General features: G+C 43.6%; 1 long non-coding RNA gene across 1 annotated transcript; it reads left to right on the top strand.

Moving 5' to 3' along the window:
• The first annotated feature begins 25,698 nt into the window (after nucleotides 1-25,698).
• LOC138284566 (uncharacterized) lies at nucleotides 25,699-58,009 on the top strand. Its single transcript, XR_011201417.1, has 3 exons — nucleotides 25,699-25,819; nucleotides 54,979-55,108; nucleotides 55,406-58,009. It is a non-coding gene; the product is annotated as an uncharacterized lncRNA (long non-coding RNA).
• The last annotated feature ends 14,080 nt before the right edge of the window (nucleotides 58,010-72,089 follow it).

The raw sequence follows: 72,089 nt of genomic DNA, 5'->3' as shown, positions 1-72,089 counted from the left end.
CGTATCTCACACACACCATCGATTTTGTGACTGTCTACGTAGGCTAGTGTTTTAGAGCAACAGTTTAGCCAATAGCAGAGATGGCATCTTGATGGATGACTGCTGCCTGAACTCGGGTTATAGAGGACCGCTCTGACATAGGATCAGAGACTGAGACATCAGATACTGGACAGCATCTGAGGGATAGGACAATGGCACAGACTCTGGGAGTGATTTTTCAGTCAGAGGAGTCCCATTCGATAACTCCTCTTCCAGTACATTATGAGGGAGGTGATGAGGACAGTCCTGCTGTCCCTTCGCAAGCTGTTCGTGCAACTGGGTAATAGTGGGTTAGGCCAACCCAGAGAGCAGGTGAATGCGGCGGCAAGCAGAGAGAGAAAGAGAGAGAGTGCTCTCTTGGGAGCTCCCCAATTTAGTTCAGCCCCAAATTCCACCATCCAAATCATATTGTGGAGACATCAAAATTATCTATGGCAAAACAAACTGGTTTTGTAAGGCAGGCACCTGTGTTTTTGGTCCTGGATTCGGCGGCCATATAGAGAAACACACTAAACCCAAACATTTCTGGAAACTAGACATTCGGGGGAGTCCACAGAGGTGTGACTTGTGTGGATTCCCCAAAGTTTTCTTACCCAGAATACCATGCAAAGCTGAAATGTTGAAAAAAAACTCAATTTTTCTCGCATTTCTGTCACACAAACTACAGGAATATGCTGGGATCCACAACATTCCTACCACCCAGTGACTCCTCACCTGTCCTGATAAAAACACTACCCCACTTGAGTGCTTACACCTAGTGCCTGTGTCAGGAATGGATCACCCCAGGGTCAACAGCTGCCTCACGTAAGGACCAACATTGACCGTTGTGTGATCTATTCCTGTCGCGGGCACCAGGCCTAACCACACAAGTGAGGTATCATATTTATCGGGAGACTTGGGGGAACGCTGGGTGGAAGGAAATTTGTGGCTCCTCTCAGATTCCAGAACTTTCTGTCACCGAAATGTGAGGAAAACGTGTTATTTTAGCCACATTTTGAGGTTTGCAAAGGATTCTGGGTAACAGAACCTGGTCAGAGCCCCACAAGTCACCTCATCTTGGATTCCCCTGGGTTTCTAGTTTTCAAAAATGCGCTGGTTTGCTATGTTTCCCCAGTTGCCGGCTGAGCTAGAGGCCAAAATCTACAGGTAGGCACTTTGCAAAAAACAGCTCTGTATTTTGTCAAAAAATGGGATGTGTCCACGGTTGTGTTTTGGGGCATTTCCTGTTGCGGGCGCTAGGCCTACCCACACAAGTGAGGTATCATTTTTATCGGGAGACTTGGGGGAACGCTGGGTGGAAGGAAATTTGTGGCTCCTCTCAGATTCCAGAACTTTCTGTCACCAAAATGTGAGGAAAACTTGTTTTTTTAGCCAATTTTTGAGGTTTGCAAAGGATTCTGGGTAACAGAACCTGGTCAGATCCCCACAAGTCACCCCATCTTGGATTCCCCTAGGTCTCTAGTTTTAAAAAATGCACAGGTTTGGTAGGTTTCCCTATGTGCCGGCTGAGCTAGAGGCCAAAATCTACAGGTAGGCACTTTGCAAAAAACAGCTCTGTATTTTGTCAAAAAATGGGATGTGTCCACGTTGTGTTTTGGGGCATTTCCTGTCACGGGCGCTAGGCCTACCCACACAAGTGAGGTATCATTTTTATCGGGAGACTTGGGGGAACGCTGGGTGGAAGGAAAATGTGGCTCCTCTCAGATTCCAGAACTTTCTGTCATCGAAATGTGAGGAAAACTTGTTTTTTTAGCCACTTTTTGAGGTTTGCAAAGGATTCTGGGTAACAGAACCTGGTCAGATCCCCACAAGTCACCCCATCTTGGATTCCCCTAGGTGTCTAGTTTAAAAAAATGCACAGGTTTGGTAGGTTTCCCTATGTGCCGGCTGAGCTAGAGGCCAAAATCTACAGGTAGGCACTTTGCAAAAAACAGCTCTGTATTTTGTCAAAAAATGGGATGTGTCCACGTTGTGTTTTGGGGCATTTCCTGCCGCGGGCGCTAGGCCTACCCACACAAGTGAGGTATCATTTTTATCGGGAGACTTGGGGGAACGCTGGGTGGAAGGAAATTTGTGGCTCCTCTCAGATTCCAGAACTTTCTGTCACCGAAATGAGGGGAAAACCTTTTTTTTTAGCCACTTTTTGAGGTTTGCAAAGGATTCTGGGTAACATAACCTGGTCAGAGCCCCACAAGTCACCCCATCTTGGATTCCCCTAGGTCTCTAGTTTTAAAAAATGCACATGTTTGGTAGGTTTCACTATGTGCCGGCTGAGCTAGAGGCCAAAATCTACAGGTAGGCACTTTGGAAAAAACAGCTGTGTTTTCTATCAAAAAATGGGATGTGTCCACATTGTGTTTTGGGGCATTTCCTGTCGCGGGCACTAGGCCTACCCACACAAGTGAGGTATCATTTTTATCGGGAGACTTTGGGGAACATAGAATAGCAAAACAAGTGTTATTGCCCCTTATCTTTCTCTACATTTTTTCCTTCCAAATATAAGAGAGTGTGTAAAAAAGACGTCTATTTGAGAAATGCCCTGCAATTCACATGCTAGTATGGGCACCTCGGAATTCAGAGATGTGCAAATAACCACTGCTCCTCAAAACCTTATCTTGATCCCATTTTGGAAATGCAAAGGTTTTCTTGATACCTCTTTTTCACTCTTCATATTTCAGCAAATGAATTGCTGTATACCCAGTATAGAATGAAAACCAACTGAAGGGTGCAGCTCATTTATTGGCTCTGGGTACCTAGGGTTCTTGACGAACCTACAAGCCCTTTATATCCCCGCAACCAGAAGAGTCCATCAGACAAAACGGTATATTGCTTTCAGAAATCTGACATCGCAGGGAAAAGTTACAGAGTAAAACATAAAGAAAAATGGCTGTTGTTTTCAGCTCAATTTCAATATTTTTTTATTTCAGCTGTTATTTTCTGTAGGAAAACCTTGTAGGATCTACACAAATGACTCCTTGCTGAATTTAGAATTTTGTCTAGTTTTCAGAAATGTTTAGCTTTCTGGGATCCAGCATTGGTTTCACACCCATTCCTGTCACTAACTGGAAGGAGGCTGAAAGCACCAAAAATAGTAAAAATGGGGTATGTCCCAGTAAAATGCCAAATTTGTGTTGAAAAATTTGGTTTTCTGATTCAAGTCTGCCCGTTCCTGAAAGGTGGGAAGATAGTGATTTCAGCACCAGAAAACCTTTGTTGATGGCATTTTCAGGGAAAAAACCATAAGCCTTCTTCGGCAGCCCTCTTTTCCCATTTTTTTGGAAAAAGCGAAATTTTCACTGTATTTTGACTATTTTCTTGGTCTCCTCCAGGGGAAACCACAAACTCTGGGTACCATTAGAATCCCTAGGATGTTGGAAAAAAAGGACGCAAATTTGGCGTGGATAGCTTATGTGGACAAAAAGTTATGAAGGCCTAAGCGGAACTACCCCAAATAGCCAAAAAAGGGCTCAGGCCTGGGGGGGGAAAGGCCCAGCAGCTAAGAGGTTAAGCAGTAACTGCTGTTCAAGAGCCCAACGTATTTACTTTGTTAATGTTTATTTTAGGCGTGTGAAACCTGCTCCCTGTCTTTATAGAAGAGTTCAAAATAAAATATTTTGTATCCACAGCAGCAAAGGTGCACATGCCAAATTCTGAAAGGTCCTTGAGTTCAAGCATGCTAAATATCTCTTTTTTCATAAACATGGGATTTTTTGGACCTTTATGATGTGTGTTACTGAGACTAATGACTGTTCAAAGAATCTTCCATGGCCTTTCGCAGAGCAATGATTTAAGAAAGAGAGAGTTTCGCATTCATTTTTTGGTGTGAAACACTGAATACATTTGTTTCACTTTCACTATATAAAATAGGAAGTGTATGTGTTATCATCATGGTTAATATCTGCAAAGAAGCATCAACCTTACTTTACCTTTCATTTATTACTATAGCATAGTGCAGTAATGCACTAAACGTGCTTTAAGTGTTTAAAGAGCGTTTGGCTTTTGTACGCTAAAGAAAGACTTGTCATGGTGGACCACAGAGTGGCACTGGCTGCGCAAGCTGTGATCTGTGAGGGTCGATTTATGTGGCACACACAGCATGGCCCCAGTGCTGTAGCAAACATGATGGGGATCCCGAGCAGAACATGGTGAGGGGCCCTTAGACTCTCCTATATCACAGAAACTCACAATCTTGGGTTGAAAGGGTGCTCCGTGGAGGGCCTGCTCTCCCTGCACCGCAGAGGCTCCCATAGTCTGTTTTATGCACCTGCATGACATGTAACCCACCATGGCTTGTGTTTTTGCTACTCAAGACCATCATGTTCTCAGTTCATCTTTGCTGGACCTTTGTGGTTAATGTATATCGCATGCCTGCGCTCACCACAAATGCCTATGAAAGAGAGCTTGCGGTTACGGAACAATAATACACATTAAGCTGCAAAAAACACAAATGTGTGAAGGGGTGTTGTGTGGGTGAACTTTTCTCTCTTATAAACTTCAAGTAAATTCTAACAAAGGGTACGATTTCTGCTCGTAGTTCACAAAGTCTTCTGTACGTGGCTTCTCGTACTTAAAAGTGGAAATTGCGTGTCATTTTTTGCTGTTACAAAAAAGACTTACAAAGTAGTGAAAACAATTATTTTAAGGTTAGCTTGGAAGAACACAGCACGTGATAACATATCGCTAGTTGATGTGCAAAACACATGAGAATCATTAAATACCACAAATTACAGCGGGCCCAATCACTGAGATCCACACGCTTTGGTTGCATAATAAAAACTTTGGACACTCAATCTGTGTTTGGCTAACAAACTACCTTAATCACTCTGTGCCTTTGAGGCTAATAGGAATTACCAGTTATTTAGAAATATTACAATCTCGAAGCCATAAATATATTTTTATTCCAATACCATTTGTCCCTAGTGCCAGAAGCCCCTTGGTGCAAGTTAAAATACCTTTTGCAGCCTTACCTGGAGCTCTCATGCAGAGCAGATCTCAGGTAAGCACTTGGCTGCTGGTCCTTTGATGGAAGTGCACAACTCGGTGTGTGGTACAATTTCGGTGTGTGGTGCAATGTCTTACAAAATGTTTACTGTTGCTCCTGTAGGGGTAGGTTCTCTCCCCAAGCAGGGTTAAGGTGAGGCAGCCGCCAAGAGTGGTCGCAGAGGTGAGGCTGCCCATAGGGAGAGAGTTAGAGGGAAGACCATAAAGAAACCTAAAATAGCCAAGCAGCTACAAAATAACCCAAAAGTGCAGAGGGCGTGGGCTACAATATTTCTGGGTGTGATGTCACACATATTTGGTTCACCTCCATAAGACTTTAAAAAACTCTAGATAGCACAATTATTTGCTATAGTAACTAACTTGCAATCAGAGATATTGGGGGATGGAGCTATTGGAAACAATCTTACTTTCTCATAGTGCTGTGTGGTAAAGTGGGAGATGCAGTCTCACTCTGTCAGCATAGCAGCTTAACTTTTGACCTGAGCCCTTGTCGATTAGAGAAGTAAGCGATAAAGCTTGGATATTTGGTTCATACCAGTAATAAACGTTTCCACAATGTTTGGACCTCAACTTTGCTGAGGTAATTAAAGTAATCACTAAACGTAAATGGCTGGCAAAGTCATCAATTGATGCCCATTTCTCGTCATTAGTGAACAAATAATTAATCATGTCGGTGTAACACGTTCTACTTTTTTAAACCTTAAACACAGAACATTGTGGTAGCTTTTGTCAAAGTTTGTTTGCCACTGGTATACATGTTTAACTCTGATTCATTTTCCCATAGGGTACAGGCAAGCTAGCAATCTAACTTACATTTTCTGTAATATCCAGTCCTAATGAATTTAGCAACCCTTTTAAGGCATAAACGAAGCTCATCCCTTAGTTGAACCCTGCATCAACTGCATAAATGTGTTAGAGTTTGTTGTCCACAGCTTGGCTAAGTTTCTATAAGAAACGCTTTTTCTGAGCAACCTCTCCATCCCCATTAGGCACCCAGGTCATAATCACAGTGATTGAAACAAACACATATTCTAGGTTGTCTGTCCCTTTCCAAGGGATCAATTACACTACCTGCACTTTTTAGTAGTTAGAATTAAGACCACTCATGAGCTTCCACAAACGTCCTCTTTAATGCAGCCATTCTTCCCTTTCTTTTGGTCCTGCTTCCACGTCTTCTTTAGTGTCAGGGAATGTGCTCCATTATACCCAGTGCTGCTAAATGTGAAACCTGATGGTTCAGAAGAGCACTTGTCTCAACATGTAGCTCTACTTTGAGGTATGGGCACATCTGTCATCACAAGTGTGTAACCGCTCTAAGATATACCTGAGAGAGGCCATACATAGGGCCTCATTTACAAGCTCTTTTTGCCACCGCTGTCATTTGTTTTGATGTAGCGGTGGGGGTAGCAGGGCACTACACTGCTCCACATTTGCAAACTGACATATTGGGCCCAATGCGTCAGTTTGTAAAGCCCTGCGTTCCATTATACCTACGTCAGGTAAAATGTATGCAGGGTAGGAGTTCCCATTGGAAACCCACGCAGAACTGACGCAGTGAAATTTGCAAAATTTCACTTAATCTTTCTGCGGCTTCACTGCGTCAAAATTTTACTCCATGCATAGAGCAGGCATAAAATTGATGCTGGGCTTTTTCTTACAGAAGACTCCTCACATTGCTGGATTTGTGTCAGTTTAACAATGTTGCTCCAGCAACGCGTGAGGTTAGCTCCAACAGATGTGTCAGAATTTCTAATGCATCTGTGAAAATGTACGCCCTGGAGCTCTATATTGTAAATACAGTGCACCCACGGCGTCGTTAGGGGATTTGGGGGAAGCACAAGAAATGTTATACATCAATGGTGATGCATCAGAGTCTTGTAAATGAGTACTCTAAATTTAAGAATTACACCAGGCTACGTGCACAAAGGCATGTTCAAGGACAATGAAAAGTATGTAGCTCCAAGCCTAAACCCTGCTGTGCTCACAGCCTCAAAGTTCACATATCTGCTCATCTCTCCCAGCTGTCATGCATTATTTGCCTTCAGCATCAGCACCACCATGCAAATGACGATAGCACAAGATGCTAGAGGCCTCGCTGACACAGAAACATTATGGGCCTGATTATAAGTTCAACGGGCAGTTTTACCCGTCCGCCGAACTTCCATTGGGGAGGATGCCGCCATAGTGGCTACCACTCTGCTGGGCCCATTACGAGTTTCCCGCTAGGTCGGCGGGCAGAACACCCTGCAACATTGTGTCTGGCTCATAATAGAGCCGGTGGCAATGCAGTAGACAGGGAACATTGCAACAGTACTGGCTAGGAGGGCCCCTGCTAAGTGCATGGGCAGTGCAGGGTCCCCCTGGGGAAACCTGCACCCGTTCTCTGCCAGCCTTTTCATGGTGGTGTAACAGCCATGAAATCGCCGGCGGAGAACGAAGTTGTAATCCCCAGGACAGCGCTGCTTGCAGCACTGACCTGGCAGATTAGGACCGCCACAACCGGTAGACCGCTGGGACAACTAATCTTGGTGGTGCTGGCAGTCCAATCACAGCACGATCGCCAGGGTTATAATTTGGCACTCGGACCGCTGCATTGGTGGTGGTCCGACTGTCGTAATGATGCCCTATGTTATGTTATTGTTAGAGATTTTAGTAGAAAATTAAAACCATTTAATTAAATAAAACATATGAGTGAAAACTAGCCAAAAGCCTGACCAAAAGGTGCATTTAAATGTGCACTTTCCTTTTTTAAACTTTGCCTGACCCGAATTTACTTGACGTGCTTGATTTACTAACATTGAAAAAATTCCAGCAGAAATGTTTCTATCGTAACATTTGGGTGACCTATGCCTGACACAAATTTCCTATACTAACAAAGAAAGTTATAATATTTTATTCTTTCTAACCACCTGATCTGCTTTGGAATTCCAACACTTGCCAAACTACTGCAAAACTTGCCTCTTTATTAATATGCTATAGATATATGCGAAAGGCATGATCTAAGTTTATTCGCATAAAACATTTACATAAATGTATTTTCTTACAAAGACCAAGACGTGTGAAACAATTTTCACAGATAACAAGCTTGGTATTAGATTATATCCCATACTTACAAAAGAAGAGAGCACAAAAATGAAAGATTTTGAAAAGCCTTTAAAGAAAAAGATTAAAGGAGATAAAGAAGTGAAAACTGAAGCAAAATTTGATTTTGATTCTGATTCTGGTAATGATATATTAGATGAACTCTTAGCTACACGTCCACCACCATATATGGGTCCGATGCCAAATGTATAAGCTCAATTAGTAAATATTGTGACCATAGCTACAGCTCCAACAGATCCAGTTAGTTCACAAACTACTAACCTTATGCAAGCAGTACAGCCTGAAAATATACAACCTGAATTGACTCAGCCAATTGTACCAGAGCCAAGATTAATTCAACCAATTGTTGCACAGCAGCCTGTTTTTACACAGCCTGTAACACAACAAGGAGTTGCAAGTGCTCCCTCACCAATGAGTACAGCTCAGATGGTAGCATGAATAGATACTCCAGTTACTGTGGTTGCATCTCCAGCACAGGTTACTGAAACGATTACACTGCAAACAGTGCCTGCACAGGTTCTTCATATTTCAGCAGCAGTGGTTCAGCAACCAACTGGAGGCACACCAGTAAATGGATTTATCCAAACATCACAGGATTCACATATTTAGGTATGGACATCACAATAGAGCATTCAAGCACTAGAAGATGGAAAGCAATTTGTTTTTATGACACAAAATGTACTAGGCAAATGTAATTTAGAATGTCGTTTGGTTTATTTCCTTCTTGGTTTGAAGAAGCTGACAAAACTTTAGTGAAAGTTGAGGATGCAGAAAGACCAAATACTAGTTCAAGTTCAGAAACCAACCCAGCTCCTGAAAAGGAAATACCTTTAAATGTGTCCCAATTAAAAATCAAATTAGAATAAATTATTAGAGGATGTTTGGATATTGTTCATATAAATCTATATCAATATAAATAATTGATTTATATGTGCAAAGAAATTACAAGAAAGGCTGTAACTGTTCATGGCAGATTAGCTGAATTGGCAAAGAAGTATGAAGTTGGTATTTCTAAAAGTGTACCACCACAGAGCAGTTTCAGGGTTCAGACGAATCAATTGAAAACAAGCGTTCTTCAGGCATGTGAATCCATTTCACTGAATTAATCAAATGCGTATGCAAATCGAGTGAATTTGACAAATTGATAAATAAATGGTCACAAAAACATGAAAAGAAAAAGAAACAGGTAAAGTAGACTAAGAACAAAAGAAAGCAAGCATTGCATTCAGAAAAGAAAGAAGCAACTGCAGCCTGTCCTTTAAGGGAGATACCTGGTGAAGGGTATGTACATGTCCCTTGGAGTAGGGGAGACCTTGTGACATGTACAAAAAAGATTCCAAAGTTGAGAGAAAGACTAATCAGTGATATGCACAATTTGAGATATTTGTGAAGATCTCAAAGGCATTATGGGTAGATTAAAAAAAATTCTTTGATATTGTGGTTCTGAGTGATTTGAGGGCAGAATATAAGATTTCTTTTCAGTGGCCTGATGCAGAACCAGTGAGAGATCCTGTTACAAATGCACCTTCGCCTGTGGTAATGAGTAAGTATAATGAGGATATTGCATTTTTGTAACGTAGAGTTGCACCTAAGGATTTGAATTATGTAAAATTGAACTGAATGCAACAGGAAGTTAAGGAAATGATGCATGGTTATTTTAAAAGGGAGATGAAGGCATTCCACCAACCTACAGGATAAACACATCTTGTTCCTACAGAAATGGGATTTTTTGTTACACAGATTGGGCTTAATTTGAGACCTAAGATTTGTTAGAACATGCCACAGTGTGTGATTTGTTGGCAGATGAAGTCTTTGGATGAGATTTTGAAATATGCACAATATTGTAATGATGAGCAGGAGATGAAACAGAGTAAGCTTAAGGAAAAACTTATGCTGGCAATGGCTAAGTTTGTGCAACAAGGTTTTCATAATCAACCATTTGTATGAAATGGTGGTGTAGTTCAAGAATTGCGTGGAATGCAAGTAGATGGTTTTGAAACAGGAATGCAGGATGTGCAGAGAGAAATGATGGTGTCTCAAGGAAAAGGGAGAGGTGCTCCAATTGATCCAAGCACAGGCGTTGATGTTGCGACGCTGAAGAAAATGGCACCTTGTCACCAGTGTAAGAAGAAGGGGAATTGGAAGTGCAAGTGTGGCTCAATCCAGTTAGAACTATCAATAATCAGATGCAGGAAGTAAATCAAATGGAGGTGCCAAATGCTCCTATGAGACAAATACAAGTGCTGATGCAAAATCAAATGCAAATGATACCCAGACCACACACACCTATGGTATAGCAAAATATAAACAGTGCAAGATTAAATCAGAACCAATTACCTAAAATAAACAGAAATGTGATGCAGGTTCAAAATCAAAATGCAGTCCAGTAATTTCCCATGTTTGATAGCATTGAGATATTAGACTAAGGCATGTCACATTTACAGTCCCTGAGAGGGGAGGTAGATCATGTGCTTGGCATAGTCTTAGAGGTAAACCAGAGCGGACCATTTGTAGAAGATAAGGTAAATGGCCACCAAGTGTCATTTCTGATTGACACAAGAGCTACCCATTCCAATATGAGAGGGCCTACCTCTCTCAGGAAAAGAGATCTAAACTGTGAGACCTACGAACAGACAGATTACTAACCCTATTTTGAAAGATGTACCTGTAAAAATAGGATGTTTTGAAGAAAATCATGAGTTTGTGGTGTGCGATTCAAGTCCTGTTAACTTGCAAGGGGAGATTTATTGTGCAAGTTTAATTCACACAAGGAGTATAGTTTCAGACTTATTATGAGGATGTAGATTTCTAAATTGTTACATTGTTCATCAAGAGATGGTACAGATCTACCTAGTGGATACTACAAAAGATTATCCTGCTGTTTTAATTGAGAAAGTGAAGCCAGGGGTATGGGATTTCTCAAGAAAGGATATTGGACTAATGAAAGGAGTTGAACCAGTCAAAATAAACAGAAAACGAGACGTAGGTTTCCCTAGAACACCACCTTATCACATGACACCTGAAGCGATAGAAAGAATAACACCATTGATAAATGATATGTTGGAAAAGCGAATTTTGAGGGAAATGATTGGGAGTCCATGCAGCTCACCAATTACAGGATTACGAAAGCCCAACAGTAAATTCAGTATAGTACGTGATATAAGAAAGGTGAATTGCATCGTAATCCCATATTGTCCTGTGGTACTGAATCCAGACACCCTACTTTAGCAAATTCTACGAGCAGCTGAATGGTTTTCTGTGATTGATCTCTGCCAGGATTTTTTCTTGATTCCATTGTACGAAGACAGCCAGTACATTTTCTTCTTTGTGTTCCGATAGAAGGTATCAGCATGGTGTTACGTCCCAAAAAAGGCACACTGAGATTCCCTCAATTTTCAATCCAATCTTAAAAAAGAACCTGGAAACTTTTAGTTTGCCCTGAAGTTCCATTTTGGTGCAATATATAGACAGTTTACTCGTAGCATCAAGGACAAAATAATTTTGCAAAGTTGACACCCTTGCATTGTTGAATCTTTTGGCAGAGAATGGACATAGGGGGTCATTACGACCTTGCCCGCCTGCCAGGCGGTAACCGCCGTGCGGCCGCAAATGCGGCCGCACTCACGTGGCCCCCATTATGACATTCCCGCCGGCCCAGCGGGAATGAGGCCGCAACATAGGAGCCGGCTCCTAATAGAGCTGGCGGTGTTGCGGCCGTGCGACGGGTGCAGTTGCACCCGTCGTGCTTTTCACTGTCTGCTATGCAGACAGTAAAAAGCTGGCCGGGGCCCTGTTAGTGCAAACCGCCAGAAACAGGCTGGTGGTAGGGGGGTCATAATCCCCAGGGCAGCGCTGCTCTACCGCCGCGGTCGTAATAAGGGCCTCCGTACCGCCAGCCTGTTGGCGGTACGGAGGCCACATTACCCCTGGCGGTCTCTGACCGCCAGGGTCGTAATGACCACCATAATGTGTTACCAAACAAATTACAGTATTGTCAACAAGCAGTCCGGTATTTGGGACACAGTATTGAAAAGGGACCAAGAAGTGTCAAAACTTTTTTTTTAAATGAGCCCACCTAAAATGCAGAGAGAAGCCAGGATGTTTTTGGGAATGTCTGGCTACTGTACACAGTAGATACCCAATTTTCCTCTGGTGGCAAAACCTTTCTTGAGATTGACACACAAAGATGTACCAGATCTGATTCCAAAGGACAACAAATGCATAAAAACATTCTTAGAGTTGAGAGAAAGTCCCTGTTATGTCCCACCACTACGAATGCCAGATTACACAAAATATTTTATACTATTTTACAGTGAGAGGGTGGGCTGCTCTCTCTCATTGCTAACCCAAATTCATGGAGATGCCAAAATACCTGTGGCATATTTCTCAGTAACTCTTGATCCTGTAGCTTTAGCTGTGCCTGGTTGCCTTAAAGTCGTAGCTGCGGTGAGTGCAAGCCTAAAAAAATGTGAGAACATTGTGATGGGATATCCTTGATTTGTCATGGTCCCTCACTCAGTCGAGGTATTGCTTACCAGAACTTAAACACAGCACCCTACCATCACAAGACTAACTCGTCATAAGCACCAGATTGTGGAAGGAAGCAATGTTGTGCTGAAAAGATGTCAAGTACTGAATCCTTGCACATTGTTATCCATTCCCAAAGGAGAAGAATCTGATTATTTTGAACATGGTTGCCTTGGTGTCACGGACATATGCACCAAGCCACAAAAGATGAGCCTTTAATAAGTCGATATTAAATACTATTTGTGCTCGGCTCATGCATGAGAACAAATGAAGGTTCATTGAGAGCAGCTTATGCAGTCTGCACAACTCAAGAAGTGATAGAACCTTCATGGCTTCAAGGAATTTCCAAAACGAAAGTTGCAGAACTAATTACCCTTTGTGGAGCCTGCAACTTGACATCACAAATGAGAGTGACTATATTTACATATAATCGGTATGGATTTGGTGGTGTCCATGATTTTGGGTAATTGTGGTCACAGAGAGGGTTTATGACCTCTTCTATTCACCTACTAGAAAAGAGGAACAGGCCAGAAACCGACTGGAAGCTGTACAAATCCACCCTGAATTTGTGGCTGTGAAGTCTGCAGTGCACAGGAGTGACAATAGTTATGCCATAGTTGGCACCATGTATGCTGTTGAAGTGACATGCTATTGTGCAACTGTGGCTTGCATATATGATGCTTTATTCACAAATGAAAATGCAGGAGAAAACATATTTTCCAGCAGGATGAACTGAAACGAATGCAAGAAAACGCAACAGCGCTAGAAAAACAGGGCTTGATCAGAGCAGGTTGGGATAGACGAGTACAACGTTTGGGTTTCAGTGAATGCAAGACTAGTCGTGCCAGACAGTCTGCTATCTCTGATGGTCAGACATTTCCTCAACCCAACTCACCTAGGTAGGGATGACATGATCTGCACCTTCAAGAAGTTCTGGTTTAATCCCAGATTCAGAGCCGAAGCAGAAGAATTGTATTATTGATATCTGACAAGTTGGCAAATGAATGTAGGCAAACAAATACATGTTACATTGAGTCAAGTAGGAAGATCGGGAGGTCCTGTCAACAGAATGCAAATGGATATCCCATTTGCAATGGGTTGAGATTTTGTTTGCTAATTATCTGCATCTTCTCTACATAGGTAGAGGCTTATCCAATGAGAAGAAATGATAGTTACCATGTAGCGAAGCATATAAAAATGTGTGCAGCATTACAAGTTGAACAGAAGCTCCACTGCAGTTGTCATCCAGAGGTTTCAGGCTTAGTGAAACAACCCAATGGGGCAATTAAATCAAGATTGGGAAACGTTTGTGCTTCCACATCCCTGAAATAGCTTGATGCTTTGCCTCTAGTGTTCATGAGTCTACAAAGTACACCTGACAGAAAAATTGTTTTATCGCCCCTTGAGGTTCTTTTTGGCTGAGCAATGCGATCGTCATCAGTTCCAGCAAATGCACATGTAAATATTACAGATGACATGATACTGGTTTATTGTAAACAATTGGTGGATATGGTATGTTCTGTCTCTCGGCAGGTTGAGGCTGTTACCACAAATCCAAACTAGGAGCAGTGTCATGACCTTAATTATGGTGGCTTGGTCTTAGTCAAGAAGCATATGAGGAAACCCTATCTAGAGCCACGTTGCAAAGGCCTCTATTAAATGATCCTGGTCACAAATACAGCAGTTAAATGTGCTGGACTTCCAAACATGGTGCACGCATCACATACCTAGAGAACAAAGGATCCTTATGAAGAAATAGTGTTCTATGAGCCACAACCAAGAGCACAGGTGTATGCACCGCTACACATTGTACAACAAATTCAAGATAGAAAAGACTGTGATCGGAGACATCAAGAAGAAGTAAGGAGTGAAGAATATCTGATGGGTGAAGAGGTCCAGCTGCTGGAAATCTCACAGAGTGGCACTGGAGAAGAACTGATAATACAAATTAATGAAGTGACTTCTGGAAATGTTCTGGAACAAGCAGAAAATTTGGATGATTCAGAAGGAGGAACAATTTCTGGAATAAAGACAAGACATGATCCATATAACAAAAGATGGCCAAAAGCTTACAGTAAAAAGAAAAAAAAATTGAGTGTGTCAGCTGAATCAGTACCACCGACAATCAAAGAAGAAGAGTCAAGTGGTATAAGTGACACAGAAGAACGACACAGATCAAAAAGACATAGAGTACCTTGTTGAAGATATTCGTCACCTGAATGAACATTTTATGGGAGCCAAACTTTGAACGTTCTAATTTCTGATCTACTCGATTGGAGCAAAGAACTGCCAAAGCTGACTTGAAAGCCCTTGATCACAAAGAAATTATTTACCTGCAATTTTCTGAATTGAAAAAAATGAACAACTATATTATTAAACTGATTATGAAATAAAAAGACTAGTAAAACTGACTGAAAAAGAAGATAAGAAGAGTACTGAGGTTAATAGTGAGAAGTTAAAGAGTAGGAATAACATTTTAGAAGAACACAGAGTAGGGTTAAGGATTGTGTCTACAAAGTTATTATCATTAATAAGACTAAAAGAATAAGGAAAAATCAATCAAAAGAAAAAAGACTAATAGAGGAAAGAAGAAAAACTAACGAGAAGAAGAAATTGATATACTTCAATAGGATATACTTTGCTGTGAAATATGACTTATTTGTAGTACATTTCATTTTAGAAACAATATGTGTAATGCTAATAGAACTAGGTGCAAAATTATTTTTAGGGACTTTACAGACACATATAGTTTTAATAGGAATAGCAATAGTATTAGTTATACACTTTACACCTGACACAGCAAAATCTGTAGTAGAGTATGTGAATTCAACATTTCAACCAAGTATAGATGAAAAGGAACTAAATACATCATTTTTAGATTACATGAATGAAGATTATTCTGTGAATATTTTCTCCAGATTAATTCAAGAATACACTGAAGCTCAATAACTTAAGAACTGCTATGTTTGTGGACACATGCAATCCTCTGCAGATGAGCAGGTTTCCTACCATCACATTCCACTTTCTTATGCTATTCTCTTTAGTATATTTCTTAGTCTAGTATACAGGCAACAACATTTTGAATATTATTACTCAAACTTTGACATTGTACTTTCTAAGGTTCCACTAATTAAAAGCATGATTTTACTCCCACAAGCTAAGGAAATGGCACTACTATGTGGCACTTCTTTAAGCAATTTCTTCCTTTAACAGTGCAAAACCACATGAGATAAGCCTAACGTGTTTAATAAATTTGCAAGAAAAAGCTTTTGTTTTAATGCTAGGAGAAAGAAATGAACAATTTGAAAAAGGTGTGTCTAAGAAAGATGATGTTCAGAAGAATGTATGGCGAAAAGAAGAGGATGAATTTAGAAAGAAAATGTCTGTACCTAAGCTTAAATTAGATAAAAGGCACAAAGGGAAAATATGTATGTTTAAGAGAAGAATTAGTGGAATAAAGACACCAGTGGAAAATAGTAATTGTGAGCATGTGTTTGAATTGTCTGGAGGAACATGGAAAAACCTGCAAGACGATGACCCTACAATACCTGGGTTATACTTTATATGTAGAGAGAATGCATACTTTAGATTGCCTGCAAAATGGGAGGGCATTTGTAACTTATGCTTAATTTTTACAAAGATGTACCACATAGAGAGCTTAGACGTATTAACAATGACACCAGCCCAGCAAAAGATATACACGCAGTGTGAATGAAGGGACACAGTTAGTGGAAGACACACTTGGAGCAATCATACCTGCTCTAGGAGTTGGCTTTAATGAAGAGAAAGTTGAAAACTTTCAACAGTAGTTGATAGATTAGAAAATAGTACCTCTGGAGTTTTACTTGTAGAAAACAATGACTTTGTAGTAGTTAGATCTATGGTTTTGCAGAACCGCTAAGGCAGAGTCTGAAAGATGCTGAAAATTTTGAATTGTTGTAGATATAAACCTGATGAGAGTAGAAAGATTGAAGGGTATGAAAACAATATTTCAAGTATAGTTCAACGCTTTGCAAAAGGATTCACCACAGTAGCTAATTGGCTTAAGGCAATAGGAAGAGGAATTCTTAAAGCAATATTAGTTCATGTGCTAATAGTAGTAGATTGCTTCCTTTCTACATTAGCAATATACAACGCAATACAATTGATATTGATAAAGAAAAGAACTAGAGACATGTATAAAAGAATGAAGGGAGATTTGGAATTGAGTGTTAGAGTGAATGAAGAAAGGAAAAGGCGAGATACTGAAGAAGATGAAAGTGAACTCTGACAAATACATTTGTGAATACATTTTGTGATAGATTCAAACCATCAAAGGGGGAAGTTGTAAGAGATATTAATAGAAAATAAAATCCATTTAGTTAAATAACACGTATGAGTGAAAACGAGGACTAACCAAAAGCCGTATTTAAACGTACTTACCTTTAGGAACTTTTTGTGACCCATATTTGCATGACTTGCTTGATTTGCTAATGTTGACAAATTCCAGCAGAAATGTTTTCTATTGTAACATTTGCATGGCCAATGCATGATGCAAACTTCCTATGCTAACAAAAAAGATACATTATTTCATGCTTTCTAACTGCCTGACCTGCATAGGAATTCCAAAACTTGCTAAAGCAATCTGAAACTTGCTTCTTTATGAATAGGCTTTAGTGTGGACATCTATGTATTGGAAAGGTATGATCTAAGTTTATTTGTACAAAACATTTATGTGTGTGACTTTTGTTTCAGAGACAAAGGCAAGTGGGAACATTTTCAATTACAAAACTTGGGAAGAAACTTAATTAATTATATCTTGTAGCACTCCTGTCTTTGTGAAACAATTCTATCCCAACAGAAGCCGTCCTCAACATCAGAATTTATGTGTTTTTTGGTTGGCTAATCTAATGTCTGAGATTAAGTTATGTAATAAATTGTGGATCTTTTGTATTCAGCTATAAAAGTGTCCCAGAGAAAGAACAGATAAGCTTGGCCTGGCTCTTGCTCTCAGACCCAGACTCTCTCTCTGAGCTCTTGACACAGACAGATTTGCTTTCTGCCTAGACTATTCCGTATCAGACTTTTGTAACAGAATTGTTTATGAGAACTTTGTGGAACAGACTGCTTCTTAAATTTCTATTCATTGACTAAAATGTTTTACTTTTACTGATTTGGAATAGTAGATTTAAATTGACTAATAAAGAAAGACTTAAAACTTATGATAAAATAAAACATTAAAAATTCAATTTAAACTCCCATCATTGACTCCTCAAAGAATATTACATGTATTGTCTATGGAAATTGCAGCTTGCACCTACAACCCATGCCCAAGATCTCCTCCTGGGTATCTAAAATGTGCAGAGTATTTAATAATTTTAGGATTCTCAGCACTCCCATTATATTATGTGATATTATGTTACACTATGCTATGCCATGTTATGTTATGTATATTTATATATCACACTATCACCCTGCAGGGTATCATGGAGCTGAGCAGTGGTGAGTGTAGCCTTGACTAGGGCAGGCTGGGGGGGTTATTGGGAAAGGCAGGTCTTCAATTTTTTTGTAGCCTCCAGAAGAGAGGAGGAGGCTCTGATATGTAGTGAGTGGTTGTTCTAATGCATGGCCAAGCGGTGATATCATGAAGAGTAAAGGCTCATTTATAGTGAGAGTGAAACATAAGAAAATAAAAGTCCAAGCACCAATCCATGTACTTCAAGGTAGTGCCTGCTTGGTCAGTTTCAACACAGCTACTGGCATGTGACTGATTTCAGTGAATTACAACATAAATGCTCATCACAAAATAGTAAGTCAATTCCCTTCATTGTTTCATTGTTTGGGAGAGTTAAAGAATATGAAAGTAAAACTGTATATTAATGAGGATGTACGTTCTATTGCTCAGAGACATAGACGCGTTGCTTTTCATTTACAAAAAGCCATTGAAAAAGAATTAGAATAATTGCTTAAAATGACATTATTGAACGTTCCACAGGTCGAAAGCATGGGTTTCTCCCATAGTAGAAGGGCCTAAAAAGGACTATGAAGGAGCTGTGCGCATATGCGTTGACATGCACCAAGCAAACAAAGCAAGTTAACGAGAGCGACATCCAGGACCGCGTATTGCAGACATAATTATGAAATTAAATGATGCCAAGATCTTTTCTTGACTTGATTTGACTAAAAGTTATCATCAGTTAGAACTAGAAGAAAACTGCAGATATATTACAACTTTTACAACACATTTTGGTTTGTTTAGATTCAAGAGATGTAGAGGCATATTTGTGAGAGGCTTGCGCCTCCATTGCATTACTTTAGTGATACCATATCTCTGAGGCCACGCAAAGCCACTTTGTGGCCTATGCTAGTAAAAGTTTGTCTCTAACAGACATGCTTACTCACATCCTGAAAAAGAAAGTTTGGCTGTAGTGTGGGCTTGTAAACATTTCTATGTATTCCTGTACAGGAAGCCTTTTACACTGGTGACTTCAAGCATTGCTGACCATCTTCAGCAATCCAAAGGTCAAGATGCCTTCTCCAAGTTGAATGATGGGGACTACGTTTGCATGCGTACAATTATACAATTGTGCATTGAGAAGGAAAGAATCAAAATCCTGCTGACTGCTTTTCGAGAGTGCCCATTCAAGGTCATGGCACTCCATCCAAAACAGCTCAAGCCTACATCAATTTAATTGTCAATTCAAGCACATCATCTGCTGTATCGTTAGCCCAGATTGCAATCCTACGAATTATGATAATGGCCTGCTCAAATTGAAAGACATAATTACACATCACTTAACACGTTTGACCTCTCAGTAATTATGGTGAACATCAAAAGTACAAGATTATCAACAATGGATTATCCATAACTCAGAAAGGAGTTTTTCTGTGAGGACCATGATTCCAGAGAGTCTGTGACAGAATTTGATAGAAGTAGCTCACAAAGGACATTGTGGTACTGTTGCTGCCAAGAGAGTTCTCCAAGACCGAGTTCCTAGATGAAAGAGTTCAAAAGGAACTCATATTCTTTCACAGAAGCAAGTGCCTGTCAACCAAAGTCACTCAACATACGATAAACATGCCAGAACTCCCTTAAAGTGCCTGGTGAAAGTAGTAATTGATTTCATTGGACCACTTGACAGTGGACATCATTGAATGATGATAATAGTTAAATATTCATGTTTTCCATTCGGTGAAGATTTCATATCTTCAACACATTGAGTAATCGAAAAACTTGATGGCATATTTGAAACATGGGGTTTGGCAGCCATTTTGAAGTCTGATACTGGTCTACCCTTTACAGAAAAGAGTTTAAAGAATATCTGTGGCATCTGAACCTAAAGCATCAAAAGATGGCACCCCGTGGCCACAGACTAATGAATTTGTTGAGCATTTTATGGGTATGCTAAAGAAAGCAGTGCAGTGTAGAAGTCTTGAGAAGCTCAGTTTAAAACAGTGCTAAACTGTACTTTACGATCTCATTGTTTGACACCCCACTCAGCCACAGGTGAAAGTCCTGCAGCTTTGATGTTTGAGAGGGCAATGGCAACCAAGATACCCAATGGCACATAGAGAGATACTAATGAAAACTTTAATTCATACAAGCGACTTGGTTCAAAAACAAAAAATGAAAATGTATGTGGACAAGAGGCGACATGAGAAAGACTTCTCATTCCGAAAAGGAGATTTGGTGATTGCTCGACAGCTACGAAAAAGACAATCTGATGCTCCTGACAATGCTGAACCTTTTCAAGTAGTATCCATCAAAGGACATATGCCTGCCGACCAGAAAAGTCCATTACCAGAGACTCTTCTCAATTAAGGCCTCGGTTTCATTGGTCCTCAACTCAAGATGGTGAAAGAAAGACTGATTTTGAAAACTCAGGCCCTCATTATGACATTGGTGGTAAATCCCACTTACAGCCATGCAGACTGCCACCAACATACCGCCACCGCAGCGGATATCCGTTGACGATATTATGACGAACACACACCAATCTGTCACTATTCAGCCCGAAACACAGTTCCGCCACACCAAAGGTCAGTGATAAACTGGCGGTATGCAAACTCACAATGTTACGCCAACAGAACAACGCCCATCACATTATGACCCACGAATCACTACGGCAGACATTCAACGGCGGTAAACTATTGGCGGTACATACTCCTGCGCTCAAAATACACACACGTTAACAAAACAACACCACATTGGACAATTTAAAAAACACACACCTGGCACACATACACACACCCACACCACTATAAAACACACACCCACATTACCCACAACCCTTTACCATTACAAACCATTGGCACGAGACAGACACCACGACTACAGACAAAACCAGAGCCACACATCATCATCACCTATACACCACCCACGCACCCCACATCACACACCCCAATACATCACCCTACACACCCTCACCCACACAACACCCATTGCACCACAAAGACACCCCCGATTCTCAGAGGAGGAGCTAAGGGTCATGGTGGAGGAAATTATCAGGGTAGAGCTTCAGTTATATGGAGCACAGGTGCAGCAGATATCCATTGCTAGGAAGATGGAACTATGGCAGAGGATCGTGGACAGGGTCAACGCGTGGGGCAGCACCCAAGAACTAGGGATGACATCAGGAAGAGGTGGAACGACCTACGGGGGAAGGTACGTTCCAGTGCAGCAAGACACCAGCTCTCAGTACAGAGGACTGGTGGTGGACCCCCACCTCCTCCCCCACAACTAACAACATGGGAGGAGCAAGTCTTGGAAATGATTCATCTTGAGGGCCTGGCTGGAGTAGCAGGAGGACTGGACTCTGGTAAGTCAAATCTCTATTACTATCACCCCCCCCACCTGCATGCCATCACATACCCCCACCCTCACCCCGACTCCGATCACTCCAGCCCCCCACACACCCCACCATCACATATCACTCATCCCAATGCCAAGCACTGCATGACACACCAATGCACGGACACCACTCACAGACCTGCATGGACACCTATCACCAAATCATGCACACTATAGAGAACTATACATCCCACCATACACCAACGTACACAAGTGAAAGCTGCCAGGGCAAATACAAACAAAGAGGGCAACCCACCAATGCACAATATATCACACACAAAAACAATAACACTGCATCTACATCCCCACAGGTACCCCAGCCAATGTCAGCGGCAAAGAGGTGCCAGCACTATCCAGTCCCCCAACTGAAGAGGCCCACAGTGATGACAGCAACTCTGATTGTCTGGATCTGGATCACCAATCTGGCCCATCAGGGACCTCTGGACAGTTGGTTACCCAGGCACAGTCACATACCACTACAGAGCCTCCCCCATCTGGAAACACCACCACAGCACCCACCCAGGGTACCCATACCTCTATCCCCAGGACACGTCAATCAACAGTGTGTCCACCACTATAGGGACCCTAGGGCACACCTCATACCCAAGACAATCAGGGACCTGGGGTCAGTGGGCACACGGTTCAGGGGACAGAGAGACAGGACAACAGGGAAACTTGAGGACTGCTGTGCGCCAGGGGGAGGACAGGACCAGGGAACCGACTCTCCAGGAGGCACTCACCGAGATCCTGGGAGCATACCAACATTCCCATTATACGGTGGGCCAGATCCTGGACAACATACAGGAGAACAGGCGGCTGCAGGAGGGACAGTACCAGAGGATCAGGGAGGACTTGAAGGCCATTAACACCACCCTGGTCTCCGTAGCAGGGGTGCTGGCAGAAATGACCAACAGTATGAGGGAGGCAGTCTTACAACACCGGGCCCCTGCCACTAGCCAGACATCTGAACTGCCTTCCACCTCCGCTGCTGCTAGTGGACAGGAGGCCCCACCACAGGACCAACAGGCCACCATCACCCCTCCTCCTGCAGAAGGAGAACCACTCTGCAAACGCTCCCTGTGATCCAGACAGAAGCCAGAAACTATTGCCAAGACCCCGCCAGGAAATTAGACTCTCCTGATTGTCACCCTTGCGTGCCCACTCTGTCACCCTTTCCACCTTAAACTGCCATCGCTCCCCTTCCTATGTCCCCTTGGACAATGCACCTGTGCTACAAATAGACTGGAACAATACCCTGGACTTTCCTCCATTATCACTCCATCCCAATGCACTTGCTCCTCTCCTTCTTAGCACTTCAATAAACACCCTTTGAATACAAGTATGGAGTATGTCAAATGTTTTAAGTATGTTAAACCAGGTTCAAACATTGTAATTCAAATGTACAGTAGTGTTCACATAGGAACAAGCTGTTGTTGGCTGTAGTGATCACACCAGGAGCGATAGTAGGGCACCAACATCTTCAAAATGAGTTGCCAAAGGGTACAGTGAGTGGACATAGAAGTGGGAAATAACAGCATGTCAGTGACAAAGATAATCCAAAGAATGACAATGAAATGTGAAGCACCACTGTCTTACCTGTGTGTCATTGGAAGTATTGTCGAATCACTGCAGATCTGTTGTCCTCATCCTCATCCTCTGCCTCCTCATCCTCCCTATCCACATGGTCCACTGCTGCCACACGCCCATCTCCAGCCTCCTCCTCCTGCAGAAAGTGCACATGGCGTCTCAAGGCAAGGTTGTGCAACACGCAGCATGCCACGATTATCTGGCAGACCTTCTTGGGTGAGTAGCAGAGGGATCCACCTGTTAGATGGAGGCACTGGAACCTGGCTTTCAGGAGGCCAAAGGTACATTCGATAATCCTTCTTGTTCGCCCATGTGCCTCATTGTAACGTTCTTCTGCCGTTGTCCTGGTATTCCTCACAGGGGTCAGTAGCCATGATAGGCTGGGGTAACCAGAGTCACCTGCAAATATTGAGGGACAGTATTTAGCTACACACTATCCTATACGGCCCACACCATACCCATACACCAACGTACACTGGGTGGGAACCAGGGCTCACCTATTAGCCACACCCTGTGCCTCTGTAGTTGGGACATCACATTTGGGATGCTGCTATTCCTCAGGATAAGGGCATCATGCACTGACCCAGAATACTGTGCATTGACGTGGGAGATGTACTGGTCGGCCAAGCACATCATCTGGACATTCATGAAGTGAAAACTCTTTTGATTTCTAAACACCTGATCACTTTGCTGGGTGGCGTGGGTGCAAATGCAATATGAGTTCCATCAATCGCCCCAATTATGTTGGGGATATGTCCCATTGCATAGAAGTCAGCTTTCACTGTGGCCAAATCCTCCACCTGGAGGAAAACAATGTAGCTTCACATGTGTTTAATCAGGGCAGACAACACTCTGGTCAGCACTAATGAGAACATTGGCTGTGACATTTCTGCTGCCAAGCCCACTGTCACTTGGAAAGAACCAGTTGCCAAGAAATGGAGCACAGATAGGACTTGCACAAGAGGGGAGATCCCAGTGGGGTGACGGATAGCAGATATTACGTCAGGCTCCAATTGGGCACACAGCTCCGTGATTGTGGCCCTGTCAAGTCTATAGGTGAGGATATTGTGCCTGTCCTCTATTGTTGCCAAGTCCATCGGGGTCTGTACACGGGGGTATGTCACCATTCCATATTCATCCACAGTGGTTGCAGTCTAAGGGACAAAAGAGTGAGGACCCGGTCACAAACTGAACACCGGAGCCACAACAGTACAATGCATGATGTTAATTTTTAATGTATAAGTGGTATTTGTCCTGTCTGTCCAATTTTGAACTGTGATTCAGTTATTAACCAGGGCCTGTCAGCCCCCGCCGAAACGGCATCCACCTGTCCTGCGTGGAGGGACAGGTGGAAGTGAGGTAATTCAACTGACGTTGTGCGCCGTTGCGAGAGGCAGTCGGGAACCGCCATGCAAATCCTCATTGGTTATTATTGGGCCCTATGGGTTACAGTGGTATACCCCACGAGAATATCTGTTGGTACCCAAGCCTAAAAAGCTTTCTTGTCCTCTCACGTGTGTATTGACGTATAACCCTAAAGCTAATCGCATTAGAGCTATTATTGAAAGAAATTGGAAGATACTTCTCCCTGTAGCAATAGACAGACCCCTATTTGCCTTCAAAAGGGGCCGGAACATCTATGACTCTTTAGTTCATGCTCCGTTCAGTTCTAATAATAATAAAAAAAGACTGATTTGAGGAGCATGTTACTTCTACCTCCAATCATTGGACATTTCCAATGTATGAATTGCTTTGCTTGCCAATACACTCAGAAGACTAGTCAGGTGGAGTTAAATGGCAAAACACATTTTCAACGTTGTTTCTCTAATTGCAACACTCGGAATGTGATTTATTGTATCACTTGCCCTTGTCAACTGACCTATATTGGGCAGACGACACAACCTGCGAAAACACGTATCCTGCAGCACATGTCCAGGATTAGATGTGCGGTTCGTGGCGCTCTAATGGTTGACCACTACATCCAACAAGATCATCGTCCAGAAGACATTAGATTGTCTATTTTGTATGTTGCCACTAAAATAAAGATGGGCAACCTGAACACTTCCGTTCTGGACAGAATGGAAGCTCGCCTAATTGAAAGATTTGGGACGGCCAGAAGGGGCCTCAATGATTTATCTGAAATGTGGGCCCTATTATAACTTTGACTGTGTCCGTTTTAGTTGGTTTAGCTTAGTACTTCCCAGCAATAGATGTGATGTGCCCCCAATTTTTTATTGTAGATGTTTTGCTTTCTGCTTGTGAGGATGTTTGTGATTATTATTACTTGTGAATAGTGTACTTATTTATACTCTAGTGGGTTTTCTTGGTAAATGTATTTCTAATATGTTGTAGCTGTGGTTGTTGCTATGTTATTTTTTCATTATGGGCATTTGAAGTATTCTGTATGTTTTTCAGTTTTCATTGTTAGCGACTAATTTATTCTTAAAATATGTGTATTTATACTGTATTAATTATGGATTGTGAGGGCAAGTGGGCTCTTAAGTTGCTTGTTATTTCATTTATACATTTGCACATTTAAAGATGGCGCCCACACATCAGTGTCGATTTTCGACACTCTGTAGTCACCTCTTTGATGTTTATTTTGTTGTTGAATAGCCAGAGAGCCTCTCCAGAGCTTAGTTTCTTTATTTAAACGCGCACCGCTTGAGCGCGTGTTCACTACGAGCCGTAACTTTGGAAATCGCCTGGCGCGGACGCATTGACTATTTAAAGGTACGCGCTACATGTTTACATCTGTTCTGCTGTAGCGCGCGTATTTAAGCTGCTGCTCCTTTGACCGGTGTCTGTAATTTTTCTAACTTCTCGATTTGCCTAGATTATCAGCTGGTTCTTGGCATTCTCATGATTTACTCTGTTCTCTTCGCTATCGAGGTTAGTCTCTCTGGCTATACTCTTTATATTTAGCTTTATTTTTTAAATATATGGTCATTTATGTTTTTGCATTTCTGTATACTTTATTCATCTTTTATATGGTTTAAGTGTCGGAATAATTTGGTTTGGTCTCCCTTTCTGGGACTATATGTAAATCGTCTGCCATCATTCTGTTACTAGCTAAGGCACTAGCACTTGGAAGCACCTTCATTCTAGTTTGTTTGGTCGGCATCTACTTATTTTTAATTTTGGTGCACTTTAGGTGTTATTTTGGTGAACAGGTCTGGTAATTTACAGCCTGGTGGTATATATAGCTGTTATGAGCCATAATGGCTTTGTTAATTTTTTGTATATTGTATATATAGGCACCTTCTTCATTGTCCTGAGGAAGCCGGATTTGTTAAGGCTGAAACGCGTCGACTATATATTTTTCGAGGAGTGACTCTTGGAATTTATGAACTATGAGCTAAGAAATTACGGATTGTATCGGACTTTCTCTCGGTGATGGCTTCTTTCCACTGAGTCAAGATACTCTCCATGGACAACTGTCATCTCCTTCTTTTGTGACTGCTGGTTATTGATTGGCTCTGCAGATCATACTTTCTCATGGTGCTACAATGGAACTTTCTTTCGACGATTTTTGTGTAGTATAATATGTATATATAATATATATTTTTTCTATTTTTGTATTTGTATATAAGTTTCCCTTCGGTGCACAGGTACCGGTGGACACTACAGTTTAATTGGTTAATTGGAAATAAAAGAAATTAGTTTCTAGTGAAAAATTAAGCTTTTCACTTTGTTAAGTTAAGTTTAGATTTATCCCTTCTGGATATTCCTTTGGTTTATACTATGGGGTACAGTGGCCAATGGTGATGTACGCCAACTGTGACGGTATGCACCGGGTGGACGTGACCGCCATTTTCTATCTGACCACTCACTTGCTACCTGACCTTCAACAGAAGAGGACCTACACTGTATGTGCTGCTGTGACCTGTGTCTGGAACCTACCATGGCTCATGTGACTGTGTAAAGGGCCCCTGCCTTCACCTCGGTGGAGATTGAGCGACTGGTGGATGGGGTCCTACCCCAGTAGGACTGCTGTATGGTCCTCCGGACCAACAGGTAAGTGAACTGTGAGCACGATGCATGGGGCATAAATGCATGGAGTGCTGTGTGTGAAGGCCTCATGTAGGGGTGTTGGTGGATGTCCCCTGGGCGGCATGCAGGTTGTGTGCTGGGCCCTGTATGTGCAAATGGCGATGTGAAGGGGTAAGGTGGGCCATAAGTGTAACAGGCAGGACGGTCTGACTGCTACCATTTCCTGTCTGAATTGCTTCTGTAGGTCATCCCCATCAAAAGAAGGGTATATGGCGTGCCATTGCCAAGGATGTGCGGACCATGCGGGTCTACGTCAGGCGGAGCACCCCCTGTAGGAAACAGTGGGAGGACCTGAGACGCTGGGCATGGAAGACAGCAGAGGCCCAGCTGGGGATGGTCTCCCAACGAGGAAGGGGTGCCCGTCGCACCCTGACCCCCCCTGATGGCCCCTATCATTACAACTTATGCATGGTAGGGGGATACCCAGGAGGGGGATATGTGTCAGTGGGTGCCCCTAGGCCAGGCCTGACATTGCAGGTAGGTCCCATGATGGCCAGGGTTCTGAAGTGAAAATCCTGCTACCTAGTTTGTAGGCATCCACAACTGGTCAGGGCTGTGTGAGTCCCAGGTGTGCTGCAGTTGGTGGTATGAGCCCCACCCCATGCCCCGGTCGCTAGCATTGTTACTGGTAGTGCATTGCATAGTGCATAGGGCTGTTCCCTGTGTGTGACGGTGGTGTGTACGCCAACGGTGGTGTTGGTGCAGCCATTGACCCAGTGTATCCTTTGTCTCTTCCACCCCCTTTTTGTTTTGTCACCCTGTCCTTATGTGCATTAGCATCATCTGTTGGAGGAGCAGAGGCACCGGCAACAGAGGGAGCTGCATCCCACAGGACCTGGGAGGTAGAGTCCACCCACTCTGAGGGCACCAGTGGGATGGAGGGCGAGGGGAGCACCACGGCAAAGACTGGCGGGACAGTTCAGACTCTGATCCCTCCTCCGATGGAAGCTCCCTGGTGGTGGCGGACACTTCTGTAAACACCCCAGCTATAGGTACAGCCGCTACCCCCTGTACCAGCACGCCCTCCCAGCAGCCCTTCAGTGAGTTGCCCGAGCCCGCTCACCCAGGAGGGTGGGCATCTCCTTCGCCCCAGGCACCACAGACCCTGCCCCAGTGAGCCCTCCTGCCCTGAGTGAGGATGCTATTGATCTCCTGAGATCCATCTCTGGAGGGCAGTCAACCATTGTGAATGCCATCCAGGGGCAATGCATTCTGGAAGGCATTCACACTGGCTTGGCGGCCCAACAGAGATCAATCCAGGCTCTGGCCTCCTCTCTGATGTCAGCCATTGTCCCTGTTTCCACCATTACCCCTCCAACTTCCTCTTCTTAATCCCATTCCCTTTAACCCCAACCTATCCCAAGCACACGGGCAGACGAGCATGAGCATGCTTGCAAAACAACACACAAGAGTGGCACTGGCAAACACAAGCACCACACATCATCCCACAGGCACTCACACAAACACCATCCTGATGCAGACATACCAACATCCACTGCCTCCACTGTGTCCCCCTCCTCCTCCTCCTCCTCCTCCACCTCCCTCCCAGTTGCGTCTACACTCACACCTGCATGCACTACATCCTCATCCTCTTCCGGCATCACCATCACACCTAGCAGAACACACACCTCACTGGCAGACAATTTCACAACAGCCATGCACAAGTCCCCTGTGTCCTCACCCACTGTGTCTGTCCCACCCCTTCCAAGGTACACAAACGCAAGCACTCAGACACCCAACAGCCATCCACCTCACAACAGCATCCAGCCCATGCACATGAACCCAAACACCACAGACACCTCCCACAACCACTCCCTCTTCCTCCACTCCCAAACCTTCTCAGTCTTCCCGCCCCAATGTCCCTAAAAAACTGTTCCTCTCCACCATTGACCTCTTCCCTACCCCTTCTACCCCGATCTTCACATCTGGCAAGGGTGGCAAAAACCCAGGAAAGCACCTCAGCCACCCAGAGCCAGTGGACAAGTCACCCACTTGAGAGACAGTGTCCTTGAACTCCCCAGGACCAAGCACAGGGCATGTTGCCCCCTCCAGAACCAGTGGTCTTGTTCCATCTGTCGGCTGAGGTGCCCCCTGTTCCCTGTCCCTATGAGATGCCTGCCTATTTTCCAACTGATGCCCCTGCAGTGTTCTCTCCGTGTTGCTGCAGGTGACAAGTGGAGCCTTGGACTTTGGCCTGTGGCCCACGCACACTGAGGAATGGGCAGTGTCCCTTGAACTGTACATACGTATATACCATTAGATTGAATTTTCGTATTTGTACTGTATTTATATTATTACACTCACTTTATCACATTCCTGTAGTCCTTGCATTATTCCTCGGGGGTACAGGGTAAATATTTTTATTACTGAAGCTGATTGTGTGTATGGTGTTGGGGTGGGAACGGGGGTGTGTGTGTTGCGTGTGTGTGTCACTCTCTTTTTCCTCCCCCCCTACTGTGTGCTAGGCGGCTGTACCACCGTGTTTGCTGTTTGTGGTAGCGCCGGACGTAAAAGATCATTGGAAAGATTTGCAGCTCGGGCTCCATGGCGGCGTGGTTGTTCCCTGTGTCTCCAAAGGTGAGTCCTTTCCCTTCTGAGCTCAAATTTCGCCAGGCTTTTGATGTCATTGGGACCACCCCAGAAAAGGTGGTGGTTTCCTGTGTCTTAATACAGTGGGCAGAACATTGGCTTCCGCCTGGCTGTAGGCAGATTCCGTCGTGGTGCCTGTTGTTTCCGCCCTGGCGGTTGGTGTGGTAAAGTGGCTGTCTATCTGAGTTCTCCCTGCCATGGTCACAATTTGGCATTAGTTACCGCCAGCCTGTTGGTGGCATTACTGCCACTTTAGCACCGACCACCAGGGTTGTAATGAGGGCCTCAGTGACTGTTACTTATTCCTTACCATCATTGGTGACTTCCAATATTGAAGACAACCGTTTACAGCTTCCATTAAACAGATCAGGTTAACAGACAAAAGCATCTAGAAGATTGATTGAAGAGATGTCATTGTGCATGTGTCTGTATATGTAGATATTTGGCTGTCTCATGATTTTTTTAAAATTTGAAAAATGTGTAAGTTTTCATTTAACAGAGGGTGAGATGTAGTGTCTTGCCTGATTTAGAATGGAGCCCTTTTGGCTCCCTGAGGACTCTGGGCCTGATTACAACTTTGGAGGAGGTGTTAATCCATCCCAAAAGTGACGGTAAAGTGACGGATTTACCACCAGCCGTATTATGAGTCCATTATATCCTATGGAACTCATAATACGGCTGGTGGTATATCCGTCACATTTGGGACGGATTAACACCTCCTCCAAAGTTGCAATCAGGCCCTCTGTGTCAGTGTGTGACATAATAGCTAGAATAGAATGCATGAAAGCTTACTTTAGAATTTTGGATTTCATGGATACACTCAGAGGAATAAAGACATGTAATTAATACCTCTGTCATTGAGTTTTTCAGCAGGTACCAGGCTGGGGAAGACTTTGCAGCAATATTCAGCCTGGTACCATAGAAGGAAAAAGGACACTTGTGGTGAAAGAACTCATGTGTGTAAAGAATAGTAGAAATCGGGAGTGGTCATTCTCTAGACTCACAGGATGGTGGAGGAGGGCCCTGGGGATTGATGGGATGTACGAATGGTGTGGGCTGGCTCCACAGACAAGCTGTCCGGTGTATATGTTTGTGTTGTATGATATCCTGCCATTGTTGTAAGCATTATGTTGATGACACATCTTTTGTAATGTGACTGAAAATGTTAACAAAATCATATTAAAAAAAATAGATTGGTAGGAATTTATTTTTATTATGTGTTTCACCCCTCTCAGTAACATTCCTTCACCACCCCTGCCACCTTGCCATGATAAACTGTAAAAGATAAAGGGCCTGATTCCGAGGCCGGCGGGCGGCGGTTGCCGCCCTCCTGGCGGGAACCGCCATATGGCCGCTTCGCGGTCGAAAGACCGCGGAGGCCATTCAGGCTTTCCCGCTGGGCTGGCGGGCGACCGCCAGGAGGCCGCCCGCCAGCCCAGCGGGAAACCCCTCCCCACGAGGAAGCCGGCTCCGAATGGAGCCGGCGGAGTGGGTATGTGCGACGGGTGCAGTTTGCACCCGTCGCGTATTTCAGTGTCTGCATTGCAGACACTGAAATACTTTTTGGGGCCCTCTTACGGGGGCCCCTGCAGTGCCCATGCCATGGGCATGGGCACTGCAGGGGCCCCCAGGGGCCCCGCGGCACCCCCTACCGCCATCCTGTTCCTGGCGGGAGACCCGCCAGGACAGGATGGCGGTAGGGGGTGTCAGAATCCCCATGGCGGCGGAGCGCGCTCCGCCGCCATGGAGGATTCTGTAGGGCAGTGGTAAACCGGCGGGAGACCGCCGGTTTACCCTTTCTGGCCGCGGCTGAACCGCCGCGGTCAGAATGCCCTTGGGAGCACCGCCAGCCTGTTGGCGGTGCTCCCGTGGTCGGTGACCCTGGCAGTCACCGGCCGCCAGGGTCAGAATGACCCCCAAAATGCACTTGTTTATAAAAATAGTATGAAGATATTGCCTCAGCTCTGAGATGACCAGCCGTGTGCACGTCATTTCAATTTTCAGGGCTGAATATGCACAACATACTACCTGTGTTACATCTACCATTGACCATGACTGGAGTCATGTTAACGCTAGTGTTCACTTTTTGAATGGCTGAATTCTTCATTCCACATTGGAGTGTTGTTTTTTAATGTGGGGTCAGTTAGACTGTGGTACCTGGGCTTGGTCTGCCATGACTCCTTGATCTGACGAATAAACTTCTGTCAAGATTTATTGAAGACACCTGCTTACTCTACTGCCACTACAATATTTAATTTTGGATAGACCTGCACACACTGTAGAGTCAGATGGAATGTGGTCCCTGGGCTTGGGCTGCCACAACTCCTCGCTCTGAAGAATAAACTTCTGTCCACACTTATTGAAGATGTCTGCTTGATTTGTTCCCACTACAAGGCCCGGCCTCTGGATCTGGTTCTGTGGATGAGTGGGATGAGTGCAAGCAGGAGTTCAGCTGAGCGTAAGTGTCTGGAAGGTTTGAGAAAGAAGATACAACTGTTCAGATGTGCAGGTCGCATGTTGTGTAGTGCTTTGAATGTGTGGGTGAGAAGTTTTAACTGAGTACATTTGTTTATTGGGTGTCAGTGGAGCGCCTTCAATTGTGGCATGATATCAGTGCTATGTGGGAGGTTGTGGTTGATTCTGAGTGCCGAGTTTTGAATGGTTGGTAGTCTTCTGGTTAGCTTCTTGCTGATTCTGGTATAGAGGGTGATTCTTAACCCAGCTTGCTAGTGAAGAGGGCATGTTGTATGGTCTTGCTGATGTTGCTTGAGAGCTATTGACAGTTTTCCTTAGCATCTTCAGGGTGTGGAAGCAGGATGCTGTGACAGAGCTGACTTGCATGATCATGTCCACTTTGGCATCTACTATGATCCTGAGGGTCCTAGCATGGGCGCTGGGAGTGGGTCTTAGCTTGGAAGGCCACAAGGTGGAGTCCCAAGGCGAGGTGCTCCTGCTGAAGATCACAACTTCTGTCTTTTTGGTCTTGACTATGAGACACTTGGACATAATCCAGTTGCTGATTTTGTTCCTGTAGATGGTGAACTTATTCCATGTGTTGGGAATCTTGTCCAAGAGGGATACTATGAGATGTGTGTTGTCGGTGTAGGAGAAGACATTTGTGTCATGTACACATTGAAGAGGATTGGCTCCGCATCTATTCTGGTAGTAAGGAAGTAGGAAATCCAGCAGACAGCATGAGTATGGGGACATGATTCGAAAACCATATTGAATGCTGCAGAGAGGTGCAGGAGGATGATTGCTGCAGTGTCTCCTGTGTCCTGGATCATTCAGATGCCATATGTGGAGACAATGAGAGCTGTTTTTGTGCTGTGGTTGGGTCTGAAGCTGAACTGTGTGGCGTCCAAGAGTTTGTGGTTGCTGAGGTGGTTGGTGAAGCATCTGTTAATGTGTTTCTCTTAAACACTGGCAGGTACAGCAGCAAGGAGATGAGTTGGCAGTTGGAGAGCGTAGATGGGTCCTTAGAGGGTTTCTTGGGTAGTGGGAGGACTGTGGTGGGTTTCCAAGTGTCCAGGAAGGTAGCTGATGAGATGGAGGCACTGAGGATCAGTCTGAGTGTTTCCCTGATGGGTTAGTAAAGGGCTGATGGGGCCAAAGGTCCAAAGGGGCCCCACTCGTGGTGGGAAAGGATCCAGGGCACCAGGCAGCCTCATGAAAAGGGTGCCTGCCCCAGCTGCTGCCCGGAAGGCAGCAGCTGTGATGATGGAGAGCCTTAAGGTCTAGGTCTCCTCTTTGGTCCGGATGGGGACTAGCGTTGTGAGGTCAGAGGGGTCTGGTTGAGGGTCCAAGTTGCTGGAAATGAAGGTTATTTTGCACAGAAGAATTTGAGAGCTTGTAGTAGAGGGTAATGCTGTTAGAGACAGCCATTGGTGAGGAGTAACCTTTCAGCATGGTGAATATCTCTATACTGCTGTTGGTGAATTCACTGATTCTGTCTGCAAGTGCAGTGTGCTGGGTACCTGCTGGTGTTAGTGTATTAGGGCAGATTTTAAGGTGTTTTGTCTGTGATGTCTTGGCTCATTCTTCATCTGCACTTCCGTTGTTTGCACTGAAGCTTCATCATCCTGAGTTCCTCTGTGTGCCAGCTGGCTTCCGGTCTGAATTTCATGCGTTTGCTAAAGCTGAGGAGGGCTAGGGTGTTGGTGCTAGAGGTGGTCTACCTGTGAAAGTTTTTGATGGTTTCTAACAGGCTGCTGGTGTGTATGGGCCAGTGTCTGGAGAAAGCTATCGTCCATTTTGCTCAGAGAAACGCTCACAGTCCCATTCTTTTCTATAAAACAAAACATACACCTTGGTGAGTGCAATAATATTAAGTAAACAAATGTTCTATAAACCATGCCTGCAGTAAGTGAACTGTTTCACTCCTGCCAAACATTTATCTTACCCAACCCTGTAGATCGTACACATCATCGAGGTTGCAGATGCTCCGGTTTCTCAATCACAAGGGTTATCAAACAAATATATTACTTTTTCCTGTTTGATTTCAGCTGGAGCTCCTTATGTTATACTGCAATATTATTTGTAATGTGCACATAAATGTCAGGGGCCAGCTTCTAGCTGTAGCAAGCATTAAGGCATTTATAAATCATACATATAACAAGGCCGTAACACTAACATAAGGAAATAGAGAAGTCCTATTATATAACAAACAGAAAATAATTTCAGCAAGGCTGAAACTTCAATTCAAAAGGACAGTAAATGTTATGTGTTGGAAGGACAGAATGTGAGGGTAGAATGTTTGCTGGTTGTTTGGTGCTGGAGCAGTGGTGTAACAAAGGCCCCTGCATCCTCTGTGGTGCGGAGACGTCTGGACTCCAGGGGGCCGCCTCCACACACTACCCTGGCCTGACAGTTCCTGAGTGAGTCCAGAGGGGGCCCCTCCATGTACTGTATGGGAGGGCCTCCTCAAATTTTGTTTCATTACACCACTGTACTGGAGGATTCCAGCCCAGGCAGTTGAAGAGATGATAAAGTGATGAGCAGACAGAGAGAGAGAGAGACACTTAGGCAGTCATTACGAACATGGTGGTCTGGACTGCCATCCCGGCGGTGGCGGTCCAGACCGCCGTATAATAAACGTGGCAGAACCACCACTTTTGAAACTCTGCCACCACCAGGCTTCTGCCACCAGGCAGCCTGGTGGTGGCGGAGTTTTATATCCGACAGGGCAGCGGTGCAAGCAGAGCTGCCAGTGGATAATGAGTCAGGTTCCACCAGCCTTTCCCTGGCGGTGCTGGCGGAATGGGTAACAGGGGCCCCCATCCACAGCCCCGTCGCTCTTTTTACTGCCCGATTTACGGGCAGTGAAATGTGCAACAGGTGCTGCACCCGCTGCACTGCTACATTGCCGCCGGCTCCATTTTGAGCCGTTGTCAATGTTCAGGCCCTGCATTCAGCTGGGCCGGCTGGCGGAAACACTGTTTCCACCCGCCGGCCCAGCTGATTGTTCATTATGTGGCCGGCAGAAGGGTTCTGCGCGCTGGTGATCTTCTGTTGACCGTCAGCGCAGAACTGATGTCATAATGAAGGCCTTAGTGTATTGTATTCTACACGTGTAAATAAAACTGGTCATCTTACAGAGACTACGATTCTATTGGTTATCCTCACCACAAATTGGTGACAAGGATACCTACAACACACCGCACAGATCCAGTTACGGGACCCACAGGCAGAATTGAGGGTGCTAGCTGTGAGTTCAAGGGATCATTAAGCAAGTATCTGAGAGACCAACTAGTGATCAATTGTTTTGATAGTCGGAATAAGAAATAATTTTATGCTGTAGGAATCAACTACTGGAAGAAACGTTAGAGATTGCAAGAGGCACTGAGAGATCTAAAATTACCTCTAGAAAATTAGGAAGGAGCAAATAACATACTCCTGAGGCAGTAGGGGTGGTACAACCTGCTTCTAGATCTATGTCTAACAGTGAAATGAAAAGAAAGGACAAAACCTTTGATACAAATGTGAATACATGTTTCAGGTGTGGGTCTGAAAGTCACCTAGCAAATTCCAAGAATAATACGACTTTGGGGACAAGGGACACAAGGGCCTGATTTAGATCTTATTGGAGAGGAATACTTTGTCACAAATGTATATCCATGGAGATCATATTATGGTGGATGGGATATCTGTCATGTTTCTGATGGAGTATTCCATCCGCCAAGATCTAAATCAGGCCAGAGGGGTCTGGTTGAGGGTCCAAGTTGCTGTAAATGAAGGTTATTTTGCACAGAAGATGACGCAAAGGCGGTGCCAACTTTTTCTAAATCAGGCCCTAACAATCTAAAAAAACAACTTCACTATCAGATGTATTTCTAAATTGTGAGTTCACAGACCCCCAAACTCCATATTCCTATCTGCTCACAAAGGGAAACTGCACTTTAAGGATATTTAAAGGTAGCCCCCATGTTAACGTATGAGACAGATAGGCCTTGCAACAGTGAAAATTGAATTTAGCAGTATTTCACGGTTAGGACATACAACACACATCTGTACATGTCCCACCTTTAACATACACTGCACCCTGCCAACGAGGCTACTTAGGACCTACCTTAGGCGTGCCTTACGTGTATAAAAAGGGAAGGTTTATACCGGGCAAGTGGGTACACTTGCCAAGTCGAATTGGCAGTTTAAAACTGCACACACAGGCATGACACTGCAGTGCCAAGTCATGGTTACAGGGCAACTAATGTGGGTGGCATAACCACTGCTGCAGTCCCTCTAGTAGCATTTGATTTACAGGCCCTGGGCACCTCTAGTGCACTTTAATAGGGACTTACTAGTAAACCAAATATGCCAATCATGGAAATGTCAATTACACATATACACAGGAGCACTTGGACTTTAGCACTGGTCAGCACTGGTAAAGTGTCCAGCACACAGTCCAAACATGAGACGTAAAGGCAAAAAAGACAGGGAAGACCACACCAAGGATGCAAGGTCTAACAGAAGGAAACACACTGCCTTTTGACCCTACGAGGTTGTCATTGGCTGAAAAGAATTACAGCACAATTGAAACAGAGGCACTGGCGTGTGTTTGGGCTGCTCAGCATTTTCAACCTATTTTTGGGGAAAATATTTAATGATAATCACAAGCCATTGAAGTCATTGCTAAATGACAAGTGTAGGAAAATGGCTCCTTGCTGCAGTTACCCCTCCCCCACACCTTTTGCCTGATATTGATGATGACTTGACTAAGAAGCATGCTGGGATCCTGCTAAGCAGGCCCAGCACCAGTGTTCTTTCACTTAAAAATGTACCATTGTTTGCACAATTGGTACAGCCCAGGCACACAGATAAGTCCCTTGTAAATGGTACCCCTGGTACCAGGGGCCCTGTGGCCAGGAAGGTCTCTGAGGGCTGTAGCATGTATTATGCCACACTGGGGACCCCTCACTTAGCACATGTACACTGCTTCACAGCTTGTGTGTGCTAGTGGGGAGAAAAAGACTAATTCGACATGGCACTCCTCTCAGGGTGCCATGCCCACAACCCACTGCCTGTGGCATAATTAAGACACCCCTCAAGCTGGCCTTACAACCCGAAGGCAGGGTGCACTATACCACAGGTGAAGGCATGGTTGCATGAGCACTATGCCCCTACAGTGTCTAAGCCAATTCCTAGACATTTTAAGTGCAGGGTAGCCATAAAGAGAATATGGTCTGGGAGTTTGTCATACACAGACTCCACAGTTCCACAATGGCTGCACTGATTACTTGGAAGTTTGGTATCAAACGTCTCAGCACAATAAATCCACACTGATGCCAGTGTGGGATTTATTGAAAAATGCACACAGAGGGCATCTTAGAGATGCCCCCTGCATACCAGCCCAACTACTAGTGCTAGGCTGACCAGTTTCTGTCAGACTGCCACATCCAGATGGGTTTCTGGCCACATGGGGTGAGTGCCTTTGTGCACTCTGTCACCAGGAACAAAGCCTGTACTGTGTGGAGGTGCTTCACACCTCCCCCTGCAGGAACTGTAACACCTGGTGGTGAGCCTCAAAGGCTCAAGCCTAGTATTAAAACGCCCCAGGGTACTCCAGCTAGTGGAGATGCCCACCCCCGGACACAGCTCCCCCACTTTTGGCGGCAAGTCCAGAGGAGATAATGAGAAAAACAAGGAGGAATCACCCTCCATCCAGGACAGCCCCTACGGTGTCCTGAGCTGAGGTGTTCCCTGCCTTAGAAAATTCTCCATCTTGCTTTGGAGGATTTCCCCCAATAGGATTAGGGATGTGAGACACAAGGAGGGCGTAGCCTCCCTCAGGGACAGTAGCCATTGGCTACTGGCCTCCAGCCATAACATTAGTATTTAGGGGCGACCCTGAACCCAAGAAAACAGATTCCTGATGACCTGAAGCAAGAAAAAGGACTGCTGACCTGAAAGCCCAGCAGAGACGACGGAGACAACAACTGACTTGGCCCCAGCCCTACCGGCCTGTCCCCAGACTCAAAGAACCTGCACAGCGACGCATCCAGCGGGACCAGTGACCTCTGCCAACTCAGAGGACTGCCCTGCACCCAAAGGTCCAAGAAACTCCTGTGGACAGTGGCTCTGTCCAAGCAACAAAGAAACAACCATCTTTAAAGGGACTCCAGCCTCACTCCAGAAGCATGAGTCCCCAAGACTCTGCACCCAACGCCCCCGGCTTGTGTCCAGAAGAACCAACACTACAGAGAGGACCCGCAGGTGACTCCAATGACGTGGACACCCTGAGATGACCTCCCTGCACCCCCACAGCGATGCCTGCAGAGAGAATCCAGAGGCTCCCCCGCGACTGCCCGGTAACAAAGAACCCGACGCCTGGAAGAAGCACTGCACTGCAGGCCCGAGGCCTGAGAGAAGCCAACTACCAGTGCAGGAGTGACCAGCATGCGGCCCTCATCTTTGCCCAGTTGGTGGCTGGCCCGAGAAGCCCCCCTGTGCCCTGCCTGCATCCCCAGAGTGACCCCAGGTCTCTCCATTGATTTCTATAAAAAAACAGACACCTACTTTGCACACTGCACCCGGCCGCCCCTGTGCCTCTGAGGGTGTATTTTGTGTGCCTGTTTGTGACCTCCCCAGTGCTCTACAAACGCCCCCTGGTCTGCTCCCCAAGGACGCAGGTACTTACCTGCTAGCGGACTGGAACCGGAGCACCCCTGGTCCATAGGCGCCTATGATATTTGGGCCCTAATTTGACCTCTGCACCTGATCGGCCCTGTGTTGCTGGTGCTGGGTGTTTGGGGTTGACTTGAACCCCCGATTGTGGGCTGCCTATGCCCGGGAGACTGAACTTGTAAGTCCTTTACTTACCTGAAAAACTAACCTTTACTTACCTCCCCCAGGAACTGTTGTTTTTTGCAGTGTCCACTTTTAAAATAGCTTATTGCCTTTTTTGCCAAAACTGTGTACATTACTGTTTTTATTCAACGTTCCATATTTACCTATGCCAAGTATCTTACAATTTATGTACTCACTTGGATTCTGAATCTTGCGGTTCTAAAATAAATTAAGAAAATAATAATTTTCTATATAAAAACCTATTGGCCTGGAGTTAAGTCTTTGAGTGTGTGTTCTCATTTATTGCCTGTGTGTGTACAACAAATGCTTAATACTACCCTCTGATAAGCCTACTGATCTCCACATTACCACAAAATAGAGCATTAGTATTATCTAATGTTGCCACTATTAACCTCTGAGGAGGAACCCTTTGACACTGTGCACATTCTTACTTTGAGATAGTATATACAGAGCGGACTTCCTACAACAAGGAATTAGGGAATTCCGTTCCAGGTTGGTCCGGTAGCTGTCCAATGTGTACGAGTACAATTTTAAAGTGAAGCATATACCTCAAGGGAAAATGTGCAAGATGGAATTTTTATCCGACAGATGGTGACAAAGTTGAAAAAGGAACTTGTGGTGGGTTTAGTGGATGGTGTGACAGCCATGGAAAATATTATTTCTTTACAAGAATTGAAGCTGAGTGCTGATAGGGATGGTTGCTTAAAAAAGCTCCTGGAGATTATCACCTATGGGTGGCGGAGTGAAGGTGCAGTCCCATATGAATTGAAGGGTTTAAGCAAAGTGGGAGATGCATTAAGTGTGGAAGGAGGATTAATTGTAAGGGGGAAAATAATTATTCCCCCAGGAGAGCTGAGAAACAAACTCATTGGATTGGCACATCAGGGGCATACTGGAATAACAGGGACAAGGAAGAGGCTAAGGCCAGATATGGCTGTGAATGTGAAGGTATTGCTTAGCAGGTGTTTGGAGTGCTGTCTGGCAGACAAATCATTGCGTGCCCACAATAATCCTCTATGTCCTGTTATATTCTCTAAATCACCATGGGAGAAGTTGGGAATTAAATTAATTGGACCTATGAATGTTTTGGGAGAGTCCTTGAGATTTGCACTGGTTGTGGTAGATTGCTATTCTAAATGGTTTGCTTACAAATTCCTAAGAGAACCGAATATGAATAGGGTCATCAATGTTTTGAAAAATGTGTTCTGTTCTGAAGGGGTCCCTTCAGTGTTGGCCATGGACAATGACGTGCAGTTTAAGACCAGTCAAATGCAAGATTTTTTGGAAAATCAGGGGATCAAACATCTGATAAAGGCTCTGTATAGTCCCCTGGGGAATGGAGAGGGTCAACCGTATGTTCCATGCAGTTGGCACTTTCCTCTGGGGTGAGGTGGAGGAGACTGTTGCAGAGAAAATTTGAAGATATCACATTAGTCTGAATTTTACCATGGGAGTAACCCCTTTTGTGTGGTTGAGGGGGTTGTCTACTCAGTCAAAGGAACAGTGTTAGTTGGTGATGCTTAACGTAACCTGGAGCATGTAATGGCTATGGAGGCGAGCAACGAGCAAAGAGTGAGTAATTATGATAATTTTAAAAATGTCAAGGAGGTGAAGTTTCAGGATGGTAATCATATAAGGGTTAAGAAACCATGGAGTGTTAAGAAGGATATCTTACAGTCTTTCCCCAGAACTACAGTGATGCAAATCTTCCACGAGGGGTGAAGATGGTAACTGGTGGAGGAAAGAAATGTTGCTACAATGAGGGGTGAAGATGTGGAATCCAAGACCAGGGCTGGATGTACTAGTGGTTGGAATTACAATGTTTCTGTTTGCACTTCTGGGATTCCGGCTACTGCTTATCCAGCAATCAGGACAGAGTGGTCCTGGTGGGGCTGTGTGTCAGAGCAGTTCTAGTGAGTTTCTAAGAAGTGGGGGCAAGATTTTCAGGTCTCCCACTCCCAAACGTAGGAGGGTATTTGTTAAGCCAATGTATTTGGAGGATTATGTGGTGGGGTGATTTTCCAAACACTCTTTGTTGACGCTGGGTGGGGGACACTGTTCTGTGATGTTTGCAAGGTATTTAGGTATCTCTATTCTTGAATTTTATTTCTAGGACACATGTTGCAATATTTATTTTTGTTTTCACCTTATTTAGGCATCACTAGACAGTATGTTTATTATATTATTATGTGCACTCTTCTGTTGTCATCTAATGTAGGAATCGTTTGTCTTAGGACTCTTACCATAGAGGTAAGACTGCTGGGTTTAGGGCAGGTGGACCACCATGTGTGAGTGACTGAATCAGTATCGCACCGGATGGAAGCTGCCGGCCTGACTGCATCTACTAGCTAGCAGCACCTCACCCAAACCTAAGAAGTAAGGATGATTTCTGGCAGCCTAAAGACATTCCGCTCAGACTCCTCAGGGAAGTTGTGGTTGACAGATCATACCCCTTTATCTCATATACACAAGGTCTCATACACATGAAGACAAACAAGAGATGAGGGAACAGTTTCAATCAATACATTTTATTGGGGTGACTGCATCCTAGTATGTAAAACGAGCTGCGATTATTAGGAAAATTAGACATAACCCATCAATGATTGTCAACATTAGTATGAAATTAACGTGAAAAATATCAACAGTCCCAACATCCTGGAATAAGCATAAATCTAATGTTCCCTACCTATGCCCTAATCTCTAAACCTGAGGTCATGTTGGTGTGTAGCCCTTCTGCCTGTCCATGTCTATAGGAGGAGTCTCAACCCCATACCTGAAGTGCAGCAGGACTCCGTCCATTGTTCTGCTGGCAATGCTCTCAATTAGCTGGAAGACAAAACCAGAGTCGATGTAGGTGTCAAAAAGAAGGCAGACAGCATGCAAAAGCTCTGGCTGGAATCCCCTCTGCCCTACTTCGTTCTATGTGATGTTTTTAAAACAATCGAGATGGTCTAAGAAAAGGTCTGACGTGTTGCTATGTCTAGTGTGTGAGGCTGGACTCCAGGACTCTTAGAGCGGCTATTTTAGGGAAGTTATCATGTACAGCCTTGAACAATGGCACAGAGTGAAATATACAAAGGACTGATAAATCTAGAACACGAACAGCAATGAATTCTCAGAAACACTGATTATAAAAATAAAAACATGTAAGCTAAAATCAAGCCCTGCTAAAATGTAACAAAATTAATAATCAATAAAATGTATATATAGGTAAAAGGGCACAGGTCACAGGTCTAAGGCTAAGCTAAGAGTGCTCAAGCAACATGCTAAAATGAGCCTACATCACTTTGTACAGTAGTTTAAGTCACCTTATTCAGTGCACTGTGTATATTTTATAGTGCATCTCAGATTTTGTTGCAAGTTTCTGCATTCACTTCTTTTGCAATGTAGTTTTGTTATTATTATTAATTTTAGTATTATAAGGAGGGAGGTATTATGTGTTGTAAGAAATGGAACAGTGGGGGCAGAATGTAAGGGTAGAATGTTTGCTGGTTGCTTGGAGCTCGAGGATTCTAGCCCAGGCATATGATGAATCAATAAGCGGGCAGACAGAGTGTTGGAGGTGGCACGTTCTGGTTGGCTGAGGTGAGGCCCAAGCCAGGCAGATCATGCCGCTCCTCTCAGGGGTGGGTGATTATGCTCACTGTATAACCTGCGCTCACCCTTGGGTAGCTTCACACAGAGAAGTCAGGCTTGCCACAGGGCCAATGTGTAAAACATTGGCACAGCACTACCACACAACAATTACACCGAGCGACACAAAAGAGACTTCACACAAAGTGTATGTAAAAAAAGTTTACATTCAACACATACATTAATTAACAGAACATGAAATTCATGTAAATCTGACATCAATCACATTTAGAAATATAGCTAGTAGTGTTAGGCCCAACTACGTTAATATGACAACAATATGTACACATGACAAATAATAATACTGTCCCTCCCAGCCCCCAGTGCAGCCACATTGGCAGAACGAGACCTACGCTAACGATCACCCCAAATCAATATCAAATAGTTATTAGATGCATCCCGGTTCCAAACCATAGCAGCAATGTGTACATCCAGAAAATCTCAGCGCTCCACAACCTAGGCCGCACAGGTAAACTTCAATGTCAACCATAATACTAAACAACATGCATGACAACCCCCGCTGTGTGGTGTAGCTAATCCCCAGCAATCACTCCCACACACTCACATCGCACCACTATGCAGTGCTACAGATATCATGCTGGCTACTATACAAGCAGTCGCACACACGCACATCCAACCCCCTAAGGCAGTGCTCTGACATTTGGCAGATGAGTTGTCAATAAGTTTGCAGACTCCTCTTGGACCCAAACCTTCTTCCACCCTCCAGCCACATCCTGCCTCTAAGAACTAGAGATGTAGTAACCTTTTCCTTGATACTAGGCCGCTCACGGCTGGTAGTTGCACTTATTCAGGATCCTGGGGTAAAGGAGGGGGGAAGAACGAGAGAATGGCTGATCAGGCAACAGTCAGCAAATGGAGGAATGGCCGCAGCTCGGGACGTTCACTGAGGAGTCTCCACACTGGCCTTCCTGAGTGGGCCCCAATCTGCAAAGCACAGGGGGGGTCGCCTTAGGACACACGCTGTTCACAGTGGTGACCAGCCAAGCCAGACACTCCAATCTGAAAATAGTTACCAATTCCATGCCTCCCAGGAATGGAGGCACCATGTCTGGGGTGCAATGACTTGAGCCGCCCGGGCACCCCATTTCACTCAAAAAGTTACCAAATTCACATCTCCCTGAAAGGATGCACAATGTTGAGTGGGCAATGTCCTGAGATGCACCAGATTATTCTGATCACCCATGAAGAGTTGCCAATTTCCGTGCCCTCCTGGTATGAATACAATATCTGGTGCTCAATTACCTGAATCACACCAGACAATTCTGAATGCAAATGCAAAGTGACCAATGCAGTGCCTCCCCGGAATGAGGAACAACATCTGGTGCACGATGACTTGAGTCACACCAGACAATTAATTGTGCACCAGACAATTCCACTTGTACATGAAAAATTACCACTGAATCGCCTCCCTAGAATGAGGCATAACGTCTGGTGTGCGATAACCTGAGTAGCACAACGCAATTCTCCTCGCACATGAGAAGTTATCAATGCAGCACCTCCCTGGAATGAGGCACAATGTCTGGTGTACAATGACTTGCAGTGTCAAGTGCACGATGACTTTAGCTGCACCAGACAAATCTGATCACACACACACAGATGCAAGTTCAGCGGTAGAATGCAGCACTACTCTGGGTACACTCCCACCTCTGAGGGGCCCACCGCACACAATGAGCATGTAGTTGGGTGTCGCACAAGAAAAATGCGGCACGCTCGACAAAAGTGGGCCACGCAGGGTCCTGCAACCAGTGAATTCGCTCACTACGAACCAGATGCTTATGCATGTCGTGGCCCCACAATAAAGGGCTACACACCTTAAATGTAGGCATACTTTGAAGGCTCTGCACCAGGCAAATCTGCTCTCCAAGCCCAGTTACTTAGTACTATGCTCACAACGTTGCTGCCTGGTGAAGTCTGGCAACCAAAATAGATGCATAGAAGAGCACCACTCTCAAGATGACACAGATAGAAGGTGTAGGTCCTTCTCAGGAAGTCTTTGATGTCCCTGAGACCTCCACAAAGAACAGGGGGCAAGTCATCAAGCCCTTGAACAGCACACTTCAGAGTGCCACACTGCAGCAAGCAGTTTGCCCAGGTCACCCACGATGCAGGAAGGGTACACGGTCCTTTCCCAGGTCAATAAATACTCCTGTACACAACAGATTCCGTTGGCAGTGTGCATCACCCAGTTCAGAATCTCTGTCCGGCATTCCTGCAACTGTATCTCTGAATTGCTGAAGTGTGCTACCCTTAGTTATACTGAAGTGTGCCTTTGAAGCTGGGGGTTGTTTAAAGGGTTCCCCATTTGAACTACAGATGTCTCCCCTAAATTTCAGTCCTGTCTACCATTAGGCTGTGGAATGCAGATCTTACTCTTTAGTGGGGCCATGATCAGGCTCAGAGATGCCAAATGTCAAAAACTCTCCCTTCAATCGATCCAGCCAGGCCCTCAAATGGCAGAGGTCTGTCATTCCAGTTGCCCAAGTTTTATAGCTATTGCTGGGGAATGCACAGATGTGTTTTCCCCCAGCCGCCAGAGGAATGTAGCTGCATTAAAAAGTCACACAAAACCAATTTTATAACATAGAAAGGCCCACTCTCCAAAGTGGCATTTCCAAGGCATTACTGACAAAGCCACCGTTACCATTAGAAAGGGTTTGCCATTGTGAATCCAGTGATAGTAAGCATTATGAGGCGGGAGCAGAGCCAAACTGGCAACCAACATGGCCGTGTGGTACTGAAGCTCCGGCACCGGAATTCCCCGAGCCCGCTGTAAGAGCGCCTACATCACATCAATCTGAGTAAAGGATGGCCGTCGCGGTTCCTAGTCCTCAGCATGGGCCTTGAAGGTCCTGCTGCGACAGGGGCCACGGCGAGCTTGAGGCCCACATTCAGAAGGCCGCACTTAGCTGCTTGCTGCTCACGCCTTGGACTGTTTTTCTGCCCTAGGATAACCCATAGAGATTTTAATGGCCCATCAGGATGTGGCTGGCCTACCAGGCACACCCAGCTCCCTTTGTGTGCGGCTGTCCAGTGGGAATGCACAAAAGCCCACCAGAAGGCAAAATGTCAGGGGAAACCACGCCAAAGATGCCAGGTCTAGCATCAACCTTACCTTCTTGAAGCAGTCTGAATTGAGACCTGATAACATTAGGTGCTGTATGAACTCCTAGAGTTCTTGTGCAGTGTATCTGTTTGTAAAAAATGTTAGAAAACTTCAGAACGGCGCAAAACCAAGACACTGCTGTTAAGAAATCACTGGGAGCGATTTAAAAACACCTTCATCAAGTTGGCTAATAAATACTGTCCGAATCACAGCAATCCAGTTTCCATACACTCTCTAAAGGGCTCTGATACAACGTGGGCCTACCCCGAAATGTATATATTTGATGCAGTTTCCCATTCTAGCCATGAGGGTTTCTGATAATGAAATCAGAGAAAATAAGAAAATAAACAGTATGTAATGGGACATTTGAGAAAACATTAATTCACCTCTTTGTATAATGAAGTAGTGATTCTAGGAAATGTACGATTGGAGCATTTTTAGCTGTCAAATAGTGAGTGATTCATCTCCATGGAAGGAACGTGACCTCTTCTTGACAAGAAATAGCTATTATAGGAGATGTCACGGCTTTTCACAGATAATCCAATTTTGGGGGCTAGGTGCAAATATCAAAGAAGAAAATGCATTTGATTTCCCACTGACCAGGATGCTGGGAACTTTGACACAAGGTTGGACTCCAAAGCTTTTCTAACTCTTCTGGGTAACTTGTTCCTTAGGAGAATGTCTAGCTCCTAGGAAGTGGCGTGATAGTTGGTCCAGAAATTGAATTTTCACCGAAAAAAAACTAAACAAATATGAATGTCCCATCAGGCTATCACTTGAAAAATATAACCTTTCAGAAAACAATTTAAACACTAGAGTGTTTGAACTGTGAAAGTCTCCGGTCTCTAGCCAATTTGTTCTTTACTTCCTATCACCGAACAATTCGTGGTTTATTTCTCACTTGTTTTGTCTGAGACCAATTTGTAGTATACAACGGGCCAATGTTATCTCATGAGCGTTCAGCACCATGGACAGCCATTGACCTATCTATGGTGCTAAAGGGTTTTAGCCGGGAGATTTCCAAAATCACAGGGTAGCAAAGCCTGGTGACATAGCCAGCATATATGCTATTGACCAACCCCAGGAGTCGGGCTTCTTCTGCGCTATTTAGTACAATAAGCCCAAGTCAAATCAAATATCATAGTTCCAACTGATCACAGTCAAGCTATTTTAGTCTTTCAATGGAATTGGGCACCCGCCTGTACATCGCCTATGGTTTAGCAGATGACTCCAAAATTTAAAAAGTAATATTTTGACCTGATAGTGATGACTGAATATGTTCTATAAAATACAGCGTGTGGGAAATGAGTGTCGTTTTAAAGCCTCCCATGCAAAAAATGAGCAGCCGTACCTAGCAACGGAACGCCGACTCCGATGAGACTCCACATTGTTCTTTCTCTTCATAAATGCTCTCGTTCAGAAGCAGCTTCTTGCGGCCGAGACCCAAGAAAAGGGGCTGCAATGTTTTCCTTGGTGATGAAATTCATGGGAATGTATTCTATAACAGTCGCCCGGCTGTTTCTCCCTCTTTTCAATTGGCTATATGATTAAATGGTTTAGCACGGAGGAAGTGCCATGTCTGTCTTTTCTCGGTGTTGTCTCACTCTACACACCATTCTGGTAGCAATGTCAGTGGAGATCCTCGCCCACTCCCTGAGTTTAACCACGAGTTTTGTTCAATTTTAATTTTGGCAAACACATAAACAATAGTACAGCAGTGCATAGCAATGGACCTCACAACATATTTAGGACAGCCACCATTAATATCAAATGCATGAAAATCTTGGTTAAATGTATGTACAGTTGTCACGTGTAGATTTGCTTAAAAGTTGACCCAAAGATGGACACAGATGATATTTTGCAACCCATGCTTCATTTTGTCTGTGATTATGATTGAACACAACAGGGGCAGCCCAAAATGCAGCTGGAAGCAGGGGCAATAATATCTGGATGCAGAACAGGGGTTCCAAAAGAGGGAATACCAAAACATTAATTATCAGAATAACTAATAATAAAACAAAAAACTAACACCCCTATCTAAAACCAGAGATAAACAGATAAACAAAACAAGGTACACACAAAACATTTTTAGGGCGTGCAATATATCAATATTGTTCAGCAGTTAAAACGCAATATAAAATGGGGATGACAAAGTGTTCAGCACTCAGGTGATCACACAGTGTGTTAAGAACAAAAACAGACAATGGATATATATTTTAAACGTTTGTTTAATAATTGCCAAAAACGTTGATGGCATTGCGACCCAGAAAAATGAGAGGGCCCGCATCAGGACAAAGAAAATGAATCGAGCAAGAACTTAATTTCTGCAAAAAAGACGAAAAGGGCCTTTATGGAGTTGTTCACACCATTTGACTCTGTTAATAGAACCACACGCTGGATGATGATGTTGGCTCTCAGGGTAGAGTAGGCATTAGTGAACGTTTTATATATCCTTCATGAGAACACGAAGTCAAGGGTACAGTTCAGCCTGGCACGAGAACTGTCTGATACTATTCCCTTAACCCGTGGGCTCCACCAAGGATGTGTTCTGGCTCCATTACTTTTTATTATCTATATTAATAATTTGTGTCCCGCTTTGGTCAAAGCCACTGCAGATATCCTGATGAGTTCCCAAATTCCAGTACCGGCATTGCCCCAGGCAGGTGAAGTGGTACTTATTACGCACCCCTCAGGGGCCTTCAGCATGTTGGTGGAATCCTTTATTTCTTTCATGAGAGAGGTGGACCTGGTTACAAATTATCAGAAAACAGAAATCTCACATTATGGCATGTGGGCCAAGGAAGAAAAGCATATCCAAATGTGTGGTGAGGGGGAAATCACTTAGAGTGAGTGATTTAACTATTTGGGGGGATGTCTTTAAAAGCGCTGGTTCTTGGCAGCCTAGATTAGTCACTCATGCATAAAGCTCAGCAGATTGGTTGGAACTCTATTTAACCTGCCTTAGGCTGCAGGCAGGGGGACAGTTTCCCATTTTTTGAATATGTAAAATGTTCAGTGTGTATCTGCAGAGTTATGTGGTGCTGAGGGTTGGAGATACCGCAATGTTACTACCTTGCAGATCGAGGAAAACCGCATTTGCAGGAGGCACCTGCATCTGCCCCCCACGAGCTCCCACTTTATTATTCACTCAGACCTTAACCTCCAGCATATATCCAACAAAGTTAAGTTGGAGCCTTTGGGTCAGTGTGTGGGCCAACACCGAGGCCAGTTTGAACACACACTTTATCTTAGATTGTCTTAAATTGGATAAGGGCCTCTCAATCCTATGATTGGCTGCCGTTCAAAACAATTTTAATGCATTGAGCTTACCTGACATTTTTGACACAACTCTCACTTTTAAAAAAATCTGGAAAGACGATGGCTTCGCTTCTTAGAGTTTTGTCACTCAAAGAGATTGCAACTAGAGTCAAGCAAAAGTTCCATCAATGAGTATCTCACGGTTTTTCTACCTGTGGATGCTGGTACTGTACCTAGCAATACCCCTTTCCTGCTGGGAGACATCTTTACTTTTTCACTGTAGGGCTGGCACAGTGGGCAGCTCCTGTGTTGCTCAGGTCTTTAGGAGTCAGCGGTCTTTAGGGGACACCAGTATTTTCCTGTCCCTGCGATGTACTGCCAGAGCAGACCTTGATCCACTTCATGCTTTTCTGTAAATCTTATGAACCTTATTTAATTTAATTTATCAAGCAAATTTTAAAGTCTCAGGGAGGTGGCCATCTTCGGGGCTGCGGTTGGGCTGGGCATCCCCGCATTGATAATTTCAATTCCCCTGGGGCCTGGCCCATCCAGGGGCCTCAAAGAAACAAGCACGGATCCGGCCGCAACTTCTGTTGAATATTTAAAAAAAATGCTTTTTTGCTCCAGAGCACCAGAGCTAAGGGGCCAGGGTGTCCCTACCTTCAACCCTTTTGTGTTTTTTAATCTTTTTTTCTGGGACTCAGTTGAAACCAAGTCCCAATATGGCTGCCAACACTTCCTTGTTAAAGTGTTGGCAGCCATTCGGATCCCCGCACAAAATCAGGAGGGTTTGGGGAGCGTTCGCATCCCTATATATGCATATTTGGATTTTTCCATCAAAGTAAATGAATGCAGGTGCCACCCGGCCTCCCCCTGCAGCCCCGGGGCGGGGCTGTGCATCCCCCCACAGTCCTGGGGACCACCACCTACCGATGCCTCTACACAAATACAGTGCGGGCTGCATGGCCCCTCACAGCCATGGGGACTGTCACCTCCCTGGGGCCACAATAAAAGATGTTGCAGACCCCTGAGCCCCAGTGACCATCACCTCCCTGGGGGTAGAGTATGTTGGAGGGGCTCCACATGGCCCCCCTCATAATATTAGCCCTGCTATGTCCTGAGATGCCCACCAGCGGGACATAGCTGTTTGCTCTGACTTGGCAGGAGCTTTGACAGCTCCCACCAAGTCAGAACAAACACTTCACTTTCTGCCAAACAGCTCTCGCTTGCAAAAGTGATGTTTTCATCTGTTTCTCTGCATTCAACTATGAGTGCAGGCAAACAGATGAAAACATTGCCCCTGGCAGCTCCCTGCTTGTGGGAGCAATGCTGACTCCTGCAGGATATGGAGAGCCGGTTAGGACCCCGGGGGCATTGAGCCTCCCCCGTGGTCCTGTCACTCTCTCGCTCTTTCAAACCATAAGGGGATGGAAAAGAGAGAGAGAGAGAGAGAGAGAAAGAGTCACTGCCGTGGTCTCACCATACAATGACTTCAAAGAGTCAGACTGGCAAGATGTTTCGTACTAATGTTATAGTTACTTTTGCATGTAGAGAAAAACCACTTCTTGCCTAATGGTCGATGTCTTGTGTTGTCACTCAGTAGGCTGAGAGTTTAAATCCTAGTATCGCTTGGCAGTGTGTTTGATTGTTTACTAGTGTTTTGACTGTTAAACTTTATTAGTGCTGGAACATTCACGTCTCTTTCCAATTACATGTGTGGGTTGACTATCATCTGTATGTCTGGAAGCATCACAGTATGGACTCACCTATGGCCTACAGGTTCAAAGTTGTGGGTTCTACTCCAGGTGTGCCTGTGGACTTTTCCTTCATTAATTTCTTTTAAACTTCAAAAGTTTAAGGTTCATACTGAAAGGTGATCTCACTCTTTTCACTTGACAAATATATTTTTCTTTTCAATTTGTCTAGAAATATCTCATTCTAAGTATATTATTCATCAAAGCCTAAAAAACTGTCTCTCGCCCTCTCACTCTCTTTCTCACGTCTCTATCTCTCCCTCTCAATTTCTCTCTTTTAATCTCTTTCTCTCACTCACACACCCACTTAGACCCTTATGCACCTACTCGCAGACCCACTCAGACACTCACACAGCCACTCACAGACCAACTCAGACCCTCGTGCACCCAGTTACAGCCCCAATCAGACCCTCATGGACCCACTTTCAGACCCACTCACACACCCACCTGCAGACACAGACAGACACTCTCATAGCCCCTCTCACACCCAGATACACCGTCTCATACCCATTCTCACAGCCAAAGAGGCAGGCCATGCGTGGAGTGGGGTTAGGTGTTTATAGGGGTTGGTCGCAGGCCTTGTGGCCAACACCTGCCACGCAGGTGTCATCAGTGATGTCGCTGACCATGTCATGAGTGATGTAAGATGTGAGGTCATAAGCAGTGCATTACAAGACGCAAGTTATAGTTAGCTGAGGTAACTATAACTGCTGAATTTCACTGGTTTTGAACGGGTCATATGTGACCCTAACTATACCATCCCTATAACATGCTTGTAACCTTTGTTTTTTTCAGGAGTATATATATTTATATCCTGCTGGCGGCCACCAGTAGGTAGTTATAGTTAGTACCTAGTTTCCATTGAAAAAGTGTTTCTCAAAATTTTCCAAAAAAGTGTGCCCAAGTCTTTATGTGCATGTAAAAGTGTTGAGATGATTTGTCAAGCCGGGTCCAAGAAAAAGGGGATGTAAAAAAAAGTGCATTTCCCATGTTAATTCCCGTAGACTCTTTAGTCACTCCTGTAGTCCGAACCTCTTGATGGAATTACACAAAAATTGGCAGAAAGGGATCCTTTGGTCCACAGATGACCCTTTTTTTTGGCGTAAATCCATTTAGTAGCTTATGATAAATCAAAGGAAATCCAAATTTGTATATATAGAGTTGTGACAAATTTGTGAATACCGAGGATCTCGAGAAGAGATCCGATTCAATGCCAACACTTTTACCAGGGGCTGAAAAATAATTAAGATGCGCTGGCATGGACCCCCAGGGATCACCAGCTCCCCGGGGAAGTTTAACAGTGCTGGGGGAAGGAGTCAATAATGGCTCTGCTGACTGTCACCGTCCAGGGCCAGCTCCTGCAATCTGCCAGGGTGCCCAACCCCGGAACATAGCTGTTTGCTCTGACTTGGTGGGTGCTGACAACTCCTGCCAAGTCAGAGCAATCACTCTGTTCCCAGCAAGTGAGAACTGTCAAGCAGGAGATTTCCAGAGACTTCCTCTGTTTCCCTGCCTGCAGAGATGCGGGCAGTGAAACAGAGGAAATTATTGTTCTCAGAGACAGGGAGCTGCATTTTAGCAACTCCCTGTCTGTGACAGCAATGCCGGATCCATCAGGAGATGGGAAGTTGTTTGGGATTGTGGGGCTCCAATGGTGCTGACTGTGTGCGCTAAGGGGCACCCAGGTGACATGGCGGTGCCCTGGGGGATGTGGTCCCCAGGGCTGAGATCGACCTGGGGAGGGGGCCACGCAGACCCTCTCACACCCACTCTCACATCCAGACAGACACTCTCACAGTCACTCACACCCAGAGACACCTGCTCACATCTATTCTCACACCCAAAGGGCATGCACAGTGTGGGGTTGGGTGGTTAAGGGGGTTGGCAGCAGGGACTGGCCATGGCGGTTGGATTAACGTATAGTAATGAAAATTACTTAACGTTTAAAAACCAGGGAAAGTCACTGAAAAAATAAAAAATACAGGGGCATTATAGTTAGGAAATAGAATTACAAAAGCCTTAAAAATTCACTTTACAAAACGAAGGTTAAGGTGTCATTATAGTTAGGTTCTGAATTTACTCGCACAAAACCAGACAAATTCAACAGTTTTAGTTAGAGTTATTTGAAGTAACTATAACTCGCAGCCTAAGGTAACTATAACCCGTGCCCTCGCCATGCACTGCTAATTAACCCACAGATTGCAACACCCATGTTGTCTTTGATAACATCATTGATAATATCACTATAATATTTGCAGTAACATTATTGAGGGGAAAACTGTGCATGGCAGGGGCCCAAGTTATACTTACCTTAGGCAGCGAGTTATAGTTTCTTGAAATGACTCTAAATATAACTGCTGAATTTGACTGGTTTTGTGCGAGTAAATTCAGAACCTAACTGTAACGTCTCTGTAAGCTTTGGTTTTGTAGGTGAAAAATACACATATATATATATATATATATATATATATATATATATATATATACATATATATACATATATATAGATGTATAGATAGATAGATATATTCAGTTTCGCTGAAAAAAACAAAAGTTAATGGGCCATTATATGTAGGTTGAGATTTTACACAGACAAAACCATAGTTACCTGATCTAGCTATAACTTATGCCCTCAAGGAATGAACTGCTTATGACCTCAAATATTATACCACTCATGCCATGGTCAGTGACATCACTGATGACATCTCAAATGACATCACTGATGAGATCATCCATTTAGTGTGAGTGTTTAGTAAAAGTTTCTGCCACTGAAAGATATATACTTAGCTACTGCATACGTTAAATTACTATTCTTTCTGTACTACTAATGAGTGTTAGTATTTCTAACATATCATCTGCACCATAATCCCGTTTTGATGAGGGTGTAATATTTATGATTGAACTAGCCTCTACGCTACCACATCCCTGCTGATGTATGTTTATAATAGTGCTTTTCAGCAGTTTAACCTGTTTAATGAGATTTCACTCCACAGTGATGGCTGAGTCTAGTTGTGTTTTTGGATATACTGACCACTTTGCTTAGACCTCTCTCGTTTGTGATGAATGAGTGTAGTAGTAGTTTGCAACAGACTGACTTCTCTGTTGACAACTTTCTCCAGGGTGAAGAATATTTTACTAGTGGTTTTTGACACAGTGCTATGCCTGCTAAGACCTTTCTCCTGGGTGTGTGTTGTAATGGTTTGTGTAAAACTGATATCTGCACTGAAACCTCTTTTCAGGTTGACAAATGGTGTTGTTGTGGTTTGTGATAGACTAGCCTGTAGGGTTAGACATCTTATTTTGGTCATTATTGTAGAGTAGTGATTTAGAAAAGACAGGACCATCACCTGAGAACTCTCTCCTTGGTAATACATGAGTTTGGTAGTTGATGAGGTTACAGTGAGCTCTATGCTGTAGGTCTCTCACCTTTCTCCTTTTCTTATTTAAAAAATGCATTTTATGAAGTATCTTGAAATTTACTTTGCTGGATGATGTCGTCAGTAATGCACCAGTGATGTAATTTGCAATATCATCAGTGATGTCAATGACCATGTCATGAGTGATGAAATATGTAAGGTCATAATAAGTGCATTCCAGTGCTGTTAGGTATAGTTAGCTCAGAAAAATATAACTCCTGAATTTCTATGGTTTTACATGTGTAAAATCTGAACCTACTATAACACCCCTTTAATCTTTGGCTTTTTCAGTGAATTGTAAGGTTTTTTCACAAATAAAAATACATCCTTTTATGATATCTCACCTTACTATAAAGTAACTTTAACCTTTGTTTCTTTCCAGTGAATTTCTAACGATTTTTTACAAAGAAAAATAAAAATTTTCATCACACCTAACTATAACGTTACTTCAATCTTAGTTATTTTCAGTGAATTTGTAAGGTTTGTTACACATAAACATATATTGTTTAACCATACCTAACTATAACGCTACTTTAATATTTGTATTTTTCAGTGAATTCCTAAGCTTTTTTATTTTAAAAAAAACATATATTTCTTAAACACACCTAACTATAACATTACTTTAGTCTTAGGGTTTTTTTTGTGTGATTTTAATCTACAAATGTTTTAGGTAGCAAAACAATATAAAAAATTTAAAATGCATAGTTTTAATTCTTTTAAAAACAAAAATTGTGTTATGTTTTTGTTTTATTTTTGTTTTAGATTTGTGGATCTGCAGTGAGCTCAGCCCTTACATGTTTCCTATTTCGGGCTCCACGGGGGAACCACTGATCCTTTGTGATTTTTAACAACATTTAGAATATAAATATACACTACTAAGTTGATGTTTGAGGTAAGTAATTTAATAAAATAGCACAGAAACTTATATTCCAAAATGTAATTTTAGGTTACAAGGTTGTTTTGTACATATTTCTAATTTGCGGTGATGTTGCAGCACTACTGTGACAGATTCATGAATCCCATGTGAGACAGCAACAAATGCATTTGATTAGTGGAAACACTTGCCAACCTCTTGTACAGGATGTTCCTCCTATTTCTTTTTTTGAGTTTCTCTCCTTACTCTTGACACCTCTGCAGCTCAGCTTGAAGATTTTCTTTTTTTCTGGTATTTTTTTCTCAACCATCGTAGAAAATGGCAGTAGGAGAACAAAGAGAGTGGAAGGAAGAGCAGCAGCAAACTGACAAAGAAGAACAGGATCCAAAGAAAGAATCCATCACATGGTAGGTTTTCACTATACCATCTGGAGTGAAAAAAGTGGTTGCAATGGTTATCAAATGCAACCTTTTTAACAAAGAACTTTCAAGAGGAACTTCAAAACTACTCTCATGGACGAGCAGCATGTCGAAGAATCTCTGTACCATTTACCTCCAACAATTGGCAGAAGCATAGATCTAAAGAGGTGCACCACATGTGCAAAATCGAGTTGTCAACCTCAACTTGCTCCTGGAGACCTGGATCCTGCAGCAATAACTACCAATATTCCTTCAGTGGTTCCCCAGATGCTCAAAATTGCATCTTATTTTCAATGTTAAATAAAATAGTGTGGGAGAGCAGTCAATCCCAGCTTTTGTTCAGGCTATCACCAACCGCCAATATTAAATTTTGTTTTTGAGAACACTATTTGCACAAGTTCTGTGCATTTTTCCACTTTACTTTTCTAGCTATAGTTCATTGTATAAAAAAATAAACCAGTTCCAGAAACTAAACAAAATGGTTATTTTCAGGACCGCTTATTTGGTTTAAAGAAAGGAAAACTGTATGTTAATTTGTCAATGTATGAATGACTGCTGCCATATGTCCACATGTATGTCACTTTGAGTGGGTTTGTGAGTGTCTGTATAGGTGTGTGTGTGTGTAAGCAAATGTGTGAGTGGGTTAGTGAACAGTTGAGTGTGTGAATTGGTGTGTGAGTGGGTCTATAAGTGGATGTGGTAGTGGTTTTGTGGGTTTGTGTGAGTGGGTGTGTGAGTGTGTGAAAGGGTCTGTGAGTGGGTGTGTGAGTGTAAATGGGTGTGTGAGTGACTGTATAGGTTTGTGAGGGTTGCGGTTGTGGTTTTGTGAGTCTGTGAGTGGGTGTGTGAGTGTGAATGGGTGTGGGAGTGCATGAATGGGTCAGTGAGTGGGTGTGTGAGTGTGTGAATGGGTGAGTGTGTGGGTGTTTAAGTGTGGGAATGGGTCTGTGAGTGTGTGAATAGGTGTGTGAGTGGGTGTGTGAATGGCTGTGTGGGTTTGTGAGTGGGTGTGATACTGGTTTTGTGGGCCTGTGAGTGGATGTGTGAGTGTTTGAATGGGAGTGTCAGTGGGATTGTGAGTGTGTTAATGGGTGTGTGAGTGTGTGAATAGGTGTGTGAGTCAGCATGTGAGTGTGTGAATGGGCCTATGAGTGTGTGTGTGTGTGTGTGAATGGGTCTTTGAGTGGCTGTGTGAGTGTGTGAATGCATGTGTGAGTGGCTTTGTGGGTAAGTGAGTGTCTGAGTGGGTGTGAGAGTGGCTGCATGGGTATGTGAGTGTGCGTCTGAGTGGCTCTGTGGGTGTGTTAGTGTGTGTGTAAGTGAGTCTGTGTAGACGTGTGAGTGAGTGGCTGTATGAATTGCTGTATGGGTGTGTCACTGGGTGTGCAAGTGGATGTATGGCTGGGTGAGTAGCTGTATGAATGTATGGGTGTGCAAGTGGGTCTCTGAAATACTGCGTGGGTATGTGTCTGTATAGGGGTGTGAGTAGGTGTATGAGTTGCTGTATGGGCTATAAGTGAGTGTTTGACTGTATAAATGGGTGTATGTTGCTTTTTGTAGTCAGGAACACCCTTATAATGTAACCTAATGCAGCAACACTGGAAGATCTAATTTGTAAACCACATTACTCCAATAAATGGTGCCCTTCATTTGTATAAAAAGAAAGAAGCAAATATGAGCATTACAATTTATTAAATTATAAATTAAACTTAGAAATTGTAGCAGTGCATAACTTAATAATATAAATACATCACTACAATTTATCATGCTCTAATGCTATGATATAATAAAAATCTACATTTCATTTTCCCTTTTTTACTGTACTCAGAATTTATACTTATACCACATAATGAAGTATTGTTGAAAGAAACATCCTTAAGCACTGGGGAAAAAACAGTCACAAACTGTATAAAAAAAACACAACTCCACAGTACATCACTGCAAATAAGCAACACAGTGCATTGCACATACCACGATAATTGTATCTATACTTGCAGTGCTAATCCAAAAACAAAATAGCTGAAAGTGAGAGCTTCATCACTAGAAGTGCAACAGTAGAACTACTAGATATATAAGACCTACCAGCATAGGCAAAGCCTTATAAAGACATCACCCTTGGAAGACCACAGGATGTCATAAATCCTGATAACGCACCTTCAATAAGTAGACTATTCCACTTTTACAGCTGTGACCATAATTGGAACTCTGATTCCAAAAACAAAAAAAAAAACTTTGGGAACTTCCAAGGCAACCTTTGCTTGAATTTAAGGTTCCTATCGCTACATTCTGCCTATCCACTTCTACTTTTTAGAATGACCAGGTCTAATGCTAAGTCTCTCATGAAAAATGATAGTGACAGTAGTGTATGTTTTGCCAGAATAGATATTTCTCCTGCTTTAAAGTTAGTAATCTCAGTACCTAATTTATTGCCACCTGTTCTGCATCATTGTGCCATTCAAATTACATAGTTGACAGTTCTTGCTACACGTAAAGTAGATAGAATATCTGTTTGATAATTTGGATACACATTATTTTATGCAGCTTTTTTCACTAATCTGTCACAAGGTACAGTTTTGGTAACATAAAATAAATTTAAAAAACCCAATTCTATTTGTGTAGTTCATGTGTATGAGGAATCTTCACATTTGCCACTTGTGACTAAGGGACTGTTCATGAGTTTGGCAGTTGCACCGCCATACCACTGTGGCTGTGGTCCCAAGAAGACAGCTGAGCTGGCGGTCTCCCAACCACCATTTTATGATGTTCCTGGTGTGCCGACGGTCTCATGATGGCGGTCTTCCAATGGAGATGGACCATTATGCTAGGAACCTCACTTTTTTGTAAGTATTGTTCCACAGTGAAAATACATATGTGTGTATCTCCATGAAGCAAGTCTGAAAATACACACATATGTCCTACACCTACGGAAAACATACCTTGACCAACAGCATGGGCCCACAACCATTGTAACATTGAAGAAATGCACAAGTGGCTTACCTTAGGAGTTGACTTAAATGGTGTGAATTCTCTTCATGGACAAGTGTCTGCAGCAAAGGGAGGACCTTGACGAGGGGCTCCATGATGGGAAGTGGAATGGAAACTGGACATAAAGTAAGTACTTGCCTTATTTCTCTTGTTTCTGCCAGGTCGATTGTGGAGGTCTTCCTGCCACAGTTGGCTAGGCAGTAAGCCACATTGTACAGGGAACAGGGGCTACACTCCAGCTGCTGTAGCCTGTGTCCGCCATCAATGCAGGTGGCGAGAGACTGGCGGTGATGGAGAGACCGTGGCGGTCTTTCGTCTACCTAACCATATGCATCATAGTGCGGCGGACAGACGGCCAACACTATGGCAATGAGTCAGCCGCCACCACCACGCCGGTAACAAGACCACCAATTGTAATCAGGCCCTAAGTCAAAATAAGTAACTATCAGGTATCTCCTCTCCTTCTAAAACAGCAAATATCACCATTAAAAACTCCTGTGCACCCACTTGAGTATTTTGAGTACACTGTACAGATCCACTACATACATCTACAGTGTCTCAAATTACTGATGCAGAATGTATTTTAGTTTTGTCACTACACAGATGGTGCAACAAAACAGACAGTGCAGAACACAATACCTTCTGTTGTTTCTCTTGAATTGCGTCTACCACACGGGGTAATGGGAACAATGCGTTTACCATAACGTTAGCATAGCAGTTCACACCAGAGGTGTTTGATAGTTGGTAACCAACAATATCTCACTCATTTTCAATTTTTTGTTTCTAAACAACTTCCTTCTTCTCTTTCACTTCCTTCCTTGCAACAGCATCACTACATTGCTTTCAAACTTTCACACTTTGAGCCTTGGACAGATGGAACATTTCTTATAAACTGGATGCTGTCCTAAATGAGGAGCAATCATACTTCTTAATCGTTTGTCGTCTTTAACACAACTTGAGTCTGCATTGACTCTGCTCACATCAAATGCAACTAAATACATAACAGACAATGTCCTAACACGAGGCAAAACTAATTATGACATACTTTCATTCAACACAGTACTACCAATAATAATAAATGCTGCATCTAAACTTAAAACTTTTGATTAGTAACAGCATATGCTACACAAATTTGAAACTGTTTCCATCAAACATTTAAATCTTTCACAAGCGAAAAACAATCAGTACATTGTCCAATTTGAATCACAAGGTATTCCACTGCATACCTATTAGGTGAATTAATGCAATCAACATCTTTCCCGGTAGCACCATTAACAAACCTTCTTCAACATTTAAATTGTGGCGCAAAATCACGCTACATTTTTTGCATAAACAGAAACTTTTCTCTAATCCTGCAATTCATGAAACAGTTTTGCCTGTAATTTTTCATCAAGAAATGATACCCTGATCTTCAATTTTATCTCTTGTCTAAAGTTGCAGAATTTCTTCTTACTCCAATTCCAGCAATTCATTGTTGAATCATGCTTTCTACTCCAATGTAGGCATTAGGCACACAATATGTTTACCATCTTGAATAATACTTAACATTAGCTCCGCTGCTGTCTTCGTTGTTGGATACAGTTTTTTAACAAGACGACTTTGTAAAATACACCTTCCCTCTTTTGAAAGAACACCTACTCTAATATCTTTCAAAATATTACCATATACAATATCAGATGCTTGTTGCATATTCCTGATTAATTCTTTGTATTCAAAATTCAACCAGATATTCACATTTCCTTTGCCAGTTTTATCATCTAGCATTGTTTTGAATACAGACTCTTCACAGGAGTTGGTAGATCTCCAAAACAATCAAATGTTTTCAACCAAATAGGACATCAGAATCCATTCTCAGAACCTCTTGAACTCACCAATGCACAGAGGCAAACATTGAATATGACACTATGCTCTCGTAATCAATGATTAAAAGTTTCAACTTTTTTAACACTCTTGACACTTCATGACAAGCTTCACCAGATAACGTTTGGTATTCCAGTTTGTTGTCATGTTCCATAGGCAGCATCTAAAGTCGATGCAAAATATTGTCTTTGATATTGTGTGCAGCTAATCCACTAGGTGCCTGTAACCACGCATGATAAATTGCGCTCTGTAGTATTTTGTACAAAAGCAGCAAGAACTTGTATTAAGAAAAGTTTAGCAGTGCTAGCTTGACTTTTAATATACAACAGAATAGGTTTAAATGTTGAGCTTGCAAACTCTTTCTTGTTATGAAGCAATCCAAGCTCAACTGTAGCTTTTACCTCCATATATATTTGAATTTGCTAATCATTTAGCTGTGCAACTAAATCTGCCAAATCAATTGTGTCCTGTCTTGCTGGCTCCATTGCAGTCTCCATCTCATTCATTGCGATAGCAGCCTAATTTTCAATTATTGGCTGTCCAAGTGGGTCCTGACATTGAAGGAATTAATTTTGGCTACTTTACTAACTCTCCCTAGCTACCTCAGTAGCAATTGCCTCTTCCTGTTCAATTCCATCATTCAACACTTTCAAGTAGTTTGCAAATATTGAGCATTGAATGTTTTCCTTTGCAGCATTGAATGAGTCTCCATAGCAGTCAAACTCTCATAATAATTCTGTTTCAAAACATCAAGGTTTAAACAGCCGTAAAATTGCTTAATATAAAAAGTCTCTTTTTTTCAGCAGTCTAACAACTCTGTTTTCTATGGTTAATTAGACTGCCTTAGCTATGTCACGCCAAAAGCCCACTGCAACCAACTACTGCAAATGTGCCTTCATCTACTTTTTCTGTCACATTGTTTCTATATGTGTAGTACTGGAGTACATTATGTAGACAAAGACTTTCAAGTTGTACACTTCTTTTTGGATATTAAGTGTCCAACATGTTTCTTATTACTATGTCTTTACTATCTGGCTCAAATGTGACAAGATATTGAATTTCTGGAGAAAAAAAATCAAAACTGTTTGAAATTGATGCTAGGGCTGGTCTCACCCACATACTTCCTTTAGATTTAGAATTTAAACTAGCAGAACTCAAATGCAATATTCATAGGATCAATTCCCCAGTGTGAAAGCATTTTCAAACTGAAGCTGTCCAATTCTTTTGTTAGAGACTTTTCAGCAGATATCTCTTCCCACACATCTTTGTCTTCTCAGATTTTGTTATGTATGAATTAACATAATGAGCAACAGTTATAGAGTTGTCTGCCACAGATTGAACATCCATAATGGCATTCTATATTTCAGAATGACAGATTTGTAGTCATTAATATATTGCAAAGCCTCTGTCCTGAGTTTATAGTTGTTTTTGGGTGATTTACGAGTAAGTGTATGTATAACTGCAGACATAAAACCGTTCACTCATCCTTTTGAAATAACAGGTCTTGAAAATCCAAAACAACATTTTGTGTAAAACTTTCCTTTTCCTCTGTATTTCCATCAACATTACTTTCCACATCAATGTGGTTGGAAACACAGTACTTGCTTGCTGCTTTATGTTTCTTTCTTCAGTGTATTTTGGAATGCTACATATAATATACTGTTCTATAAAAGAAAAGTACAGACTCATCTGCGTCTTTTCCAAATATAGGTGCATCTTAACAACAACAGCATGAATATGAGGAGCACCACTTTCTTAGTAATCTTTTTGCCCCAAAAAAACAGTACTTTCTCCAAGAGGTAGATTTTTGTGTTGCAGATAAAGTAGAGCATAGCTTGATATCCGTGGACCAAATTTCTCCAAGTGTCTTTATTTTGATGCCTTTAATGTTAGAGTTTCCTCTCTCAAAAACAAACCAAGTTGGTGCACCTACATTTTGCAACATAACGACAAAACCAGTACTCATTAGTCCCACGTTGGCATGCCATAAAATTAATCAAATTGTACTCAAGCTTCTCATCCTTTCCATGATTTTTTTCAACACATTTTTTTGCAGACATATTTTGTACATTAACTCCTGTTTTAATAATATGGTTCACAGCATATGACATTCCAGGCAAATCACTTTCAAACAAGAGATGAAATACACATGGAATAGTTTGTTGAAATCTAGGGACCCTGAATATAATCTTGTTGATTTATATTCTGCTGCAGGTATTTGCACAGGGCAATCATCATACCGTCCATCTGCTCCAGTTGGATATGCTTGAGGAAAATATCAAGCATCTAAACTTTTCTCCCACACGCTTATTAGTACTCCTTTAGCTTGTTTCACCTGAAACTGTTAAATAGCATCCCCCATAACCTCTTTTTAATGTAGTGGATGGATACTGTAATGCTCATATATTTTTTCAGGTCTACTTCTATCAATTTTTTCAAACTGTTCACTTGATGACAACCATTTGTTCCTCCATGCAACTTCTATGTTCAACACTATCTACATTTTTATGGTACACATTATTCTCCTTAAGATACAATGTAGCTTTCTTCACCTTATTCACATCCACTAGCTCCAGCCAGAATATTTTGTTTTTTGTGGGCACACCACTCACTAGAAAAACAAGTAGTTCTAACATGCCTCTCTCTGCAGCTACATTTTCAGGATAGTATGTAAAATCTAAACATAAATACACAACTCTAACTTTAAGTCCCTTCTGAAGCTTAATGAGTGGTAGTTTCCCGGTCTTTGGTTTCATATGAACTACGGCTTGGAAAGGGTGTATAGACTGTATGGGAATTTCTTTATAAACGCTCCTATCTTCAAGAGACTCTGGAATTTTAACCACATCTAATGTATTGTGTATTGCTCTGGCAGCCATTCTGTTGTCCTCTAATTTGTCATAGCAATACTTGCACATGATTTGACATATAGACAAATCAAAACATTCCCCCACAAATAAATACACTGCAAATTCTAGTCACTTTTCTCCGTTTTCTTCTTCAGTTTCTTGGGCACACATCAACATTTTGAATTTGACCCTTATAGTGGTTGCGCCAACAATATATGCAAAATAGTTTGATTTCTCTGTGGAAACTGCATTAAACGTTGCTACTTCTCATCTAACGTTATCAGTACTCATACATGTTTTTTCTTGCTCTACACCTGAACATACCAACTCATAATTTTTCCCAGACTGCACTTCGGGACCAAAGAAATGTAAAAGAATATCATTACAAACATTTTCAACCTGTGATACTGTGCCATACAGAAGTGTTTTGTTAATTTCTCCTAAAAACGGTGTAGGACTTTTTACAAAGCAAAGTCTTTTAACTAAATTTTGAATTTTGAATGATGAGTGGCCAACATTAGAAAATTATGAACGGTGCTTGTGCACACTTTCCTGTGTAGACACGCCAATGAGTGTCCTTGTAAATTTGTTTATTTCCTCACTGTGCATGGATCTAATGCTTGTAACATTCCAATTTCCTGCTTCACACTTCTATTTGCAACATGACGTAGAAAAGTTCTCACTATATCAGTTGCTTCCTGTTGAATATTACAAACGCACCTGCACTCTCAATTATACACAGGAGCATGTTTATGCCTTCCTTGTACCTCTTCACTTACCTCTTCCTCTACATTTCTAAGAACCATCTCCTCTTTTGCAATGAGAGTACCTTGTTTTACATCATAACATTGACCAGTTGTTCTGTAACAGGGCCTGCACAACCCTGTTATGCAACAACGCCTCGGGACCCATAGAACGGTACCCCGGGGGCACCATTGAGAGCCCGGAAGTGATGACGCCCTTCAGGGGACCCGGGCATCTGGGTTAAAGGGACGGAGAGCGGTGCAGATGGTGTGCTCTAGGAGGAAGGGGGGAGGAGAGACGATGACGGGACGGACTCCAGTAGCGGGACGCCAGAGACGCGAGGAGCTGGATCAAGACACCCCGAGACGCTGCCCCGGAAACTCAGCTGCGGAGGGTCAGGACAGAAGACAACAGAGCCAGCCATGGCTTATGCAGGTACATGCCTGCCTCACAAATCCATCGGGACACTGGTGGTAGGGGGAGGGAAGGTAGAAGCGTGCCGGACACCGCGGGCAGAGAATTCACCTCCCTAAACAATAAGACGGATGTTGCAAAGTGTTTCTGTTCTCATGGATAGGACACACCCTGGGCTCTTACCTATGGTTTCAGCTTCCATATTCTTTCACAAGGGCCTATCCTCACTCGCTTGGTGTTTCCTACCAGCCCACCCTACCCCTTTGTGATATGTAGCTAAAGGAAATAAAAGTCCACTTACCTTTGTCTTCAGTTTTGTTCTCTTTTCCCTGGGCCCTACGACAGTGAACGACTTCACGGGAAGACAACCCTAAAAACAGAGAGGAAAAGAAAGAAAAGGAAAGAACATCACTATACCTTAAGAAAGAGAAACACAACAAGATAAGAAAGAAGAGAAAAGAAGAAGAAGGAAATACCTAAACAGACTGAAAACATTTTGATTTTAAAAAACCTCATAATGTATAGAAACCAAAATAAAACTATATTTAAAAAAAGTGCAGTGACCCAGTTGGTGTATTTGTCTTCCTCACCCGGACATGAATAACCCCTACAGTGGTGTCAGAAGTGGGATTTATGTGACTAAACCGCAGGGAAGATCAACCAGTTCAGAAGGAGAATGGAAAATAAACCCACCCTAGAAGATATGATTCAGAGGTTGGCCGAAGGACAGCCCCACTCACAGGTAGTATGGGAAGAGCAGCAGAGAGAGGCTCGAAATGACATAGAGACACTTCAAAACGCTCTAAATAGTCAGGCTACAATAATAGCCAATAACCAATTACTGCCCAAAACTGCCCTACAAAAATTAACGGATACTATTGCTGCAACCCGAGCACACCCCAATATGCCAAGTTCGGTCCTACAAAAATTCCAAGAAGGGGAGGACCCAGACTCGTTCTTTACGAACTTTGAGTGGGTAGCTGCTTCCTCTAGTTGGCCGGAGGACAGGTAGGATCAATACATTGCTCCCCTCCTGACAGGAACTTTACAGGCAGCATATCAGGCTATAAACCCTGGAGGCACCACACCCTATCCGGAAATCAAGAAGCATATACTAGAGCGAGTTGGGTTTGATACAGAATACTATCGAATCAAGTTCAGGAAGACCAAATGGAATCCCATGGAAAATCCTCGCACCCTCTATTTTTGGATACAAGATCTTGAATTAAAATGGCTAAGTCCCATCTGCACAGATAGGGACGAAGTAATCAGAATTATTCTACTTGAATAATTCCTAGAGGCCTTGCCCTCACAAACTTGGAATTGGATTAAACAACATCCCAACATAGACACTATCCCTCTGGTCCATCGTATCGTACAAATCCATTTAAAGGACCTGAAGAGATAATGACCCCTAGGACAATAGAGAAAAATCCTAACCAGCTACCCAGTGTTACAATTGCGCCGAATGGGGACACATAGCCCGCAATTGCCCCCATAAAGTAGAAAAACCAGAACCCATGGAAATTGGAGTCACTCGCGGGAGAGTGTTTTATACAGGGAAAAACACTCCACTGTATATGAAAGACATGCGAATAAATGGACAACCCACCAGCGTATTAGTCGACTCTGGGTGTAGCCAATCACCCCTGGAACTGATGCCTATACTGCCTCTGGGCCTACATGTTCTAAGTAGAGGCAAAGGTCCTGATCGGGCATCTCAGTCAAACCAGGGATGGACAAATATGCAGTCTTGTCCTTGGAAAGGATGCAAACTCATGTAGGATTGAAAAAGCGTACTTGCTTCAGGAATACATTGCCTGGTTGGACCTCCCCATGTACTTTCCCACCTTTTCAAGGGAATTTTCAAAAGCTTCATTAAGCTGGGTTATCTTTTTTTCTGTGCCAATGTCAATTTAGCCCCTGTAGAAATCTCTTGAAATGGTTGGGGTGATTCCAGAGTGAGGACTGAATTGTTTGTTAGGTACATGAGGAGGTCCTCTAGATAATCATTGTCACTGGTGTTTGACTTTGGAATAAGTCCATAAGACTTAATATGTTCTGACATTTTTCTCTCACAAAGTCCAACTGAACGTTAATACAGTTTTTCTGGTCACTGTTCAGAATCCAAGCAAGTGATATGTATGGATTTTGTATAAAGATTTCTCACCAGAGTATTGTATGCCTTGAGCATGTATGTGGCATTGTCTGTATTAAAAGAAATAGCATCCTGGAAGGCTATGTTGTACTCGGTGAACATCCTCACAACTGCTTGCGCTACAGTTCCATGGTTGCACTGTGAGAGGAACACTGTGTCTGCTAGGTGGGTGTGGATTTGATGGCCACCCTGTGAAGAGACCACTGTAAATAAAACATTCAGTACACCTCGTCCATTGACATGAGGTGTTTTGTCAGATATAACACTGATCTTCTGATCTTCCAATGTTTTTTTCAGATCATCCTTAGCTCCTACATAACTCTCTGGTAGATAACTTTGTTGAAGATGATGGGGACATTTGCCCAAAACAGGGTGGCCAGTTTTGCTCAATGAAATGTTTAGTGCTGTGCAGACATTGACCCACTCATTTATTATTTCCTGGTTTGAGGCAACAGCAGCTGTTCTCTTTGTGAAGAATGAGTTCACAGTCATGTGACGGACACCTTTCGGTGATGAGTGGGGGTCTGTAGTATTGGTGCAGTGCTTCAAGTGTTTTTGGGACCACACATGCATATACACTGTGTGTTTTTGGATGTGGTCGACCACCACATTGCACACACTGCAAACCAGCACTCCACCATCAGCATGCATCACGTCGCTGTACTCTCTGGCCGGGTCTGCTGCTGTTATCTGGGTAGGAAGATGTGATCGGTGCTTCACGGCCTTCATAGACTGCATAAGCTTCTCCATCCCGTTTTTTGTGTGGTGATTCGTTGCTCCATATGAATCCAAAAGACCTACATATATGTAGGGAAGCAGTGAATAAAAAATACACTAAACTCTGATGCACTTGCAAACAAAGTTAAAACTTGTAAGCTTGGGGAAACAAAGCCACACTGAAAATCAGCAGCCCTCAAATGGAGCTGAGCAAACACAGTGTTAACATAGCAATGGCAGTAGCAAAGGAAGGAAAGCGTGCACCGTTTTGAAGCGAAGTTACATACATGGAGTTTAAATGCATACTCAAAGGCAACTAAAAAATTAAATGAGAAGGAAACTGAAATGAAACCACAATGGAAAATTTCAATTATTTTTCAAATGAGGTTGGATGGATGCTGACAAAGGACAAAAAAGAGCAGGATGAGCCACCTACAAAGAAAGGGAAAACTTACATTGTTCAAAACAAATTTGTATATGCATAGACCCATATTTATACTTTTTGATGAAAAACTGTGCAAACACAGTTTTGCGTCAAAAAGTTTTGCGTTGGCTTGAACCAAACCACCTGGGCATCATAGTTATACTATGATGCAGGATGGTGCTAAAAACTGGTTAGAGTAAAAAATGTTGACGTTAACCCTTGCGCCCTGTCGTAAGGCAAAATGATGTTAACTGTATAAAATGTACGCTAACCCGTTTTACGGCACGTAAACATGTCTCAAACGGATATGCACCATTTTAACCCCGCATTAGCGTCAACTTTATACGCAAATGCAGGAAAGTTTGCACAGCAGAGGGTAAATGGAACCAGCAGGCCAGGAGAGACCCCATGGTGACCCCATACAACCAGGAACCAGCCAGGAGGACACACAGAAGTCCCAGGGGAAGGAGAAGAGAAAGTGTCGGTTTAGTGCAGCAGAGCATGAAAACCTTGTGAAAGAGGTGAGGGAGCACCAACATCAACTATTCGTCACCTCCCTATTGCCAATTGGCAGGAGAGAGGCAATATGGCAGCAGATAGTGGACAAAAGTAACAGTGTGGCAGAGGTGAGGAGAACTGTAACTGAGTGTAAGAAATGCTGGCATGATTGTAAGGGAAGAACTAAGGAGAAAATGGCAAAGAACAGTAAGGCAGCCCTGCAAATTGGAGGTGGAAGTCCAGCACCACAGGAGGACCTGGATGAGATGGAGGAGATGGTTGCAGCGGTCATCCCGGAGGAACTCATCAATGGAATTGCAGGACAGGACAGTGCAGGCTACCAGGAACCACCACAAATGCAGGGTAAGTTGCATGGGGTAAATAAATGCTAAATTAACAAATGCAAGAAGGGGGAGGCACATAGGACACACTTAATGCATGTGAAAGGAGTGAAGAGGGACACATTGGTCATGAATCAAGTTGCACCATTCAAACAAAAGCAACACATGTACACATGCCTTGGTTGTGCCATGCACCACAACACATACACAACCTGAACAAATGTTAATCATCAGGGCCACATACCAACATGTACATAGGCAGCACATAGGATGGAAGGCATGCTTAATTACTGTGCCTGTGGTTGTGTCATCACAACATCCCTTGCATATTGTCAAACAAACCGTACCAACACAACTAAGACGTTAGAGACTAGGAAGCCAGTCAATACTATTCCTGGGGTTACGTCATGATGTTGTCTCTTGCAGAAACACTTCCCAACTGCCTTATTCCATTGCCAAAACATATGTGTGCTGCATCTTACAGCACACATTAAAATGGCACCTTAGCTAACAGTACTCAGACAAGTGTAGGAAGCACCACCACCCGCACATAAACAACACATCCTCATAAGGCAGCCACTTCTCCATCATGCAGTAAGGATACCTGTTTGGGTGCAGGGAAAAGTAATCTGGGCAGCTGCTGAGGGAATTGCAGGGTGGTCAAGTATCACAGGAAACATGTCACTACCCAGTGTAACTAACCAGGGGCCAGATGTAGGAAGAGAGCAATTTGCGACTTGCAAATTGCGAGTCCCTACGACTCGCAATTTGCAAGTCGCAAATTGCTATGCAGTACGGTGTCTCAGACACCGTCTGCAACTCGCAATGGGGTCGCAATGACCCACCTCATGAATATTCATGAGGTGGGTCGCAAATTGCGGCCCCATTGCGAGTATAGGCACTCGCTAACATGGAGGCCTGCTGACGTCAGCAGGCCTCCATGTTAGCGACCTGCCTTTTCAATAAAGCATTTTTTTTTTTTTTAAATGTAGCCCGTTTTCCCTAAGGGAAAACGAGCTGCATTTCAAAAAAATCCGAAACCTTTTGTTTCGGTTTTTTCAGGGCAGGGAGTGGTCCCTTGGACCACTCCCTGCCCTGAAAAAATGTTTTGGGGTCCAGTCTCAAACTGGAGGGGGTCCCATGGGGACGCCTTCCAATTTGCGAGTGGGTTACCATCCACTTGAAGTGGATGGTAACTGCGACTCCATTTGCCCCGCGTATGCGGTCGCAAATGGAGTTGCATACCACTGCGACTCGCAAATAGGAAGGGAACACCCCTTCCTATTTGCGATTCGGAAATGCATTTTGCGAGTCGGTAACGACTCGCAAAATGCATTTCTGCATAGGAAACACGCATTTGCGAGTCGCAAACGGCAGATTTTTCCGTTTGCGACTCGCAAAGTGTTTCCTACATCTGGCCCGAGGTGCAGTGTGGAGCCACACATATTGATGCTGATCAGAACTGTGCCACTAGAGGAAAAATGCACTACAGATTGTAATCTGTATGTCACAACACATACAGGCTGAGCCCACAACACCTCTGGCAGAACCATATATAGGAATGGGGAAACAATTACATAAACACAACATATGGTGTATGTCTGTGAACATCATGGTGTACTATATCACATTAACGGGTGGGGAATGATGCATGGGCAAGTCTGGTGTTGGTAAGACTGCTAGTGCAGTGTACTCTCTGCGGTTGGCAGTATGAGTATCACACTGGGATGGCGGGTGGAAATCTGTCTCCTCGTGTCAGCTCTGTGTGGCAGTTACCACTACATTGTTGATGGATCCAATAGAGGGTGCATTGAGTGCGACAGCACATGCTGCTCTTATCATGGCAAATCAGGCAGTGGAAAGGGCAAAGGGCCGGGGCATTGGGGCCCCCATCACTGCCCATGCCAGGTGGATGGGCTGTGCAGGGGCACACCACACCACATTACCACCAACCTTTGCATGGAGGTTTGACCGCCATGCAAAGGCTGGTGAATAAGCATGAACATACCTGAGGGTAGCGCTGATCGTAATACTGGTCTGGTGTCACAAGACAGGTGGCATTGCCAGTCTGTAAGCTGCCGGCAACCTTCCAGTGCCAGGCCATTGGCCCATGGGGCATTCCCCATGGACAACATGTGCCACTTCCACCTGTGCTTTTGGCAATGGTCATGTTGCCAATGGCAGTCTGGTGGTCATAGAGCAGCCAAACTTGTAATGAGGGTCCATGTATGCACCAGTACAACTACCTGCAAAATATCCATCAAACTAGCTTGAGGCCCTGATCTAAGTTCAGCATCAGTCAACTGGTTATGTCCATGATATTGTGGCATCAGGCACTGTCATGTAGAAAATGATGTTCACATCAAAAAATAATACCCATGATGGCCACCCCGGGGTCCACCCCTGTACCAGTGTCGAATTAGCTGCCCTGCCACAATGCTGCATCTCTTGCATCATAGTGCAAGCATGGCTGCATTGAGGGGGAGATCATAGTTCTGTAGGAAGAAGCACCTACCAGCACAACCAGGAACGAAATTGCAGTCTGCTAGGTCCATGTGTGCTGTGCAATGTAGCACACTTACAGATACATCAGCATGAGGAGCACCAAAGTCAACAATATACCACCTTGGTAATGCCATCCCTGGGGTGCTGTAAGGTTTTGGTGCCACCCTGGTGCATTAAAAACACATAAAACTGGGAAAGAGGCAAATTGCAATGTGTGTTGGTGTGGCTTGACCACAGCAACACCCATTGCAGCGCCCTACCATGCTAATTGATGCATAGGAAGGGGCCACAAAAACAAGATGGTGTCAAGCCACCAAAAGGAAATACATCACACCTTGTAAATATGATGCAGCCTATTGCGCCACCTGGGCTTCCCTTTACTTGACACTCAGGTGGGGCAAAGGGCTTATAAATTGCACCCGTAATGTACAAGAACAATGTCTGGGGTGTAAGTTGTCAGTGAGCCTCCAATAGCAAATTAATGATGTGACATGTCAGAAAGACTGATTTTACACCATCTCATTGCAGAGTATGTTGGCTCTCCTGCTGATCTGCCTGTCCTGGAGTTTTCCGATGACCTGGATGACCAGTTGACAAACATCAGCCAACAGACCCTCCAGGATGTCCTGGTATCCCTCCAGACACCACCCCCAGTTGCAAGGAGAACATCCAATGTAGCAGCCATCCCAGATGACCCACACATCATCCAAAATTTACAACCTGCCAGCACAGATACAGCTCAGGACTCCAAGGACCCAGAGACAAGCTTCCAGAGGAAAGTGGTAGGAGTCCAGCGGGGGTTGGCCAAGCAGGTGCGGGTGGGGATGGAGACTGTGGCAGACAGCCTAGAGAGAATGTGCACCTGTCTTGTGACAGCTAATGAACACACAGCTGCCAACCAAGGCACACACTCCCCACTTTGTGGAGTCCACCAGTGTCTGAAGGACATAGCTGCTGCTATGAGGGAGATGCCACAAAAACTGCCCTCCTAAATTGGCAGAAGCATGATGGAGAACAAGCTGGACTCCATTCAGCGTGAAGTGGCCACCCTCAGGGCAGACATGGCTGCCTACCACCAGGATGTT

This window comes from Pleurodeles waltl, chromosome 3_1 (assembly GCF_031143425.1).
Source record: "Pleurodeles waltl isolate 20211129_DDA chromosome 3_1, aPleWal1.hap1.20221129, whole genome shotgun sequence".
NCBI lineage: Eukaryota > Metazoa > Chordata > Amphibia > Caudata > Salamandridae > Pleurodeles > Pleurodeles waltl.
Note: the sequence above shows the minus strand (reverse complement) of the source record. Positions and strands in the feature narration are given on the sequence as shown.